The following is a 61065-nucleotide window of genomic DNA, read 5'->3' on the forward strand; positions in this document are numbered from 1 at the left end:
TCCGCCGCCCCCTCCTCCATCACCAGAAGCTCCTCCACCAGAACCACCACAAGCGCCACCGCCGCGATCAGTACTGTCCAAAATCGTGGCCACAGCAGCGGTGGCAACTACGGCAGCACCTGCACCAGCAAGAATAGCCGTGCCGCCGTCCCTGCCGATGCCGCTCTTTTTGGCAGATCCGCCCTGATAAATGGGCGGTTGGGCGGGGATCCAAGTGGGTGGCTGGCTTTTCGTCTTCTCGCGACCTCTGCTGAAAAAACAGCCCATGGCTTCACTTGAGTTTCGCGTGGTTCCAATCGCCAACAAAAAGAATACGACGGAGGCGCGAGTATCTCCATGGCTCTCTCTCGATGTCGCTCTTGCTTTGTAGTCGTCGAGTCGCTGAGAGGTGACGAAGCAACGGCTTTGTCGCAGCAATTTGGATTAAAGAATGTTTGGGTTATTTTCACAGAAGTTCCATCGGCATATTTATTCAATTTTGCCCTCCGTGATGACTTCTGAAGGTGGGCTTTTTCGGCCATTTCTTGCGTCTGTGGACAAAAAGCTCGTGGGGATTACGTATGTACTTTAGTTCTCATTGTTTGGCTTGGTCAACAGATCGGTGAGGATGCTTCGCGTCCTGTTCTCGAAGCATTCTACCATACATAAATTAAGATAACATACAGGTTCGTTGTCCAAGCTATCATCAAGAACACTAAAATTCATTTTCGCGGACCCGTCAGTTTAGATTATTCTAACATTGCTTTGATCATTCCCCGCAAAAAACGTTGAATCTCCAACTTAGATGAAGGTGTCTCGTTGTCAGATACTTGCTCCATCCCATGACCTGTCATTAGAGGTGACAAAATGGATCATGGACCTATATTATAACTCAGGTTTAACGGGTTGAATGATATATGGGTTACCTAAGATTTATATAATTTAGATTTTACTGAATCTAATAGAGCAAATCCCATCTAATGATGAGTTTTAGTGGGTCTGAAAAGAAACCCACTTTCATCCCAAGCCCGATGAGAAATTACATGGTGGTGTTCTTGTCCGGAGAGAACTCTTTTGTACTCGACAAAACAAGTCTCTAATGTAAAGACAATGAACTTCGAAGTTAGTTCCCGAGCTTGATGAAAAGAAATATGGTGGTGTTCTTGTCCGGAGTGAACATTATTGTACTCGACAATACGAGTCTCGAATATAAAGACAATGAAATTCGAAGTCAGTGGTGACGATTACAGACAATTGATCGAGTCTTCGCAAGCCTTGATGATCATGGTTTAAGGAGAAATTCTACGCGTGCTTGCACGTCAAGACGCCTTTGCCGGGCAGGAGTTGAACAAATTAATAAGTTGTATAAACCCATTCAAATCCGTTGAATGGGATGAATCATATAACATACAAACTATAAATATAAAAAAAAAAATACGTAGTTTTGCCGACATCTGCAAGTCATGTCCATCCTTCTCGTCTTTCCCCTCTTGTTTCCAACCTAATTCCCTTTTCCTTATCTTTTCCAATATGGCCTTCCTATAGTATCTTGGACTAGCTGAAAATTCTTGCCCAGTTTTATGTACTTTTCTAACTTAGAACACCACATGCCATGCGCGTGTTCGCGTGGTCAAGCAGGGGAATCGCAAGTCGGGCTAATTTGGACGAAATTGATGACCGGGGCCTATGTTTTATTCGGTGCGAGTGTGTTATTCCTAAACATGAATGCCTCTAGGGTCTAAATGCGATAAAGAATACGAATTCACGGTTATACGATATCGATATATTTATTTAGAGGTCAAAAATTGTTGTTAGTGACGGATTCAATCTCTAATTTAGTTTTTTTTGCTTTTCTAAAATGCATGAGTGATCTTTAGGCGAAAGTTTAGGCGTCTACACCACCGGCATTGAAAAGATGAATCCACTCATATTATTATACTTGCTCGACATTATTTCTTCTGTCCAATCATCGAAATTATTTACATACTCACCCTGCATGAAAGTATAAAAATCACAAGTCACAATGACCAATATTCATCACGAATGTGAACTTCTCAAGAAGGGTAAAAAAATCACAAGCTATGAACGGTCAACCGCCACCAGCACCGCCACCACCACAGCCTCCGTCACCGCTGCCGCCACCGCCACATGCCCCTCCACCTCCACCAAAAACTCCTCCACCACCACAAGCGCCACCGCTGCTGCCGCCGCCGCCGCCACCAGTACTAACAGTTATCCTATTATTCCTGCCACCCCTCTTTTTGGTAGTTCCGCCTTGATAAGTGGGTGGCCGGATGGCGGTCGTGGAGGGTTGATTGGCTTTCTTCTTCTTACGACCTCCACAGCAAAAGCAGCCCATGACTTGAACTTCAAGTCGTTTGTTGCAGTTATGATGAAAATGAAACGATAGCGCGAGTTTGTTCGTGGCTCTCTCAATTCTATATATGGACGCCCAATGAATATGACTTTTAAGTAGGACCTGTTCAATTCTATATAAAATTCATGCTCATTTGATGATCTTGTTGAAGTACGACCTGCTAATTCGAATAAACTTTCATCGAACAACAACTAGGTAAATTCTAAATAAAGCAGAGGAGAAAGTTCAACATTGCAGAACAAAATCAAGGAAGCATCGCTAAACAGAAGTCATCAAAATTTTAAAATTGGTTTATAATAGTCAAAGATAATGCAAAACAATAAAAAAGATCAGAACAAAATTTAAAACCAATGATGCACAATTCAAACAATGAACTCAACGATAATGTTTCCACGTTAAACATACACTTTCAAGGGATCATCCATCAACAAACGATTATTACGCGTGATGATTGGCACCAGAAGAAGTCATCGATACTAGTGAACGATCATCGACCGCAGCTACCCTAAGAACCATATGACAACTGAAACCAAAACCTAAAATATTCAGTGAATTCATATCGACCTACCAGTTTTACTGATCCAAATAGTACACGCAGCCATCTGCTAGACCCCCAATTTTAAAAAAAAATTGAACAGTTCGTTTGTATACATTATCGACTTCAATTGCATCAAATTTGGTGAACCCGTAAGTTTAGAACAATATTCTAACTTTATTTCGATCTAATCATGGCTTGCAGTCCTGCTAGACCCCCATATTATATATACAAATCTAAGATACTAAGGGCGCGTTTGTTTCACGAAAAAAAAAATCAAAAAATAATCGCTTATATTTTTTATAAAAATAAATGAATGAAAAACATTTTCATCACCTACAAAAATAATTAGGTATCTAACTTCTTTCATTCTCTTTGTACTTTTGTCATTGGATATCATGTAAGTTCAACCCATTGAGTATGATTGTCTAGTATTGTTCTGTGTTACTTCATCGTTGAGCGTATTACGAGCAATCCAAGTATGCGATCCAATCATAGAATTTTGCAATTTCTTGTCTTTTTCAAGTGGATATCCAGTATCTTTATAATCTCTTTCATTGATTTTGATGGACCAACGAAATTACATAAATTATCCATGTTTTCACATATCACAAGGCAGTAAAAACATCCAAAAATAACTTTTCGTTTGTGGGAAGGTCGTGACAACCAGGAATTTGAAAGATTGATACGTGAATGCCATTGCATATACTACGAAACATGGTACAATGACACGATGATCACTTACACGAAGCTGATGTGAATGACACGGATATAATAATGACTTAGCATATGCATAAATGACATTGCTAGCTTGACATGATAATATGGCCCATGATGAAGTAAGTATGACATGGTATATGATGTGATGACGTGGAAGACGTGATCATGCTCAATACGGAAGTGTCGAGGAAACCGAAGGCAAAAAAATTGAATCGAAATCGGAGCAGAATAGAGCGAAATTTGCAGTTTCGAGTGCGGTTCGGTTTTTTGGTTCGGATAATGAAAAAAATATCCTTCTTTGTTAGAATTATTTCAGTTCGGTTTCAGTTTGTAAACCGAACCGAACCAAAAGAGTTAAAATCACAGTCATTCTTGTTTTTTTTCGGTTCGGATTATTTAAGTTCGTCCTCACCGTCCAAATCCCAGCTCAACCCGGAGAAAATATTAGGTGAGTTGAATATACCACGTGGGATGGTCTAACACTCTATCCAATAAATGCCACGTGGCAAGATGGGTCCCGCTATAAACCTTTACTCTCTCCCATATGTCTCTCTCTTCTCCGTTACTTCTCTCCCTGCACATTATCTCCCCGCCGTTAACCTCTCCATCTCACCCACTTTTCACCATCTTCTTCTTCTTCTGGTACACATACCAGAAGCACACCACCGCCATTATGGACCCACAATGCAGAAGCAGAGCTTCATTTTTGTTTCTTCTTTTATTTTTGGGGCCATAATCTCTGCATTGTGGCCGCGAGCGACGAGCGGCCATGGCTCCAGATCTGGCCAAACTTCCAGATCGAGCCGTCCCGTCCGGCGTTGCTCGATGCCAACGACGACCATGGACATGGATGAGAGTCGTCCATGGCTGGCCGCGAGCGTCGTCCATGGTGGATGGGAAAGATGGATAACCAAGGGGGTCAATAGCATGCCCGAACGACGCCGACAACGGCTGAGCGTCGGCGTGCTCGTGAGTGGTCGTCAATGGTTGGCTCGTGACACTGCAATTCAAGTGCGAGCGTCGTCCATGGTCTCGAAACGCAAAAAGAAACGGAAGAAAACAGTGAAAGAAGAAAGAGAGTAACAAAGGAGAGAGAAGATCTGAAAGTGGGGTAACGAGGGACTGCAAAATCTGACCGGTGGGACCTGTCCGCCACGTGTCATCAGCCGAATGGTGTGTTGTATAACCTACGTGGAGTGTTCAACTCACCTAATATTTTCTCATCCCGATCCACCTTGCCGCAGAATAGCTTCGACCAAACCCATCCTCCCCGCATCGATCAACTGTTTCTTTGGTGGGAAACAAGTCGGGGTTCGCAGAATCCCCTCATGAACTCTAAAATCTCAGCCTCCAAAATCCCAACCCCCCTTCCCTTTCCCCGTTCCTCTTCACCTCCTCACAAATCCAGAAACCCACAAACAGTGTTTTTTCCTTCCTACCGATATCAGTTATACTAGCAACGAACCGGCGAGATGAGATGCAACGTGAAGACCTCTGCCCGAGCTCTCCTTCTGCTTCTTGGGTCAAAGACGAAGAGGAGAGGAGGCTTTAGCGTCCGCTCGTGATCTCAGTGGACCGAACAGGTGAGGATCTTGCCTCCGGTGGAGCTCGACCGAGCCCTCGATCTGAGAATCTAGTGCTCGAATCTGGGTCGATCCGTTGATGGCGGGTGGATCGTATCGACCCCGATCTGAGGTCGAAAGGGGAAGAGGAAAGAGAGAGGTACGACCGGGGTCTCCGGGGGACTCAATTCTTACTGTCGAGCTCAGAGGTGGGCGGCGTGGGGTCGCCGGCGACATTTGGTGCGAGGGACAACGGCCGGAGCATGGCAGATGATTGAGAGAGTAAAAGAGGAGAGACAAAGGGGATGGTTTTCTAGGTTAAGAAAGGGAGGAGAGAGAAAAGGAAATGTCAGAGAGGGGGGGGGTTCGTGAGAACTGGGAAAGAAAACAGCAATAAAAAGACAAATCGAAGAAAATCGAAAATCGAACCGAACCGAATGGCTTTTTTTAGGTTTGGATATTTTCGGATAGTGTCTCGATTTGGTTCATAACAAACATATGTCCTTAATGGTTCGGTTCAGTTCGGTTCGAATATTACGGAAAATTGAACCGAGTCAAACCGTTGACACCCGCTCGTGTGGTATAAAGATGTATGACGCAGCATATGATGTGTTAAGCGATCACTTGGCATGGGGGAGCAAGTTCTCCTCTTTTTGGTTTTTTCTTTGCCTTTTTTCCCTTTTTTCCCTTTTCTTATCTATTTCCTTTTTACTTTTTACTTCTTCTGTCTTCCCTTGGTGCCTCCTCTTCCCCAATGTGCATCGTCGTCACTGTTGCTCGTCAATGTTGGCCGCGTGCAACCACTGTGGTGCTCGCTGTCCACGGTGCTCGCCGTCCCTCCCTTTCGACTTCTATGTGTGCTGCTTTGCCTATTCTCTATTTGCTTGCCCTCGCGACTGAGTTTGCAACCTCAGATCGGAAGGTGGCCAAAGATCGGTATGGTGGCCACAAAGCAAATTAAGTTTCCAGTGCTATTCACAAATCTTCACACACACACACACAATCTGTGTGTTGTTTGGTGGTTCTGTGCATGATATTTGCAATAGCGTTGAAGGCATTTTCTTGGTAAAGTGAGATTACTTGAGGCGATGTGGTTGAGTTTGGACTCTTGAGTTGATGATAGTCGAAACATCAACAATTTCACTGGAAGAGATTAATTTAAATTTCAAGTTCACCTCCTTGAGTTTAGAGATACATCTTTGTCATGTGAGACTAAAACTGAAGGATTCTAATCATGCATAGAAGAACAAAATTCAAGCACAATTAGAATCAAATGCGGAAAACAGGATCGAAAATAAACTGACCTCCAGCCATTGTTCAACTTTACGTTCGTCGGAAATCCACGGTAGTTCGACGTTAATTTGACAGCGATTACGGGCGCACTTTACTAACCCAATCCCCTCGCGTACTGATGGTGTATTACCGAATGAGAGGGTTTGCGTTAGACCTTGTGTCTGCCCTTATAGAATGAACGTTCATCTTTATAAACCGCTTCCCATCAAGGCGGTTACCGAAGAGGGCGGTTGTCACCGAAGGGGCACGAACAGTGGAAAAACCGTATGTGGATAACCGTCACTTAAAAGAGAAAACGTGGGTCAAACCCAATGGATAAGTTTTAATTTCAAAAACTATATCCCTAAATGTGGGATCACATTATAAATATAACATTCTCCCACTTGATCCCAACATTTTCATCATACGGATTACCCAACCAAATCCACGAAAACCATATGCTTAAGAAAAGAAACAAGACACATGAATCATGGCGACACGTCCTCTAAGAGCGAGTAATATCTTCCATGTATCACAATGCATCTTATTCTTTTAATGTTAACCCATACGTGACAACACATCTTAATGAATAAACCCTATGTTTATTCCAAAACCAAGGATAATTGTTATTCTCATAAACAACTGAATGTGTACACCAGAAATTGAGAATAACATTATAATTAAATAAGAGTTTCAAACAACAAAAGTCGTCCGTACGATGATAAATCACATCATGGGAACTATTCCCATACTGGCCACATGATCCTTATACTTCATTGGTGGCATGCCTTTAGTTAAAGGATCAGCTATCATCAATTCAGTGCGAACGTGTTCAATGACCACTTTATTCTCCTTAACACGTTCCTTTATGGCTAAATACTTAATGTCGATGTGCTTACTTCGACTGCCACTTCTAGCATTTTTAACCGTAAAAATCGCAGCTGAATTGTCACAATATATTCTTAATGGCCTAGAAATAGAATCAACAATTCTAAGCCCTGAAATGAAACTCTTCAACCATACACCATGCGAGATAGCCTCAAAACAAGAAACGAACTCAGCCTCCATAGTGGAAGTAACAGTCAAAGTCTGCTTCGCACTCTTCCATGACACGGCTCCGCCAGCTAACATAAAAATGTATCCTGATGTTGATTTTAGAGAATCAACGCAACCAGCGTAATCCGCATCCGAATAACCAACTACTTCCAAGTTGTCAGTCCGTCTATACATAAGCATGTAGCCTTTAGTACCTTAAAGGTATCTCATCACTTTCTTTGCAGCTTTCCAGTGGTCTATCCCTGGATTACTCTGATATCTTCCCAACATTCCCACAAGCAAAGCGATGTCAGGTCGAGTGCAAACCTGAGCATACATCAAGCTTCCGACAGCAGAAGCATATGAGATGTTCTTCATTTGTTCCCTTTCTAGATCGTTCTTCAGGCACTGGTTCAAATTGAACCTATCACCCTTCACAATGGGTGCTACACTTGGTGAACAATCTTTCATCCGAAATCTCTCCAAGACCTTATTGATATAGGTTTCTTGAGATAGTCATAAAACTCCTCGAGTTCTATCTCTATGGATCTTAATGCCAATGACATAAGATGCATCACCCATATCCTTCATGTCAAAACTCTTAGAGAGGAATTGTTTCACCTCATGCAACAACCCCTTATCATTGGTTGCAAGTAAAATATCATCCACATATAGCACAAGAAAACAAATTTTGCTCCCACTGACTTTCTGGTATATGCATTGATCCATGATATTCTCTACAAAACCGAATGAAGAGATGACATCATGGAACCTTAAGTACCATTGACGGGATGCTTGTTTCAAGCCATATATAGATTTCTTAAGCTTGCACACCAATTGCTCACCTTTACTAGAGGAGAATCCTTCAGGTTGTTTCATGTATACCTCCTCCTCTAGTTCCCCATTGAGGAACGCCGTTTTCACATCCATTTGATGTAATTCCATATCAAAATGGGCAACCAACGCCAAAACAATACGAAGAGAATCTTTCTTAGATATAGGAGAAAATGGCTCCGTGTAATCGATTCCTTCCTTTTGAGTGAATCCTTTGGTAACGAGTCTAGCTTTATATCTCTCAATGTTGCCCAACGAGTCCTTCTTAGTTTTGAAGACCCATTTACAACCAATGGCTTTTGCACCATTAGGCAACTCAACCAAATCCCAGACTTTATTTGATGCCATAGAACTCATCTCATCCTTCATGGCATTGTACCACAAATTGGATTCATCACTGCTCATGGCTTGTGAAAACGTTTCAGGATCATTCTCAGCTCCAATATTATAGTCAAACTCTTGTAGATACACAATATAATCACTAGGAATTGCTGATTTCCTCATTCTAGTAGATCTTCTTAATGTTGTATCAACATTCTCTGGAGGAGCGTGTTGTTCAACTGGTTGTTCAACAGCTTCTGGTAATTGTTGAACAACTGGATCTACCGGATCATTATCAGCAAGTTGTGAAACTTCAATAGTTGGTTGTTCAATAGCCGGCTGAACTGAAGGGGCGTTATGAACAACAACCAACCTAATACTTGAAGTGGAAGGTTGAGTATCTGAATGATCTTTCTCAGGAACAATGTCCTTCAATCGATCACTCCCACTAATCAAGTCACTTTCAAGAAACTTAGCATTTCTTGATTCCACAATCCTAGTAGTGTGAGATGGACAATAAAACCTGTATCCCTTGGACTTTTCGGCATATCCAATAAAATATCCACTTACAGTCCTTGGGTCCAACTTCCTTTCCTGTGGATTATAGACTCTTACTTCAGACGGGCATCCCCAAACGCGTACATGTCGCAAACTTGGCTTCCAACCTTTGAATAACTCAAAAGGCGTCTTTGGGACAGCCTTGGTTGGAACTCGATTTAATATGTACACTGCCGTCTTAAGAGCTTCAGTCCACAAGGACTTAGGAAGTTTGGAGCTACTAAGCATACTCCGCACCATGTCCAATAAAGTTCGGTTTCTTCTTTTTGCTACGTCATTTTGGTCCGGAGAACCTGGCATAGTGTATTGGGCAACTATCCCATTCTCTTGAAGAAACTTTACAAACGGACCAGGTGCTTGTCCATCTTCAGTATATCTACCATAAAATTCTCCGCCTCTATCTGATCTCACGATCTTAATTTGCTTGCCGCATTGTTTCTCTACTTCCGCCTTAAAAACCTTAAAGGCATCCAACGCTTCATGCTTATTATGAAGCAAGTAGAGATACATGTAACGTGAGTAATCATCAATGAAGGAGATGAAGTACTTCTGACCATACGAGTCCATATCAGGACTACAAATGTCAGTATGTATGATTTCTAATATGTCTGTACTCCTCTTGGCACCTTTCTTTGTCTTGTTGGTCTGCTTTCCCTTTATGCAATCCACGCAAATATCATAATCAGTAAAATCCAAAGTACCGAGTACTCCATCATTTACTAATCGCTTAATTCTATCTATGGAGATATGTCCCAATCTCCGGTGCCACAACATAGAGGAATCTTCATTCACAACACATCGTTTCATACCAGAATTATCATGAACATGCATCGCATTATAATAGGCATTGTCTTGTAAATTAATTCGAAAAAGACCATCAGACAAAATACCACTTCCAACAATTTCAGATTTAAACAATAAACTGAAGTTTGAATCTGAAAAGTTAAAAGAGTAACCCAAAGGTACAAGTCTTGAAACTGAAATTAAGTTTCTAGAGAAACTTGGAACATAAAAGGTCCTTTCCAAATCCAAAACAAAGCCACTATTGAGAACTAATCCATATGTCTCAATAGCTTCTACATGCGAACGCATCTTATTTCCCGAATAGATGCTTTGTTCACTTCCCACTGGCTTCCTGTGGTTTTGAAAACCCTGTAAGGAATTTGAAATATGGATTGTAGAACCAGAATCAATCCACCAAGTGTTGTGACTCACATAAGTCATATTAGATTCATAACAAACATAAGAGGTTGGATTACCTTTCTTCTCGAGCCAGGCCTTAAATCTGACGCAATCCTTCTTCATATGCCCCTTCTTTCAACAGAAGAAACATTTGGATTCCTTCTTAATGTCAGCTTGGGGAGGTATTTTACCTTTCCCCTTCTGCTTGCCATGACCCTTATTCCTTTCTTGTGTTGCCAAATGAGCACTTTCTCCCAATTCCATAATCAGCCTCTCTTCCTCTTGAACACACATGGTCATGAGTTCATTAATTGACCATTTATTTTTATGTGTGTTGTAGAAGATCTTGAAAGGTGCATACTGTTGTGGGAGAGTGTTCAGAATGTAGTACACAAGAAATGATTCAGATATCTCAACCTCAAGATTTTTCAGCTGAGCTGCAATGTCCCTCATCTTCATGATGTGCTCACACACACCTCTAACACTTGTGAGCTTTAGAGATGAAAACTTCATTATCAGGGTCATGGCATGCGCCTTTTCTGAAGTCTCAAACTGCGCATCAATGGCCTCCAATAAAGCCTTAGCATTGCTATCTTGAGCGACCGAACCACGGATACTAGGAGATACTTTAGTCCTTATGAACATCACACTAAGGCGGTTGGACCGCTCCCACTTTGTTCATAAAGGGCTATCTCATTGCAGTGCTCGTGTCGGTGGGAAGCGAGTGGTTCGTCTTTCCTTATAGCATAGTCAATGTCCATGCACCCCAATTGAAGAAGAATTGACTCCTTCCAAACTTTATAGTTTTCACCATTCAGTATGGGAACATCACTCTTAAATTCAGAGAAATTCACAGGTTGCAAAACTACATATCAAATAATCATACTTATGTCACAAAATTTGAGGCAAAATCAACATATATCATGTTCTACCAATGTAAGACATGTCACAAAATATGAATCACATAACATAAAAACTGCATGTGGGCTAAGTTTTTAATTTAAATAGATTCATAAATTTTTCTTGAAGAAACTATCATATTATATTCCTTTCCTTAATCCCTGTGGGTAAATTAAGAAAATAATATGATATTTCAACCTAATTAATCAAATTAATATAATGAAAATTCCTGTGGAATTAAATTCATCATATTAATAAGATTAATTACAATCAATGTCCATTTTCAAATGTGATCCGAATGCTCTTAATATATAATTTAATTAATTAAAGATGTTGTGGCTACTTCCCAATTAATTAAAATATATGGATCACTGGACATTTAATTTCATGCATAAAAAATACTCATAAAATGCATGAGGGACAAAACAATAAACTTAATTCGGCAAGGGGCATAATCGTAATAACGGGTAAAAAGCGGGGGCAGAAGAGTAAAAATAAAGGGTGGTGCGGTTCCCGGGCGCGTGCGCGGCACGCGCGCCGCCCTATGCGCGGGCGCGTGGCGCGCACGCGCCTTCTTTACCGCGCGGGCGCGTGCGGCGCACCCGCACCGCTGCCCAGCGGCGCCATGGGCCGCACGCGCTGCGGTTGCGCGCGTGGAGACCACGCGCCAGCGGTTGCGCGCGCGTGGGGCCACGCGCCTTCTTCCTCCGCGCGAACAGAAGCCATTTTTCGACGTTCTTCGCCGTTCCGCCGCACCTTCGACCGAATGGGTCTCCTCCGGTAACCCATATTACACCAAAAATAATTCATGGGTTTCGGAGACCACGTCGGCACGACCACATGGACCCAAAATTCGGCGAAAACAACCAAGAAATTGGCTCGAATCAAGCAAAATTCCGTCAAAACGCACAAACCCTAACCCGCAACTTCCGCCGCTCAAACAGCCTCCGGCGATTACCGATATGCCAGATTAACTTAGGGCTATTCTTCTCCATGGCGGTGCGACCGTGCCGGTCCGAAGTCGAGCGGTGGGTCGCCGGAATTTGGCCGGAATCGGCGATTTCCCTCTTAGCCCCAAAATGCCGAATTACTATTCATCTCAAAAAGCCCCGAAAAATACACCAAAAATTCAACAAGAACAAGGCAGAGGCACTAATCATGCTCTGATACCAAATGTGAGACTAAAACTGAAGGATTCTAATCATGCATAGAAGAACAAAATTCAAGCACAATTAGAATCAAATGCGGAAAACAGGATCAAAAATAAACTGACCTCCAGCCATTGTTCAACTTTACGTTCCTTGGAAATCCACGGTAGTTCGACGTTAATTTGACAGCGATTACGGGCGCACTTTACTAACCCAATCCCCTCGCATACTGATGGTGTATTACCGAATGAGAGGGTTTGCGTTAGACCTTGTGTCTACCCTTATAGAATGAACGTTCATCTTTATAAACCGCTTCCCATCAAGGCGGTTACCGAAGAGGGCGGTTGTCACCGAAGGGGTACGAACAGTGGAAAAACCGCATGTGGATAACCGTCACTTAAAAGAGAAAACGTGGGTCAAACCCAATGGATAAGTTTTAATTTCAAAAACTATATCCCTAAATGTGGGATCACATTATAAATATAACATGTCAGACCTGGGCATACCGAACTTTTTCAACATAACTTACCCGAGTGTTCCACCAGGATGTTCGTCAGACTAGCTAGTAAAAACATCATTCTGGAATTTGAAGCTTACCGGCGCAACTAAATAATGATAACGATATTAAAATTTGAGATAAAGGCACTACTAATCCCTAAAGTCTTGTAAAATGTTCTAGCATGTCTCTGATTCTCTTTATCGTGCAATTAGATCCTTTCCCTCCCATCTTTGTGTGATTAAATGAGCAAAATAAGCATTACTATAATGTAATGGAAGATGGGACAATATAGAATGGGACGCCCAAGATTTTAACGGGCAAACCACAACAGGGAAAAACCACCACGGACCAGACTCAGTCAAAAACTTCCACTATGCAGAGCAGGATTACAACAAGCCTTGTATGGTCCCATTAGAGGTTACACAAGGTTATCATCAAAGATAGCTATCTTGAATCGCAGCGACAATAAGCTCATCACGACTAGGCTGATTACAATAATACAGAGAAAAGTACGGCCGGATCTCAACGAGCGAGAATGTCACGAATGGGCCAATGGAAGAGGCTTTCCAACAATTGGTGCCAGTCATCGCCACGAGCAGCATACTATTTTGTGTGTTATAATATTTTGTAGATGAATAGAAAAAGGAGAAATTACGGCCCATACGATTCAAGAATCCGTTTCTCGACGAATCATAAAACTGCCCCAAGTTAAAAATTGAAAGAGATTTTGTTTTATTAAAGTTTAGCTCTCTATAACATTAGGCCCGAATGACAGACTATAGAACCTCAAAAGAAGAAGGTATCAGAGGCCAAAAAGTCAAAGCTCATCCCTAATCCATTGCATGAACATGAACAAATTTTTTTTTTTCCAGGTATATTTGATACAGCATAAAACTTCAAGATAACCGGATAAGTTATTGCATATTCTACAAATAATATAGACCACTCGTTGCATGCTTATCTGTCCAGCATGAAAGCATAAAATACATGTATCGTTTACGGCAACAAACAGAGACGTTCAACCCCCGCAACCGCCGCCGCATCCTCCTCCCCCGCACCCTCCCCCCGTGCCCCCTACCCCACACCCTCCGCCGCCGCACCATCGACAGCAACCTCCTCCATTACGAGAAGCTCCTTCATCTGTACCGCCGCCTCCGCCACCATCAGTACTGTCCAAAACCGTGGCCACTGCAGCGGTGGCCACTACGGCAGCGCCTGCACCAGCAAGAATAGCCATGCCGCCGTCTCTGCCGATGCCACTCTTCTTGGCAGATCCGGCCTCATAAATGGGTGGTTGAGCGGGGATCGCAGTGGGCAGCTCGGCTTTCGCCTTCTCGCGACCTCTACTGCAAAAACAGCCCATGACTCTACTTGAGTTTCACGTGGTTCCAATTTTCAACAAGAAGAAAACGGTGGCGCGAGTATCTCCACGGCTCCCTCTCGATGCTTTTCTTGCTTATAGTCGTCGAGTCGCTGAAAGATGACGAACCACTGGCTTTGAGGAAGCTATTTGGATTAAGGAATGTTTGGGCTATTTCCACAGAATTTCCATCGGAATATCCATTCCATTGTTTGGCTTGGTCAACAGATCGGTGAGGATGCTTCGCGTCCATTTATGCTCGACTAGAAGGAAAAAGACATACAGGTTCGTTGTCCAACCCATCACCAATTACACTAAAATTAATTTTTGTGGACTCGTTAGTTTAGGTTATTTAAACATTGCCTCGATCATTCCCCGCAGAATAGCCGTTAGATCTCCAACTTGGATGAAGGTGTCTTCTTGTCATGTTCTTGCGCCATCCCATGACTTATCATTAGAGGTGACAAAATGGATCATGAACAATGCTTACTTAATCACATGAGTAGTTTGATCCGTCAAATTTTTGTAATTTCAAATTTGTTAATTAGCACAAAATGTTAAAGTTTCGTTAAAAACTGTTAACACCTAAATTTTGGCGATCCAGTTAGTCGTTCGTTCATAAAAAATTAGGGATCGATCCCGGTCCCTAGATAAAAAAATTAGTTAAATTGCATATAGATTAGGAGCATTTGAATTAGTATTTAGGCTCATATAGTCGCATTTGCATTGAACCGTGGCGAGATGAACTCGAGTGAATGGTTTGAGCTTCAAGGGACTAAGCCCGCGGTGGCTAAAATCACGTGCGTCAAGTCAGGAAAATCTGATAAAAATTCGAGACAATAAAGATATTAAATTATCAAGATTTAGATATCGCATGGCCGATAAAAAATCAGAGATAATCTTTCGAGTATATGTGCGTACATGGTTAAATCAATTCTGTGGATTTTGGGAAAATTCGGTCAACATTGAAGGAAAGGAAGAAAGAGATTCGGCCAAGAGGGGAGTATTTGGGCGTGTATATATGCACGGTCCAATAGGGAAATAAGCAAAAGGAAAGAAGGAAACTGTGATATTCTTGAAGGTGGCCCCACGATATCTAGAATATTGGCGGATACTAGAAAAGAGAATACAAGTAGAGGGGCTCTTTCACAAGACAAGGGGGGAAGGCCACAAAATTGAAATCCACGGCCACAATCGAGAGACACGTTCAGAGAGAACGTGAAGAAGAGAAAAAAGCCAGAGAAAAGACAAAAGGGAGAGGGAGGAGAAAGTCTCTTCTCAAGTGACACTTCACTGGCTCAACGCATGTTCTCCACATCACGCAAAACGCCAATGTGAGACCCCCCACACTTCGAACGTAGCAATATCGAGAGACAATCCTTGGAGTTCTCTCTCGTCGACTCCTGGTTTCCTCGGACAGCGTCGCCTTGTGCCTTTCGCGGACAGCATCACCACCGTGCTTGATTTCTCTTCTTTGTTCTTTCACGACACCGTCGTAGCTGCTGTGCTGTTGCCGTGCCGTTGTCCCACCAGCCCTGTCAACGCCGATCTGTGCCGTCCCTGCTGTCCCGAGCCACCTGCACCAATCCGAGCTAGTTCCTGGTCGAAGTGAGCCCTGCACCGATCGACCCCGTTGCTGTTTTCTCTGACCTAATGGTGGTGTTCCCCTCTGGCTGCGACCCAAGACCCCACCGGTGATCTGCTCTCAACCCAAGCCATACCAGCAGTAGGGGCAGAGCCTTGGTCTTCTATCTTTGCAGGATTTGTGAAGCTGGTCAGTGATCATCGAGCACCACCGCGAACACCACTGTCGGCTACAGCAATCCGGGCCATCCCATCAAGTTGGAATTTGGAAACGCTATCCAAGTGATATTGCGAATTATGAAAGAATCTTCATTAATTCGATTTTCGTATATTTTGTTGCCTAATTTGTGAAATTGCAGTATTGTTTGAATTTTCGAATATTATTCATATCCATGAAATCCTCAGGTAGATTTAAATTAGGAATTATTTCCTAATTTCATAATGTGCTATGGTCGTCAATCCGATCTCCCGCCCGAGATATGATTCGCGATTGCACGGAAAATCGTCAATCCGATTTTCCGCCCGAGATATGATTCGCGATTCTACAAAAATTGGTCAATCCAATCCTCGTGCCCAGGATACGATTCGTCAATCTATTTCCAAAACTATATGGATATTGATAATATATTGTGTGATTTGATGCCATGTTTGATGTGGATATGATTTCTTTCTATCTTTGTTTGATTTGAATTGATTGTCTTTCCATATAAAAAAATCCAAACAGATTAGATATTATTGAAGTAGATGATTTTAAAGGTAGATTGCATGTTGGAGAATTTAATTAATTTCGAATTTCATAGAAAATTACAAAAAATATCATCTGCGTGTCATATAGTTTAGATTGCATCATGCTTGCATGTCATCTTGTCATGTCATTCATAACTTGCCATGTGTCATTGTTTGCATGTCATTATTGCATGTTTGGTTCATGAAATTGTGCGTCATGCTAGAATAGTTACATATTAATTTTGCTCGTCATTAGAAATTCATGTCTAGGTTCATTGCGTGCCATATTAGAGATAGTCCTTTTAATCATCATTAGAGTTAGGACATTTACGTAAATCGTATGTCGCGTGTCATGTTAGATTAGTAGTATGCATTGCATATAGTTTAATTTCCACTAAATAAGAGAAAATTCCAAAAAATGCATTGAGTGGAATTACGTGTTAATTAGAAATCATATTAAGGTTGTTGATGTGATTTTCTAACTAGCATTGCAGATGCTTTCGTTGCTCCAAGGTGAGTATGTTCTTCCCGTCCTTGCGATTTATTTATTGCTTTGCTTTATTGGGTGTTTCATTAATAAGTGCGCACCTGCATGATCACCTCGCATGTTAGTAGATAGATTTAAAATCAATCCAAGTTGCCTGCAAATATTTTTTTTGAAATAAAATAGAAAAGATACCGAAATGGCATTAGAGTAATCTAGTGTAACCAAGTCCTCGAATCCATAATCTCGGTTCGTAGGAGTAAAGTAATTCTCCCGATACTTTACTTGGGTTTCTAATCGACCCACCAAAAAATAGATTAGTGGCGACTCCTAATTGAAATGATTTGCATGTTAAGAACTTAAACCTTAAGTCGCGAATTGGTAAGGGCTTGGGAGGCCCGAGTTAGGCCTAGACTTAATAATCCATTAGCCGAACCCCTTGGTGATGCACCGCGGGAGGTGACGTCGCGACAAAAACAATGTATACTTAATCACGTGAGTAGTTTGATCCGTCAAAGTTTTGTAATTTCAAATTTGTTAATTATTTTAATTTGGTTAAACAAATTTCAATAAGCTACTTTTCATATTTAAGACGAAAAATTACTAAAATTGGAGCCTGGGTTCTATTGGGTGTAAATTGGGTCTGGGTCTGGCTAGGTATGATTCGTTAAATTTGTATTTCGTTAAATATATGAGTTTAAATAAGTCAATTTTGATCGGATCATTTTTGACCCACCCAAACTCGATCCGACTCGACCCGACTCGACCCACTCATATGACATGTCTATTGGTCAAACTTGCCACTAGATTTGCCTAAGGGGGTGACCCAATACTAAGAAAAAGGAAATCCTTCCCTCCTCCCCTCTCTTTATATATAGTACATGTAATGTGGAATTGCTTGAAGGAGAAGTTCGAAATAGCAGCAGACTCTAAGATTTATTTGTCCTCGAATCCGTCTGCAACAACGGGGGCTTTTGCTTCCGAGAGAGGTAACACATAATGTATTTATAGATGTGTAAAGAGGATAGACTTTTTCTTGTTTGACTTCGCAAAAAAATGGCTGCCACTATTCTTCGTTTAAATTAAGAAATAGAGTAAGTGGAATTTGAATATATCCCAGGGACATGAATATGTACCGTAAGATGATAGCATGTTAGATATAGAATCTTCCCCAAACTCTAAAGGAGCCAAAATGTCTCCCCTGAAATCACAAATTCAAGTCATGTCGTAAAAAAAGCTCTGACCAGCTTATGTCTTTGGCATTTACTACCTCATGTGGAGAAGCCTCCTAACTTATGGCACGCCAATGGAATTACGGCGATAGGCTCATATATCTACAAGTGATTGAGTAGTTATGATTCAAATTGAACATTCTGAAATTGTGACGACCCAATCCGACGAGGGCGGAGGATGATCCCTGGGCAAGAGGGGAAAGACCTTCTAGTAACTGCGTCACACCATGCACAACGGAAATTATTTAACACCAGCAAATTTCTTCGCTCCTCCTTGTGTGATTAAATGAGCACAACAAGCATTACTATAATGCAACAGACAACCAGACAATGCAAAATGGGCAAACGAAACTTTAACGTGCATACCGCAACTAGAGGAAAACCACAAAGCTCGCGAAAAACTTTTCCTCGATGCAGAGCAAGATTACAGCAGTCCTTCTCCAGTCCCACTGGTGGTTACACAACACAGCATATCATCAAGATAACTGTCGTAGAACACAGCAACAATAAGTTCATCATGTCTAGGTGGATTGCAATAATATAGAGAAAAGCGTGATGAGATCTCACCGAGCGAGAATGTCGAAAATGCATGGATGAAGAGGTTTCCTAATGATAGGCGCCGGTCAACATGTAGCACACATCGCCATGGACAACATACTAGAATTTCGTCATTGAAATCGCAAGCCGATTCTTGATGGACAGGGCCACACATTCGCGGTTCTTCCGTTTTCCTTCTCTTCCTCTCGCTTTTTTTTCCTTCGCACGAGCTCACTTTTCTCTCAAAATGGCTTCTGTCCGTCCAGTTTTGCTCTGCTGTCTCTCAACTCTTGCCTTTTCTCTTGCGCGGGCCGCATGAGTGTGCCATACTTTGACCAACTTGGTGAGCAACGTGGCTTTCGCCACTTCAAGAGCATCAGCTACCAATCTTTTACCTTCTTTTCTTTCCTTTCCTGTTTAAGATATGTGGGTCGCACTCCAAGCGAGGAGCGACCAACACAAACAATCTCCTCACTTCATGAACCTTCATCGAATGTCCGATAAAAGTTTCATGCTAAATGGTAATTTTAAGTATTCTTGGGGAGCGGATCTTTTGTATGTGAATGCGAAAAGAGGAATTGCGATCCATTACAATCCAAGAATTCATTCCTAAATAGACCATAAAACCATACCAAGTTGAAAGTTTTGAGAGATTTTGTTTTATTAAAGACCAGCTCTGGGTATCATCAGGCCCGAATGACGGATTATAAAACCTAGAAAGAAGGTATTAAGTGATGACAAAGCCAAATTCCATGCCCAATTTGTTGGATGAACATATTTAGTTTTTCTTTTTTAGATTCACTTCAAGTGACATAAAACGTGGAAGCAATCAATGAAGTTTCAATAAGTTTTTGCATAATCCATAAATCATACGGGCCAGAAACATATGAATTATTATTCATGTGGATCAGATGAGTTTGATCTATGTGGTCTAAAGTTATATAATAGTTTTCTCACTTCCGAGTACAAAAGTAGGGAAATAATTGAGGCGGTCAAATGTGATGCAAATAGAATTATACTTCCTCTTGTCGGTTACGGCGACAAACGGAAAGATTCAGCCACCACATCCGCCGCACCCTCCGCAACCACCAGTTCCTCTGCCGCAACCGCCGCTAGCACCGCCACCGCCACGGCCAGTGCCGTGAACAATCGTGGCCATGCCGCCGTCTCTATTGACTCCTCTCTCTTTGGCAGATCTGGAATGATGAATGGGCCACCGAGCGGGGGGCAGCAGCGGGTGGCTTGGTTTTCGTCTTCTCACGACCTCTGCTGCAAACGCAGCCCCTGACTTCAATTAGATTTCACGTCGTTCCAATCGCCCAATTAGAAGAATACGGCGGCACGACTTTCTTCATGGCTCTCTCTCAATTCTGTTCATGTTTTATAACCATAGCGTTGCTGAAAGGTGAAGAACAAACGGCTTCGTCGAAGCAATTTGAATCAAGGAAAGTCAGAGGGAGAATGGGTTATTTTTAGAGAATACTTATTCCAACTTGACCAATCCAAAGCTCAAAAAATATCCTCCTTGACGAATTCTTCGGACCGGCGTTTTCAGCCTTTTCTTGCTTCTGTAGACAAAACTCCATGGGAATTTCCTGTCTGCTTTCTACCATATAATAGATGCGCAGGACTCTGGGACTAGCCGAAACTTGTGGGTCGTGGGTTGACTCTTAGAAAAATGGACTGGTCGGTTGTCTAAGCTATCATCAATGACACTAAAAATTAAGTTTTTGTGGACCCGTTTGTTTAGAACATTATCTTAACATTGCTTTGATCTTATCATACCAGGCAGTACACCGTTTGATTCTCGAACTCGGATGAAGGTGTCATGTTGTCATGTACTTTCTCCATCCCATCACCTGGTCACCACTAAATTTTAGACCGATTATTACGATGAATTATTGCATTGTACGTTTTGTGACACTACCGTGTGCAAGTTTCAAAGCCATACATTTGGAACCCATTTTAAATCTTTCAAAACTCCTTTTTTTAACCTCTATGAACCAATTTATAGAAACCTTATAAACTTTCCCTTATGTTGTTTTTCTTTCGAATCTTTCTATATAAAGTTTCATGAACCATGGGTACCAATGACTTTAAAATAAAAATAAAAACTAATCATATGTTAAAGCACCTGTAATTTGTATTTGATAACGTGATGTATTAACCATTCAAAAGAAAACATAAAAAAGGAGAATATTATGGTAGAATCACAAAAACATATTTCACTTTTCATCTCATGTCCGCTTTCATACCTCTAGTTTTTTAAAGGCCTGTTTGGTAAAGTGCCAAACAGTGAAAATTTATGTTCTTTTGTTCCCAGAAATAGTTTGGGAACAGAAATGCGTTTGGTAAACTTTTTGTTCCCGGGCACATTTTTTCAAATATTTGTGCCGAGAAACAGTTTTGGAAGAGAAACAAGAAGTAAAAAAAAGTTGCTTCTTGTTTCTCGGCACAATTTTGAGAATCAGTTTTTTTTCTTCTTTTTCTTTTTTTTCTTTTCTTCTTTTTGTGTTGCTCTTCTTGGGTTGTGGCCGGGCCCGACCGGCGACCGGCCACAGCCCAGGGCCGGCGAGGGCGTCACGGCCCTCGCCGGCCGCCGGCGGAGGCGAGGGTCCCCTGCCGGCGAGGGCGAGGGCCGGACCCTCGCCGCCGGGCGAGGCGGCTCGCCGTCGGTCATGGCGAGGTCGGCCTCGCCCGGATCGGCGAGGCCGAGCCTCGCCGTCTCGACCCACGGCGAAGCCAACCTCGCCAGGTGGGTTGCGACGGCGAGGCTCGGCCTCGCCGAGATCTAGGCGAGGCCGACCTTGCCGTGGGTCGCGACGGCCTCGCCCGGATCGGCGAGGCCGAGCCTCGCCGTCATGACCCACGGCGGCCGGCCTCGCCGTGGTCGCGACGGCGAGGCTCGGCCTCGCCAGATCTGAGCGAGGCCGACCTCGCCGTGGGTCGCGACGGCCTCGCCCGATCTGGGCGAGGCCGACCTCGTCATGACCGACGGCGAGCCGCCTCGCCCTCGCCGGCCCTGGGCTGTGGCCGGCCGCCGGTGGCCGGGCCTAGGTAGAAAGAAAAAAAAATTAAACAATTCAAAATATTATTGGTCTCTGGTGGATTGGCTGTGGCCGGCCGGGGTGGATTGGTGCAGTTCCCGGGCGCGTGCGCGGCACGCGCGCGCTATCTATGCGGGCGCGTGGCGCGCACGCGCCTTCTTTACCCAGCGGGCGCGTGCGGCGCACCCGCTTTGCAAGCTGCGCGCGGCCCGGGCCGCACAGCGCTGCGGTTGCTTGCGCGTGGAGACCACGCGCCGGCGGTTGCGCGCGTGGGGCCACGCGCCTTCTTCCTCCGCGCGAACAGAAGCCATTTTTCGACGTTCTTCGCCGTTCCGCCGCACCTTCGACCGAATGGGTCTCCTCCGGTAACCCATATTACACCAAAAATAATTCATGGGTTTCGGAGACCACGTCGGCACGACCACATGGACCCAAAATTCGGCGAAAACAACCAAGAAATTGGCTCGAATCAAGCAAAATTCCGTCAAAACGCACAAACCCTAACCCGCAACTTCCGCCGCTCAAACAGCCTCCGGCGATTACCGATATGCCAGATTAACTTAGGGCTATTCTTCTCCGTGGCGGTGCGACCGTGCCGGTCCGAAGTCGAGCGGTGGGTCGCCGGAATTTGGCCGGAATCGGCGATTTCCCTCTTAGCCCCAAAATGCCGAATTACTATTCATCTCAAAAAGCCCCGAAAAATACACCAAAAATTCAACAAGAACAAGGCAGAGGCACTAATCATGCTCTGATACCAAATGTGAGACTAAAACTGAAGGATTCTAATCATGCATAGAAGAACAAAATTCAAGCACAATTAGAATCAAATGCGGAAAAAGGATCAAAAATAAACCGACCTCCAGCCATTGTTCAACTTTACGTTCCTTGGAAATCCACGGTAGTTCGACGTTAATTTGACAGCGATTACGGGCGCACTTTACTAACCCAATCCCCTCGCATACTGATGGTGTATTACCGAATGAGAGGGTTTGCGTTAGACCTTGTGTCTACCCTTATAGAATGAACGTTCATCTTTATAAACCGCTTCCCATCAAGGCGGTTACCGAAGAGGGCGGTTGTCACCGAAGGGGTACGAACAGTGGAAAAACCGCATGTGGATAACCGTCACTTAAAAGAGAAAACGTGGGTCAAACCCAATGGATAAGTTTTAATTTCAAAAACTATATCCCTAAATGTGGGATCACATTATAAATATAACATGTCAGACCTGGGCATACCGAACTTTTTCAACATAACTTACCCGAGTGTTCCACCAGGATGTTCGTCAGACTAGCTAGTAAAAGCATCATTCTGGAATTTGAAGCTTACCGGCGCAACTAAATAATGATAACGATATTAAAATTTGAGATAAAGGCACTACTAATCCCTAAAGTCTTGTAAAATGTTCTAGCATGTCTCTGATTCTCTTTATCGTGCAATTAGATCCTTTCCCTCCCATCTTTGTGTGATTAAATGAGCAAAATAAGCATTACTATAATGTAATGGAAGATGGGACAATATAGAATGGGACGCCCAAGATTTTAACGGGCAAACCACAACAGGGAAAAACCACCACGGACCAGACTCAGTCAAAAACTTCCACTATGCAGAGCAGGATTACAACAAGCCTTGTATGGTCCCATTAGAGGTTACACAAGGTTATCATCAAAGATAGCCATCTTGAATCGCAGCGACAATAAGCTCATCACGACTAGGCGGATTACAATAATACAGAGAAAAGTACGGCCGGATCTCAACGAGCGAGAATGTCACGAATGGGCCAATGGAAGAGGCTTTCCAACAATTGGTGCCAGTCATCGCCACGAGCAGCATACTATTTTGTGTGTTATAATATTTTGTAGATGAATAGAAAAAGGAGAAATTACGGCCCATACGATTCAAGAATCCGTTTCTCGACGAATCATAAAACTGCCCCAAGTTAAAAATTGAAAGAGATTTTGTTTTATTAAAGTTTAGCTCTCTATAACATTAGGCCCGAATGACAGACTATAGAACCTCAAAAGAAGAAGGTATCAGAGGCCAAAAAGTCAAAGCTCATCCCTAATCCATTGCATGAACATGAACAAATTTTTTTTTTTCCAGGTATATTTGATACAGCATAAAACTTCAAGATAACCGGATAAGTTATTGCATATTCTACAAATAATATAGACCACTCGTTGCATGCTTATCTGTCCAGCATGAAAGCATAAAATACATGTATCGTTTACGGCAACAAACAGAGACGTTCAACCCCCGCAACCGCCGCCGCATCCCTCCTCCCCCGCACCCTCCCCCCGTGCCCCCTACCCCACACCCTCCGCCGCCGCACCATCGACAGCAACCTCCTCCATTACGAGAAGCTCCTTCATCTGTACCGCCGCCTCCGCCACCATCAGTACTGTCCAAAACCGTGGCCACTGCAGCGGTGGCCACTACGGCAGCGCCTGCACCAGCAAGAATAGCCATGCCGCCGTCTCTGCCGATGCCACTCTTCTTGGCAGATCCGGCCTCATAAATGGGTGGTTGAGGGGGGATCGCAGTGGGCAGCTCGGCTTTCGCCTTCTCGCGACCTCTACTGCAAAAACAGCCCATGACTCTACTTGAGTTTCACGTGGTTCCAATTTTCAACAAGAAGAAAACGGTGGCGCGAGTATCTCCACGGCTCCCTCTCGATGCTTTTCTTGCTTATAGTCGTCGAGTCGCTGAAAGATGACGAACCACTGGCTTTGAGGAAGCTATTTGGATTAAGGAATGTTTGGGCTATTTCCACAGAATTTCCATCGGAATATCCATTCCATTGTTTGGCTTGGTCAACAGATCGGTGAGGATGCTTCGCGTCCATTTATGCTCGACTAGAAGGAAAAAGACATACAGGTTCGTTGTCCAACCCATCACCAATTACACTAAAATTAATTTTTGTGGACTCGTTAGTTTAGGTTATTTAAACATTGCCTCGATCATTCCCCGCAGAATAGCCGTTAGATCTCCAACTTGGATGAAGGTGTCTTCTTGTCATGTTCTTGCGCCATCCCATGACTTATCATTAGAGGTGACAAAATGGATCATGAACAATGCTTACTTAATCACATGAGTAGTTTGATCCGTCAAATTTTTGTAATTTCAAATTTGTTAATTAGCACAAAATGTTAAAGTTTCGTTAAAAACTGTTAACACCTAAATTTTGGCGATCCAGTTAGTCGTTCGTTCATAAAAAGTTAGGGATCGATCCCGGTCCCTAGATAAAAAAATTAGTTAAATTGCATATAGATTAGGAGCATTTGAATTAGTATTTAGGCTCATATAGTCGCATTTGCATTGAACCGGCGGCAGATGAACTCGAGTGAATGGTTTGAGCTTCAAGGGACTAAGCCCGCGGTGGCTAAAATCACGTGCGTCAAGTCAGGAAAATCTGATAAAAATTCGAGACAATAAAGATATTAAATTATCAAGATTTAGATATCGCATGGCCGATAAAAAATCAGAGATAATCTTTCGAGTATATGTGCGTACATGGTTAAATCAATTCTGTGGATTTTGGGAAAATTCGGTCAACATTGAAGGAAAGGAAGAAAGAGATTCGGCCAAGAGGGGAGTATTTGGGCGTGTATATATGCACGGTCCAATAGGGAAATAAGCAAAAGGAAAGAAGGAAACTGTGATATTCTTGAAGGTGGCCCCACGATATCTAGAATATTGGCGGATACTAGAAAAGAGAATACAAGTAGAGGGGCTCTTTCACAAGACAAGGGGGGAAGGCCACAAAATTGAAATCCACGGCCACAATCGAGAGACACGTTCAGAGAGAACGTGAAGAAGAGAAAAAAGCCAGAGAAAAGACAAAAGGGAGAGGGAGGAGAAAGTCTCTTCTCAAGTGACACTTCACTGGCTCAACGCATGTTCTCCACATCACGCAAAACGCCAATGTGAGACCCCCACACTTCGAACGTAGCAATATCGAGAGACAATCCTTGGAGTTCTCTCTCGTCGACTCCTGGTTTCCTCGGACAGCGTCGCCTTGTGCCTTTCGCGGACAGCATCACCACCGTGCTTGATTTCTCTTCTTTGTTCTTTCACGACACCGTCGTAGCTGCTGTGCTGTTGCCGTGCCGTTGTCCCACCAGCCCTGTCAACGCCGATCTGTGCCGTCCCTGCTGTCCCGAGCCACCTGCACCAATCCGAGCTAGTTCCTGGTCGAAGTGAGCCCTGCACCGATCGACCCCGTTGCTGTTTTCTCTGACCTAATGGTGGTGTTCCCCTCTGGCTGCGACCCAAGACCCCACCGGTGATCTGCTCTCAACCCAAGCCATACCAGCAGTAGGGGCAGAGCCTTGGTCTTCTATCTTTGCAGGATTTGTGAAGCTGGTCAGTGATCATCGAGCACCACCGCGAACACCACTGTCGGCTACAGCAATCCGGGCCATCCCATCAAGTTGGAATTTGGAAACGCTATCCAAGTGATATTGCGAATTATGAAAGAATCTTCATTAATTCGATTTTCGTATATTTTGTTGCCTAATTTGTGAAATTGCAGTATTGTTTGAATTTTCGAATATTATTCATATCCATGAAATCCTCAGGTAGATTTAAATTAGGAATTATTTCCTAATTTCATAATGTGCTATGGTCGTCAATCCGATCTCCCGCCCGAGATATGATTCGCGATTGCACGGAAAATCGTCAATCCGATTTTCCGCCCGAGATATGATTCGCGATTCTACAAAAATTGGTCAATCCAATCCTCGTGCCCAGGATACGATTCGTCAATCTATTTCCAAAACTATATGGATATTGATAATATATTGTGTGATTTGATGCCATGTTTGATGTGGATATGATTTCTTTCTATCTTTGTTTGATTTGAATTGATTGTCTTTCCATATAAAAAAATCCAAACAGATTAGATATTATTGAAGTAGATGATTTTAAAGGTAGATTGCATGTTGGAGAATTTAATTAATTTCGAATTTCATAGAAAATTACAAAAAATATCATCTGCGTGTCATATAGTTTAGATTGCATCATGCTTGCATGTCATCTTGTCATGTCATTCATAACTTGCCATGTGTCATTGTTTGCATGTCATTATTGCATGTTTGGTTCATGAAATTGTGCGTCATGCTAGAATAGTTACATATTAATTTTGCTCGTCATTAGAAATTCATGTCTAGGTTCATTGCGTGCCATATTAGAGATAGTCCTTTTAATCATCATTAGAGTTAGGACATTTACGTAAATCGTATGTCGCGTGTCATGTTAGATTAGTAGTATGCATTGCATATAGTTTAATTTCCACTAAATAAGAGAAAATTCCAAAAAATGCATTGAGTGGAATTACGTGTTAATTAGAAATCATATTAAGGTTGTTGATGTGATTTTCTAACTAGCATTGCAGATGCTTTCGTTGCTCCAAGGTGAGTATGTTCTTCCCGTCCTTGCGATTTATTTATTGCTTTGCTTTATTGGGTGTTTCATTAATAAGTGCGCACCTGCATGATCACCTCGCATGTTAGTAGATAGATTTAAAATCAATCCAAGTTGCCTGCAAATATTTTTTTTGAAATAAAATAGAAAAGATACCGAAATGGCATTAGAGTAATCTAGTGTAACCAAGTCCTCGAATCCATAATCTCTGGTTCGTAGGAGTAAAGTAATTCTCCCGATACTTTACTTGGGTTTCTAATCGACCCACCAAAAAATAGATTAGTGGCGACTCCTAATTGAAATGATTTGCATGTTAAGAACTTAAACCTTAAGTCGCGAATTGGTAAGGGCTTGGGAGAGCCCGAGTTAGGCCTAGACTTAATAATCCATTAGCCGAACCCCTTGGTGATGCACCGCGGGAGGTGACGTCGCGACAAAAACAATGTATACTTAATCACGTGAGTAGTTTGATCCGTCAAAGTTTTGTAATTTCAAATTTGTTAATTATTTTAATTTGGTTAAACAAATTTCAATAAGCTACTTTTCATATTTAAGACGAAAAATTACTAAAATTGGAGCCTGGGTTCTATTGGGTGTAAATTGGGTCTGGGTCTGGCTAGGTATGATTCGTTAAATTTGTATTTCGTTAAATATATGAGTTTAAATAAGTCAATTTTGATCGGATCATTTTTGACCCACCCAAACTCGACCCGACTCGACCCGACTCGACCCACTCATATGACATGTCTATTGGTCAAACTTGCCATTAGATTTGCCTTAGGGGGTGACCCAATACTAAGAAAAAGGAAATCCTTCCCTCCTCCCCTCTCTTTATATATAGTACATGTAATGTGGAATTGCTTGAAGGAGAAGTTCGAAATAGCAGCAGACTCTAAGATTTATTTGTCCTCGAATCCGTCTGCAACAACGGGGGCTTTTGCTTCCGAGAGAGGTAACACATAATGTATTTATAGATGTGTAAAGAGGATAGACTTTTTCTTGTTTGACTTCGCAAAAAAATGGCTGCCACTATTCTTCGTTTAAATTAAGAAATAGAGTAAGTGGAATTTGAATATATCCCAGGGACATGAATATGTACCGTAAGATGATAGCATGTTAGATATAGAATCTTCCCCAAACTCTAAAGGAGCCAAAATGTCTCCCCTGAAATCACAAATTCAAGTCATGTCGTAAAAAAAGCTCTGACCAGCTTATGTCTTTGGCATTTACTACCTCATGTGGAGAAGCCTCCTAACTTATGGCACGCCAATGGAATTACGGCGATAGGCTCATATATCTACAAGTGATTGAGTAGTTATGATTCAAATTGAACATTCTGAAATTGTGTGACGACCCAATCCGACGAGGGCGGAGGATGATCCCTGGGCAAGAGGGGAAAGACCTTCTAGTAACTGCGTCACACCATGCACAACGGAAATTATTTAACACCAGCAAATTTCTTCGCTCCTCCTTGTGTGATTAAATGAGCACAACAAGCATTACTATAATGCAACAGACAACCAGACAATGCAAAATGGGCAAACGAAACTTTAACGTGCATACCGCAACTAGAGGAAAACCACAAAGCTCGCGAAAAACTTTTCCTCGATGCAGAGCAAGATTACAGCAGTCCTTCTCCAGTCCCACTGGTGGTTACACAACACAGCATATCATCAAGATAACTGTCGTAGAACACAGCAACAATAAGTTCATCATGTCTAGGTGGATTGCAATAATATAGAGAAAAGCGTGATGAGATCTCACCGAGCGAGAATGTCGAAAATGCATGGATGAAGAGGTTTCCTAATGATAGGCGCCGGTCAACATGTAGCACACATCGCCATGGACAACATACTAGAATTTCGTCATTGAAATCGCAAGCCGATTCTTGATGGACAGGGCCACACATTCGCGGTTCTTCCGTTTTCCTTCTCTTCCTCTCGCTTTTTTTCCTTCGCACGAGCTCACTTTTCTCTCAAAATGGCTTCTGTCCGTCCAGTTTTGCTCTGCTGTCTCTCAACTCTTGCCTTTTCTCTTGCGCGGGCCGCATGAGTGTGCCGCACTTTGACCAACTTGGTGAGCAACGTGGCTTTCGCCACTTCAAGAGCATCAGCTACCAATCTTTTACCTTCTTTTCTTTGCTTTCCTGTTTAAGACATGTGGGTCGCACTCCAAGCGAGGAGCGACCAACACAAACAATCTCCTCACTTCATGAACCTTCATCGAATGTCCGATAAAAGTTTCATGCTAAATGGTAATTTTAAGTATTCTTGGGGAGCGGATCTTTTGTATGTGAATGCGAAAAGAGGAATTGCGATCCATTACAATCCAAGAATTCATTCCTAAATAGACCATAAAACCATACCAAGTTGAAAGTTTTGAGAGATTTTGTTTTATTAAAGACCAGCTCTGGGTATCATCAGGCCCGAATGACGGATTATAAAACCTAGAAAGAAGGTATTAAGTTATGACAAAGCCAAATTCCATGCCCAATTTGTTGGATGAACATATTTAGTTTTTCTTTTTTAGATTCACTTCAAGTGACATAAAACGTGGAAGCAATCAATGAAGTTTCAATAAGTTTTTGCATAATCCATAAATCATACGGGCCAGAAACATATGAATTATTATTCATGTGGATCAGATGAGTTTGATCTATGTGGTCTAAAGTTATATAATAGTTTTCTCACTTCCGAGTACAAAAGTAGGGAAATAATTGAGGCGGTCAAATGTGATGCAAATAGAATTATACTTCCTCTTGTCGGTTACGGCGACAAACGGAAAGATTCAGCCACCACATCCGCCGCACCCTCCGCAACCACCAGTTCCTCTGCCGCAACCGCCGCTAGCACCGCCACCGCCACGGCCAGTGCCGTGAACAATCGTGGCCATGCCGCCGTCTCTATTGACTCCTCTCTCTTTGGCAGATCTGGAATGATGAATGGGCCACCGAGCGGGGGCAGCAGCGGGTGGCTTGGTTTTCGTCTTCTCACGACCTCTGCTGCAAACGCAGCCCCTGACTTCAATTAGATTTCACGTCGTTCCAATCGCCCAATTAGAAGAATACGGCGGCACGACTTTCTTCATGGCTCTCTCTCAATTCTGTTCATGTTTTATAACCATAGCGTTGCTGAAAGGTGAAGAACAAACGGCTTCGTCGAAGCAATTTGAATCAAGGAAAGTCAGAGGGAGAATGGGTTATTTTTAGAGAATACTTATTCCAACTTGACCAATCCAAAGCTCAAAAAATATCCTCCTTGACGAATTCTTCGGACCGGCGTTTTCAGCCTTTTCTTGCTTCTGTAGACAAAACTCCATGGGAATTTCCTGTCTGCTTTCTACCATATAATAGATGCGCAGGACTCTGGGACTAGCCGAAACTTGTGGGTCGTGGGTTGACTCTTAGAAAAATGGACTGGTCGGTTGTCTAAGCTATCATCAATGACACTAAAAATTAAGTTTTTGTGGACCCGTTTGTTTAGAACATTATCTTAACATTGCTTTGATCTTATCATACCAGGCAGTACACCGTTTGATTCTCGAACTCGGATGAAGGTGTCATGTTGTCATGTACTTTCTCCATCCCATCACCTGGTCACCACTAAATTTTAGACCGATTATTACGATGAATTATTGCATTGTACGTTTTGTGACACTACCGTGTGCAAGTTTCAAAGCCATACATTTGGAACCCATTTTAAATCTTTCAAAACTCCTTTTTTTAACCTCTATGAACCAATTTATAGAAACCTTATAAACTTTCCCTTATGTTGTTTTTCTTTCGAATCTTTCTATATAAAGTTTCATGAACCATGGGTACCAATGACTTTAAAATAAAAATAAAAACTAATCATATGTTAAAGCACCTGTAATTTGTATTTGATAACGTGATGTATTAACCATTCAAAAGAAAACATAAAAAAGGAGAATATTATGGTAGAATCACAAAAACATATTTCACTTTTCATCTCATGTCCGCTTTCATACCTCTAGTTTTTTAAAGGCCTGTTTGGTAAAGTGCCAAACAGTGAAAATTTATGTTCTTTTGTTCCCAGAAATAGTTTGGGAACAGAAATGCGTTTGGTAAACTTTTTGTTCCGGGCACATTTTTTCAAATATTTGTGCCGAGAAACAGTTTTGGAAGAGAAACAAGAAGTAAAAAAAGTTGCTTCTTGTTTCTGGCACAATTTTGAGAATCAGTTTTTTTTCTTCTTTTTCTTTTTTTTCTTTTCTTCTTTTGTGTTGCTCTTCTTGGGTTGTGGCAACGACGGCGACCGGCCACAGCCTAGGGCCGGCGAGGGCGTCACGGCCCTCGCCGGCCGGCGGAGGCGAGGGTCCCCCTTGCCAGCGAGGGCGACGGTTGGACCCTCGCCGCCTGGGCGAGGCGGCTCGCCGTCGGTCATGGCGAGGTCGGCCTCGCCCAGATCTGGCGAGGCCCGAGCCTCGCCGTCTCGACCCACGGCGAAGCCAACCTCGCCGTGGGTTGCGACGGCGAGGCTCGGCCTCGCCAGATCTAGGCGAGGCCGACCTTGCCGTGGGTCGCGACGGCCTCGCCCAGATCCGGCGAGGCCGAGCCTCGCCGTCATGACCCACGGCGAAGCCGGCCTCGCCGTGGGTCGCGACGGCGAGGCTCGGCCTCGCCCGGATCGAGCGAGGCCGACCTCGCCGTGGGTCGCGACGGCCTCGCCCGATCTGGGCGAGGCCGACCTCGTCATGACCGACGGCGAGCCGCCTCGCCCTCGCCGGCCCTGGGCTGTGGCCGGGCCTAGGTAGAAAGAAAAAAAAATTAAACAATTCAAAATATTATTAAAATATTATTAATAAAAAGAAATTTATGTGTAGTTACCAAACGCATTTCCGTTCTTTTCTATTCCAAGAATAGAAATTTTGGACAGTTTACCAAACGCCTTCAAATGCACAGAAATTGTTTCCGGGCACAGAATAAAAAAAAAATCATTTCTGTTCAGAAATAGTTCCCGGGCACAGAATGGTTGTCATGCACACCCTAAGTACATATTTTCATACCCCTGGACAGCAGCCCATCATAGAAACACTAATTACCCCTCTCTGAAAAATCATCAGTCTCAAATCTTTCACAGTCCCTAATCTTTCCGGTTTCCACCACCCGCCAACATTAACGGTCGCTCAAGCGCACGATTGTGAGATCATCGCTCGACCTTGACCTCAAACTGAGGTCGAGCAACCATGGATGATCTCGGTTGCAAAGTCATCCATGACTTCTACGATCTTGATGATACACCTTAGCCTAGGTCAAGTGGTCCAATACTTGGTTTGTAGGTCAATGGTCATAGGCTCGATTCCCCACTGTATCCTTGATCTCGAGGAAACTTAGGCAGTATGCAAAATGGGCATGGCCGGTCTTGGACTTTCCACTAGCATTGGGGTGAGAAAAGCATAAAGGGCTTGCCGATGGTCAGTGTTGTGTGGGTAAAATATGCGGCATTATAGAACTCTTCTTTTTTAATAACCCCGGAGCATGATCATAATTAGTCAGCTACCTGGAGGAAACTAGTACAGCAGCCCACCACCGTGGCTCCCACTTAAATTTGAATTCTCCAACGTAGGAATCAAACCTACAACCACCAATTCTTTGAGTCAAAAGCATTGGATGCCCTCCCTTGCATCTAGGCTAATCCAAAAGTGGGAGTAATCTTTAGTTTTCCAGCACTTGACAAGGGTCTTGACCAGCAAAAGAACAGACAACCTGTTCAGTCCTTCTTAAGGAATGGTCAGATTTCACGCCTGCTGTGTTTGGAAAGTCGGGAAACGTGACCGTCATTCAAGCTTTCTTTCCATGCGTGTGATATTTGCTGGCTGCCAAATTTATTGCCGTTGGGAGCTTGCTGCCACTTTATGTTATAATTGCAGCAATCTCTTCACCGAATCAATCTCAGGCCAGACACAAGTTTGCATGATCTTTCACTCATCTGTAATTTTAGTAAGCTGGTTTCTTTTTCTTTGTTACCCAGATCGTGGAATCATGTACTATATTAATCTGTACTAGGAAACGACTAAGTATTATGCATCAGGAATCATTTTAATTATCATTTCAATGTTTGCCATCCAATCATCAAGAGCCATTTCTCATCAAGAGCAGAAAGAAACTAACAAGGGCCAAGATAAAATTAAATTAATAAAGAGTTATAATATCCATTATTCAACGCAAGTTATTTTCTATGTGGATAAAATATGCATTCAAAGCGAAGAAAGCAATTTCATGTCAGTCGATAAAAACTCGAAAGTATATTTCTTAAGAACATAATAACGAATAGAGAACGAAGTCAATTCATGACATCAACAATAAAAATAGAAAAAGTTAATTTCAAGTTAACAAAATAAAAATAAAAACAATATCATAAATTTTAGAGTCTCCAACCGAATAGTGAAAGCAGGAGTTCCTAATACTCCATGCTTACTATTAACATAATAAAAAATTTAAAAATTTACAATGAAAGTTTTAGCTCATTTATGAAAGTATAGAAAACTAACTCATAATCTATGATTTGTTGTACATAATCTATTCGGAAAAATTCAATTGATGTTACACAAATAATTTCATCGATGGTGAACAAATCCTTATAATATATTGCAGCTTCCGCTGCCCTTTGTGCAGAAAACTTCAATCTGGAAAGTGTCGAGCATGTCGATTTTCCGTCCCTCGTTAAAAGCCGCAGCCACCGCCTCCACTGCCGCTATCACATGGCGTAGAACCACCGCCTCCACCACTGCCGCCACCAGTGTCACTGCTGCCCATGACTCCTCCGTCAGCCCCACTGATTGAACTGCCGCCCCCGAAATCGCCAACACCGACCATATCTCCTCCAGACTCTAGAGAAGCGCCACCATCGAATACTCCTCCAAAATGACTGTTTAGCGCGTCGTGCTCCGCTGTTCCTCCGTGTCCTCCGCCAGAACCCCCGTCCCCTAAAATTCTTCCCCTCCTACGGATCGCAAAGACGGCATTCAAGGCAACGACAATCATAATCAGAACCGAAATCGTAGAACACACTGCAATCCAAACTATGGCAAAGGTCTTCATATTCTCTTTCCTTCGTCTAATTTATCCGCCTGTAAAAGTACGTGACTTGAAGGCTTTCTCCGTTGCACCTATCCATCTCTATATAGTACATGTAAGGTGGTATTGCTCGAGGAGCAATTCAAAATAGCACGATACTGCAAGAATACTATGTTCTTGAATCGGTCCCCAACGACGGGGTCTTTTGCTTCTGAGAGTTGTAACTAAGACCTATATATATATTTTTTGAAGAGGATAGACTTTTTCTTGTTTGACCGCATATAAAATGGCTGCCATTATTTCCCTGTTTAAATAGAGAAATAGGCTATGTGAAATTTGAACCGAGTGGTCAACGTTGTCAGGGTCGACTGCTTCTGCATGGATGATTTTGGGAAAATGTCTTAAATCTGTTGCGCTTTTTCCAATTGAATCCTAAACTTTTTAATTGTACCAATTGAGTCATAAATATTTTTCATATTTTGCTAATTAAGTCGTTCCGGCCAATGTTGACCGGAAATTACTAACGAGAACGTCGGCCGTCCTACATGGAACGACTAGCGTTAACGTAGATAATTTTTAATAATAATTTCGTATTTTTTTATTTTTAAAATTTTTTTACTTTTGTCTTTTTATCTCTTTTCTTTCTTTACTTTTTCGTTTTTTTTTCCTTTTCTCTTCTTTTCTTTTTTTATTTTTTTCTTTTTTCTTTTTTCCCTCACCCTCACTGGCCAATGGTGAAGAAAAAGAAAAAAAAAGGAAAAAGTAAGGAAGGAAAAGAGAAGAAAAAAAAAGAAAGAATAAATAAATCAACAAAGAATTCGAAAATAATATTAAAATATTATTACAAATTGTTTACGTCAGAGCCAGTCATGCCACGTAGGACGGCCAACGTCCACGATAGCAATTTCCAACCAAAATTGATCGAATGGACTAAATTGGCAAAAGTGAAAAGGTTTAAGGCTCAATTGGCACAATAAAAAAGTTTATGACTAAATTGAAAAAAGTGTAATATCTTTAAGACCTTTTGGATAATTTTCCTGATGATTTTTGGAATCATCGGTATAAAAAATGAAAAAGCAGCCGATCAAAAACATGAATATGTATCAAAAATCAATAGCATATTTGATATAGAATCTTTCACAAATTATAAAGGGGTCACAAAGTCTTTAGCAAGATATCGAATTCAAGTTATGTCGTGAGCGAATCTTTAACCAATTCGTGCATTGGGCATTTACTACTGCATGTGGAGGAACTTGTAACAGGCTCGTACATCTATGAGTGGATCGAGTAGTCATAACTCAAATTGAACAGTCTGTAACTATAATGACCCAATCCGGCAAGGGCAAGATGTGATCGATGAGGACAGGTAAGGATCGACAGGGCGAGAGGGCCCCAATAAGGATTGACTCCATGCAAGTTTCTAGAATGGTGAAGGGATCATGGGGAAATGTTCCTGGATTATATGTACATACTTGGAATTACTTTACAAAATGCATCTTTTGACTTAACGACAATGTTGAGCATTGGAAATTCAATGTTAACATGCTCGGGTGAAAACACTATCGAAATATTGACCTTTTGGGAAAGTCTTCACCTAAACGCCAAACGACAAAACTGTGAGGCTATCCCGGACCAAAGTGAACAATATCTCGATTAACTTAACTCACAAGAGATATCTTCTAACGTAACAACAACATTAAGAATTAGAACTACAATGTTAAGCATTCTTAGGGAAGAACACTACCAAGATGCGTAGTCTCTTAAAAAGTGTCTATCTATAAGCCAAAGGACAAAACCGTGAGGCTCGGTAACTAAAGTAGACCATAACTCGAGTGAGTTACTCCAAAAGTGTTACGATGACGGGTGTGTGAGACCTTCGTGGTAACACCTAGAAGAGGTCGCTACATGGGTTGCTCCTCTCCATTGTAATGACCCTCTCGAAGTGAACTCTGAGGGAGCTAACGAATTGGTAGCGGGATCAAACAATCCTCTTGCAAGGTGGTGCTTACGCTTTGCATGGACTCTTCCAAACCCAAATGATCGCAAATTGGTTTATCTCTTTCATTCATGATTATCTTAGAGTGGCCACTATCCTATTTGCAAAAATAAGAAATTGATCCTAGATTGGGTTAGTTCTTAGTGAATTGTTGCCCGATTCTCCTCAACAAAATGGACAGTATGCACCAAAGTTAATATGTATATAGTTTTAGCGTGACCTGAGCATATCAAGACTCATCTACAAGATCCATATACACAAATAAGATTGAGGATCAAACGGAAACGATGAAGATTACCAATTATGTACAACTTTCGTTTGTTGACGCGGTCAAAAAGGAGTGTTTACATGGCCTTTAGTCAACGGATGTCTGCACGGTCTCGGTATGTTCACAATTCAAAAGAGGAAACAGAAGAAGAAGAAGAAGAAGAAGAAGCATGAGCACACATCATACACCAATCGCCAGTGCAACCTGCACAACCGCCGGTTTTGTCACCGTGGTGATAAGGGATGGTGCTGAGGCAACACCCGATGAGACCCAAGTATCAGAATGACTCCCCATGCTGATGCAAGAGCCTGCATCCACTTCAAAAAGCCATCCATGTTCGACCTTCTTATGACCTTCCTCTCTTCATCGATCTCAAAATACTTACAGCGGAGAGATGATCGAGCCAGTGATTTTTGCCAACCAACATTTTCTGATGACCCTTGTTATAGGCAAGATGAGAGACAGACAGACAGCGAGAGAGAGAGAGAGATCTCAGACAGATCATAGACAGAGGGAAGGAGTCAAAGAGACGCACATGGTGCGAGCCATAAAGAGGCCGACGTAACATGGGGCCAGTCCGTGCCCCTGCGTGACAATATACTTCCTAAGATGGCATATACTTTCATTAATTGGCAAGGAAATGGTTTTAAATGTTGGTCTTCTGGTCCTCAAATGATCGTAATACTCTTACAATCAAGCTGGAGTAGCTTCCATTCTTGCGTGCGAGCTTTTCAGCATACTGTCTGACCACTTGGATGTGTTTTGGGAATTGTTTGTATCAAAACTTAACCAACAAAAAAAGGGATTGATCACAGTTTTAGTCCCTTGAAACTCATTCTTTGTACATCCGATTCGATCCTTCCAACTTTTTATAGCAATTAAGTTCTCCAAATTTCTCGATTTGCACGATCAGATTCTTTCGTCGATCCTCATTAGTACCATCATCATATCGCCGACATGGCACAAAATAGACATACGGCCAATTCAGTCCTCCCTCCCAAAATGAAAAAAATTTGCTTCCTATCTTCTTGCATAAATATTTGAGTCAGCTTGACAGTCTTTCTATATGTGGAGAGGGGTATTATTAGCTAGACATACTTCTTTTCCTTAAGCTATAAACCCGATCTGCATAATGATCAATTGCACGCAATTGTTGCACGGGGAACGTTATGATTCCAATGCAATATAAAAGGGCTCTGGGCATAAGATTCATGGAGTAGCGTGAAATGGTGAATTGCTTTGTGAAGTGAAATTCTGGCACGACCTTCAACAAGCAAATGTCCACGCAATCAAATACTAACCAAGCCGACATCTTTGTTCGTTTTTCGTTTTCCATTAGTGCAGTTGCGAAGTATTTGGCGACCAACATGAATGGAGAACGAATATCGCTCAAGCTACTCAGCTTTTACACGGACATACGCGCTGCCCATTCATGAAGCCTAATGTGTTTACTTTTATAGCACAAGAACCATTTGGGCAGGCCATCGTTGTTACAGGTCGAAGGTTCGACAAGTGAATCGCTCCATCAATCTCTGTCCAGGTTTTCAATTTCATTTCCCGCTACTATCTATCAAAAGCCACTTCAGTACCTTCCTCGAGCTATTTGAGCTGACATTCAATTGACCTAGATGGTAAGTCTTTTAACAACTCGTGGAAAGCACATTGCTTAACACCCCGTCTAATGCAAAGCTCGAGGGGGCTTATTGCACGGATTCCACTACTTGTGCTCGCAACCTTACTGGATTTTGGTCTAGCAGATTTCTTTTTCTTCCTTCATTTTTTGGGTTCTTTTCATGACCGTGAATGTCGGGACACCGTCTTGTTCCACAATACAAGGCACAACCATGTGAAAAATCAAGGAAATCTCCTCCACTAAACTTCCCAGAGCTAGAGACAGCTTGTGCTATCAAAGTTGTAAATAATTGTAACATATTTCGCTCTTTTTTTTTTTACCTAAGTATGCAGACAAGGTTACATGTCACACAAAAGGGAAAACATATTTCAGAAGCTAAATGAGCCATCAGGTCACACAGAGTTCTTCATGCTGACCCGTTTCTCCTCTTCTACCTTTGCTTACCAGGAAATGAAACGCGGAACACTTTGCTTTCAACACTTTACAAACTTCGGAGAATCAGCAGAGATTTGCGGCCTTCTCCCAGTGATCCCAATCCGAGAAAAATAACTTATTTCGCTATGCATGTCTCGGCTGCAGTCATCCAAACTTGCAACTATAGCGACAATAAGCTTCAAGCCTTGGGGGAAAACACCTGAATAAGAAAAAATTGGAGTCGAGTAGTCAGCTTACTTTGAATAAGCTGAAATAGGTAAGAAGCATTGTCATTTTAACATTCGCTTCTGAACATTGTGAATCAATTTGAAACAAGTCAACAATCCACTAATGACTTTTCCAAATCTCAGCTTCTCGGCATCGCTAATCAATGATCAGGTCAGAAAAGGCAAAAAAGGGCCCTCAGGTTTATTTGCTATGTTTGGCATCTGGGGAAAAAAAAAAACAGATCCGACGCTTACCTTACCAAACACCGACTTAGCACATTGGAAAACAACTTATCAATTTATCCTGCTTATAACCCTAACGGGGAAGTCCTATCAGTCCATTATTTGCAAGTTGCAAGACAGGTCAACCCACGACTGATGATCACCTAGTAACATATCAGCTCCTATGTTTATTGGCATGAAGACCAGAATCACAGATTTTTATGCATCTATTAGGACGCAAAGAATATAAGGGCCCTTTTGTTTCACAAAATATAAGGGCCCGTTTGTTTCACAAAAAACTACATGATAAAGGAAAATGTTTTCTTCGAAAATCATTTTCAAGAAAAACAATTGCTTTTCCCTTGTTGGATAACATATCTCAATATGAAAAGGATATAATTTTCAAGATTTTTTGTCATAACTTATAGAGAAAGAATTTCCATGGGTAAGTCATAGTGATTGTTTATTAAAAACTTTACAAGTTTTTTGTGGAGGCAAATAGCAAATTTGAAAACAGTACGTGAGAGAGAAGGGGGTAGAGAGAGAGAGAGAGCGCTTGCTTTAGAAGAGGTGCACTAGTCCTCAGCCTTACCAGATTAACACCAGACTTAGCTCTTTTTACTTGGAAAACACTTTCCTCTTGTTTAGTAGGGGACTTCATTTTCTGCCTTTTATGCCACCGAGGTTTCATTGACAAATGTTTTCAGGTTGACCAACATGTGCCAAACACCAAAAATCAATGAAAACAGTTTCCAAAAAAATACTTTCAACAAACAAACACACCCTAACCAAATTATAACTTCTCTACCATTTAGAATATATCTAATGGTTGCATAGATAAGTGTAGCACATGACATATTTTCCTCATAGAAAAATAAAAATTGTTTTTTGAAATATAGCCATCTCCTTCATACCTAATCTCATATATGACTGTGGTCACCCTCATTTCCCCAAATAAAAGGTGGTTTAGTTAAGCACTCAAATCAGGTCAAATTTTGCTCAATCTGCATCCAAACCATAAAAATCAAAATTTGGCAATAACTCTTTGCAATTAGAGCAGCTTAATTTTTCTGATCCACCAAAAACCGAGGCTGCTTAAATTGTAGTCAACAATCCCTATATCTGGTAAAATTACACAGATGCTCCCTACGTTCAATAAGACTTTGCTTGTCCAATTTCCAAAAAGCCATGCCCTGAATTCATGATGTGTGTTGAAATGTTATTCTTGCAGACGTTAAGCAATGCTACAGGTAGACACATGTCAACCTCTAAAAGAACTTTTGATTACAGCTTTTACTGAGCCTTAAGTAAAGGTCTCATTCTGCTCTTCTTTCTTCTGCAATATTTCATAGCATCCTTATAAGTGAACCTTCTTTTACTTAAGCCATCCCTTCTTCCTTAATTGTTTGCTAAAAAAATCACAATTTTCTTTTCATTCAAATTTTTGGTATTTTATATGATGACCTTGCATCTATGATGCTACCACAAGATAAGAATTTCAGTGTTTTCACCATTCAGTGGTGTGAACTTTATGTCATTCACATAGATTGATGAAAACATAATCTTTTGGAAACAAGCGTTCCCATAATGGGAGTGCCTAGCTAGTTAAACCAGAATCCACCTCCAAAAATCCGGTCCAGAAATTGACATTTTTATAAATTTAGCCATCTTTGTACGGGACCAAAGAAATTATCATGCCGACCACACAAAAGTAACAGCATTTTCTCATTACAACAGTCAAAATCTCAGAGTATACTCTCCAAAGATTGACAATGTTCAATCTCTTCAAAGACATATTTTTCTCATTTATGACCAGAAAAAAATCTATGAGCACATCAAGACCAAAAGCTTCACATGCATTACAAGGAATTGACAGGAAATGTACACCAGAAGTCTAAAATTTTTGCACAAAATGGAATCAAGTCCTAAACCTATCAATTCATTCAATTGAGTCCTAAACCTTTTCCAAAAGTGCAATTGAGTTCTTTCAATGAACAGTACCCGTAATTGTTCCTCATGTCACTTAATAATTTGCCAACATAGCTTCCTTAAATTGCACTTTTCAACATAATTTTTTCGATTTTTTTTGTCAGAAAAATTTTGAAAAAGGTTTTAAAATTTAACTCAACAAATCAAAAAGTTTATAACTTGATTGCACTTTTTTATAAAGGTTTAGACTAGATCGTACCAACTGAACAGTTTAGGACTTTATTGCATTTTGTACAATAAGTTTGAGTTATGTGGGGCAATTTTCCCAGAAGTTGACAGTGCTGATTCTATGGGTGAAAGGATGATTAAGAATTCAATTTCCCCCAAAGACAGAAAGATAATTTATCTAAACAAGGCAGATAATATAAAACAGGCATAAGAAACTTACCAAGAAAATGTACTCATTTCTACGCTGGAGATACACTACAGCTCACTGTAATTACGCCAAACAGCACGAAATTCCTCACGGAATGTATTTAGGCGAGCTTTCAAGTTTGGTGTTCTAAAACTTGCATGGAGGAGAGTGGCTGAGAGGGCAAGCAGACATAGAGAGGCATATTAGATAAATTGCAAAGTATAAGAACAACTAAATTAAACTAAGCAAGATTTGTACCAGAAAGTCCAATGACAAGCGCCCAAAGGACAGTCAAAAGACCACAGGAGACGAACCACAGGACAAGCGATGCTGCGCAAGAATAGAGAAGGAAAAGACCCATTCGTGAATGACTTGCATGATGTGGACATAAGAAAAAAGTCAAAAAAGTTATGCAACAGCAATGGCAAGTTCAGGATTACCAGCGGAGAATATCAAGACAAACACCCAACGTGGCCGACCACATATGTGGACTGCCCTTTTAGTTGATGGACGCCCACGGATTACCGGTCTGTTGGGGAGCAGATTGTTAAAGATGCTATCATCGAAAAAACGGAATTTTGAGAAACGTAAGAGACCCCAAACTTACGTGAGAGATGGCCTCATCTTGGCAGCTAAATGTGGAGAAAACTGCCTAACAGTCCTTGTCACCTTCTCACTAAAAGTGCCTGCAAAGCTGCAGTAACAACCATTGGTGACATCAACAGGCAATGCTAGAGATAAAATTGGCACGCTGAACACAGAGTATGGCAACAACGAAGAAATTCATGGCTTACATTCACCATCGAGCATGGACAAGGAAATATAAAATACTAACCGCTAAACTCTCTAATATTTCAAAAGCATATGTGATTATATGTTATATAGATGAAACATCACATGAAAGATGCTTTTCACTAAGATGACTATTTTCCAACAGGTGCGTGCGTGCGTGCGTGCGTGCATGCAAGCGAGAGAGAGAGAGAGAGAGAGAGAGAGAGAGCCGTTACCTGTCATTGAGAAATGCAATGCTAAGGTTTGTCAAAAGAGCCGCAACAATAGCAAGTGGCCTAGTGAGAAAACCAAGTGCTGCATTCGATACATTAATAGGCGAAAGTTAGGAAAAATGCAACAGTTCTACATTCTTCATTGTCAAAACAAGATAGAAAACTTCCTTCTTAAAGTTACTTACCAAGAATGACAACAATCATGATGAAGTAGTTTGTCCTATAGCTGCAAGTAGAAAATATTTTACCAGTAATTAGATAGGAAAACGCCAATTCCATAGAAAAAACTATTAAAAGGAAAATGGAGGTTTTCATTTCACTATCACTCAAATATCACAATCCATAACTTGCCAACATTATATAAAGTAGTACATGTTGCCAACAGTTAGCAGATTACAGGAGCTCCACCTCCTTCATCTATAAATAGACATCTCTCTACAATACATAGGCGACAACTAGTAGCTGAACTTCACCCAGCTTCCATTTTTCTCTTGTCACTATCAGCTACTTCACCATCAATGAATAGTGGCATCAAACAATCTTATGCTCAACATGCTAACCGTCTACAAAGCTTGTAATCACAAGTAGTGGTCAGGGGGAACAGAGTGGGAGCTTCCCAATCATTTCATTAGCCAGTTTTAGCTAATCTACAACTAGTGAGATTTTGCAATTAACCATGCAAATAAGAGGTGATCTGAATCAGAAACCAAACCAATAGTGCTCAAAATCGCATTTTCAGCCAGCACAAAACCGGAAAAAGAAAAAAGCTAGCTATTCAAAACTAAGCAAAACTGAAATTCTCTGAACTTCCCCACTCAATCTCTTCAAATTTCGCAAAATTCAACCGAATCAGTTCATTTCGCAATCAACACAGACTCTATCGAAGAGCACTTCAGTTCCGTCGCCCGAACACAACAATAACCTCAGATCCGCCCCTCCGTCTCACGACGAAGAGACTCACGACACGAGCGACAAACGATTCGCATAATTCATCGAAGACGAGAGAAGAGGAGAAGCGAGGGAAATCGTACTAGTAGAGGTTGCATTTGAGCCGGCTGCTCCACTTGGCGTAGGATCTCGGGACGGTGAACCTGGAGAAGAACTCCGGCAAGGGGCGAGGCGGCAACGACCAGTCCACCTCGCGGAGGGCGTCCAGCAGATCCTCCGCCGTCACGCTCCCCCAATCCATGATCCGTCGCCCCCCCTCCTCTTCTTCTTCTTCTTCTTCCTGTTCCCGCTTCTTCCCGCAAGTCGGGAAACCCTAGGAACGAATCGACGCGCGATCGAGGAACTGGGTCGGACGGAGGTAGGAGACGACGCAGAATCGGAGGGAAGGAATCTTCTAGAAACGAGACGTAACGTAACGAAACGAAACGAGCTTTTGCTTCGGCGTGTCGATGGATATATTTGCGTGCGATGGTTTGGTGATCTGGGAGGAGACGCGGATGCGTTGTAAAACTCGTCTATAATGTCTCTGCCTTCCGAAAAAAATCGCTGTTCCTGCAGAACAAAATCGTTATAAATATCCTCCTCCTCTTTTTGTATCTCTATATATATTTTATTATTAAAATATTATTTAAAAATATCTACGTCAGTACCGGCCATTTCACCACATAAGACGGCCAACGTCCATGTCAGCAATATCCGTCCAAAATTGATCGGATGAATTGAGTTAAAATGTTCGGGACTAAATTAATATAAATACAATAAATTTACTACTTTTTTTGTATTTTTTCTTAAGATTAAAATGAAAGATTCTCTAAGGCAACAACCCAGACACGAATGCCTTATAGTTTGGAGTGTTGGCAATTAAACATCAATTCGTGGACAAAATGAATGTTGATAGGTCGATAACGTCCACATCAACAACACATGGATCTTATCGCTAAGATGGATTTGCATGTTCCACGCCAATAAGATCAAATTGACTAGAGCTGGACCCTCTGATCAGGTCTCACTTGTTGACTAGGCCAAGCCTATGGCAAAATCTAATTCACACAAACTTGTCGGGCCCAACCAAACCTAACCAAGCCGAGCTTGATAATAATTAAATATTATTGTCCAGATTCACCTAGCCGAGCTTGTTAATTAGATGCCATTGCTCAAATTCACCCAACATACTGTTGGAGCCAATTTGAATTGTCGGGTCCTCTAGAAGCACGTTGTTATTTTTATTTTTTTTACATTACCCCGTAACCATTTTCGATTTCACCGTCCCATGGTAAAAATAAATTTTTTTACAATTCACCGGCCACTGCATAAGCATACTCTTAAAATCTTCGTAAATACACGTACCAACCTCGAGTTTGCAGATAATTTTTTTAGTGCTGTGGGACCATTTAACCGCTCTTTGTGCGTATCGTATCGTCGTATCTTTATAACCCAGTCCCATCAATTACATGTTGACATGTAATGCTCTAATTATTATCGGATTAGACCCGCCCGTCCTTGTCCATCCAAATCAGTAAAATAATAAAAAAAAAGATCTATCGATGAGATCGCGACCCATCTCGGTCCCACCGTACACACCATGGAACTGGCCACACCCTAAAGCTGCAGTAGATTATAAAAAATAAAAACACGTTTTCCATCACCTGGTTAGCCAACAGACAAAGAGCCCTTTCCCTTTCCCTTTCCCTTTCAACCTCCCTGTCCATCTCTAATTAAGCGCAAAAATCCAATCTAAAATCTAATCAAAATCCAATCACTCCAATCCTAATCCAAACCCCCCGCTCGATTACCTCCCCTAATCACGACCGCCACGCCAAAAAAACAAGGAAAAAAATTTATTATCTTCACATTAAAAGGAAAATTTACGGATCGTGATTTCTCACCTAGTTAAATTAAATCAAGAAAATCCAAATAATTATCGCGAAAATTAAATCGCTAATTTAATTGATTAATTAGAGCTCGAACTATATCTTCCCCACACGCCCATAATGAAAATGTATCTCCATTGATTTCATTCTCTCTCTCTCTCTCTCTCTCTCTGGCTTCGTCGATTCTCGCTCAATCCTCTTCACCGCCTCGCCGCCGTCCTTGGAAGTTCCGGCGTAAGGTCCGAACCCCACGCCCCGCGGCGCCCGGTAACCTCATCGCCGTGCTCCGATTCGCCGGCCACGGCCGAGTTCCGGCGTCCGATCGATTCTAGGGTTTTCTGTTATTTGGGTCGCGGTGGTGGTTGGGGACGATGGCGCAATCGGCGGCGAGGGGGAGGGTGATCGGGGATTACCTGGTGGGGCGGCAGATCGGGTCGGGGTCGTTCTCCCTGGTGTGGCACGCGCGGCACCGGGTCCACGGGACGGAGGTCGCGATCAAGGAGATCGCCACGGGCAAGCTCAACAAGAAGTTGCAGGAGAGCCTGATGTCCGAGATTCATATACTGGGGAGGATCAACCATCCGAACATCATTCGCTTGCACGATATCATCGAGGTGAGTCGTCTTGGGGGCGTTTTTTTTTAGGCATTTTCGAAATGCGCAAGCTGCTTGCTTTTCAGGGTTGAAAGCTCGTTCAGTTGAGCGAGGGAATTGTAGGCCGTGACGCGAAGGAGTTTCCAGACCTTTTGGGAGTTCTAGGATGTTCTTTTCCTGTTTTTTCTTGGACTGGCATGATATAGAATCTAAGTACTAAGGTCATTGCTGGTTTGGTGGGTGTGATAAGGTTTTGAGCTAATTGTTATGGAACCTATCAGGGATGTTGGTGTTCCTAGTGCGTAATTAGATAACTTCTTTTTTTGTTTCAGAAAACGAACTTTTTTTACTGAAGAAAAAGCATTCGATGCCTCGGAGTTAATCATGGATTTGCTTAAGTACGGTACATATGTTATTATGTGAAAATACCTTCTGGATGATAGAGGATAGAGGATAGATGTAGACACATTATAAATTATGGCACAAAGTCTTTTTTTTTTTTTTTTTTTTTGGGCGCAAGAAAGTCTGGGATATCAAGTTTGCCTTCTAAAAGCATTTATCAGGATGGAGTTGATAAAATGCGTAGCTACCGATCAGTAACTATGTTGATATGTTAGACTTGAGTTCATGATATGTTGTTGAGTTGTTATAATATATGTATATATGTATACATGCTCTTTGGAGATGCTATTAGTAGCTTAAGATTGGAAACCGTGTTGCATGAGTCAGGCCCCTGGGAAAATACATCTTGTACTGGAATACTGCAGAGGTGGTGATCTTTTTATGTATATTAATCGCTGCGGAAGAGTTCCGGAAGATGTTGCTAAACACTTCATGCAACAGCTAGGTGTGTTAGAATTCAATTTATCTGCATTGTGTCTGTGAGATCTTTTGTTTCCAACTGTGTGATTTGACTTTTGGTGACTGTGTCCCTTTGCAGCAACCGGTCTTCAAGTTCTTCGTGCCAATAATCTTATACACCGGGATCTGAAACCACAGGTTCAGTAATTGCACGTTCATTAATTCCAAGAATTTTAGGTTTCTTCCATTTTCTTCTGAATAATCCATACATTTGTAAAAATTGATACCATGCCAACACCCAACATGTCCTTAAGTGCTCAATATCCAAAAGGACGAAGTAGATATCTTGAGAAAATTAAATTCTATGCGAATTTTTTATACTTAACATTTATCATAGCATATTGCTTTCTACTCTTCTTTTTCATCCAGTCTGATACTTATAAGATCTTGTACGTATTATAACATCTTCTATCCATCAATGATGAACGTTCTGCCTTATAGGTTACAGATAAAATAATCATAGCATATTGCCCAATACTCTTCCGTCTCATCCATTCTGATACTTTTCAGACGATGAACAAACTGTAACATGGATTACCCTTTGAACAGAATCTCCTTCTATCTACCAATGATGAACGTTCTGTATTAAAGATTGCAGATTTTGGATTTGCAAGGTGACTGGACTCCTCTCTCTCTCTCTCTCTCTCTCTCTCTCTCTCTCTCTCTCTCTCTCTCTCTCTCTCTCTCGTACATTGATAGACGGCAAAGAAAATACGTCTGCCACTGAATGTGATTTTCATTCTCTATATGTTTAATGTTTAATTAATTAATTTTCTAATTATAGGACGGGATAGTTTAATACATGGGGTTATTTAAGTGACTCTATGCGTGGACTATTTTTAGTCATTTAGAGAGACTTGATTTCATGTAAGCATCTTAGACCTGGATGGGTGCAGCCCGTGTTCTCAACAATCCTCAGGAATAGCTCCTACAGAATACTAGAGCTGAACCTTGTGTTTGCACCTGCCGATCTAGGCCTACGCCATGTTACCAAATGCTATTTTGCGAGATTACAATTTTTCCTGTAAAGTGCATCTTGATGGTGTTGACTTCTAAGGTGAATGTCGATATTAAAATTCTAATTTGATGATGTGTTTTTTTGCAGCTTGTATTTTCTATTCTTTATCTTCTTCTTAATTTGGACCTGTACTGAGTTAATTTTTCCGAGGGCTTTGGTACTTCAGGCTTAACACGATTGATTTTTGACAACATCAAAAAACCTTTTTAGACTAGTTGGGCATGTGAGTTGATCTGTTTTAATTCAACAAATTTTGTTTGGGATTGTAGGTCTAGTAGTGTTTTTTAACACATCTGATTGTGCTGAGGTTGTGGAATTTCATTTTACTGGCTGGTTGTGTAAGTTTTGTTTTCCCTCAAAATGTGACGATTCTCTATCGGCAGATCATTGCAACCAAGGGGCCTTGCAGAAACTTTGTGTGGTTCACCTCTTTACATGGCACCGGAGATCATGCAACTTCAGAAGTATGATGCTAAGGTAACATCTTCTCCTCTCAGTTTAAGTGCAGACATTGCTTCAAGAAACTTATACTTGTTGAATGAAATATGCAGGCAGATCTCTGGAGTGTTGGTGCAATACTGTTTCAGCTTGTTACTGGAAAAACCCCATTCACTGGGAGCAACCAAATACAGGTATAACTGATACTGCCTAATGCCAGAGTGCTTTTGAATGCTTGCTAGCACCAGTAGCATAGCGATTGCCCCTTACTTGCAGCTTCTGTCTAAAACCTTTCTCCCTACATGCTTTGTACAGTTGCTTCAGAACATTATAAAATCGACAGAGTTGCATTTTCCTCCTGAAAGTAAGGATCTAAGCTCTGACTGCAAAGATTTGTGCCAGAAGTTGCTTCGCCGTAATCCAGGTACTTGGGAGCATGTAGCTAACTTATATGGTTGAGGAACACATATTTGTAGGTTAAATTTGTCCAATTTTTTTTTCTATACTGTAAGTATAGATGTGGAGAAGAGTGTTTGTTTGTACCATTGCCTTTTGAATCACAAATGGAAGCAGATGCCCAGCAACGACAGTTTCACGGATCCACACTAGTTCCACCATTCAGTGAATTGTGATAAGTCTGTTGTAGGTGAGACTATCACGTTTTAAACTGCTTGAATAAAATATCTTGAACGAAAGATGCTACTATTTAGCACCATGATTAAATGGTCAAATAAGAAAAGAATAACGAACCCACCAAAATTTTTTTAACCCCTTGTCCTCATTGTTTTAAGGACTTTGTGAGGCGTGGATTACTGTTGAAAAGTTGTGATGTGACTCATGAAATATGAAAAAGGATGCAACTAACTGTTCTAATTCTTATGAGGACATTCCTCATTTTAGAAGTCATCATTGGCGTTGTGTGCATTCTGGTTCCTTTTGTGACTTTTTGCTTAGTTGAGAATGAGATAATCTGGTAATATCTGGATGTTTTGATTAGATAATTTTTTACTTAAAAGCTCGTGAAAATTAGAGGGCTTACACTTCTAATTAGATGTTGGAACTCCAGTTCCAGGAAAAAAAAAAGAAGTCTAGAAGTAGCATTCAGCTTGGCGTGAAACAAGTGTGGAGCTTTAGGGTTTTCTTTCTTCTTTGTTTTTGTTAAATGAGTGACAAGTGGAGAGCAAAATTGGGAGTTATCTATCTTAGATAGGGTCGATTTTCTTGATGACTTAGCAGATGCTGATATGATATTTTACCTGGTCCTCATGGCAAACCGCAATGTCATGCGGCATTTGTTTTTGCATTAATATGTGACCGAAGTTTCTAGACATGGTGTTGTGTGTACAAAGAAATACCTTTGCCAAAACCATTTATTCTGTAATTTCATTACATTGTTTAACTTCAGATACCCGGAGACCTTGGACCTCAGTTATCTGTAACAAAACCTGTTTATTCCGTAACTCTATGTAGTTGAAAACCTGGTGGAGGCCATTTGCGTGTTGAAACTACCAACTGGCTCTCTATCTCTCTCATATACCTGTGGACTTTTGTAAACTAGATTTTATGTTTTGCTAATTGCGAAAATTCATTGCTCTTGATACTTAATTGAACTAATAAGGGAAACCAGGAAGACCTTTTTATATTTAGTTATTTTCCGATGGACTCTGATTTAGTTTTTAGCCGGTTATTTGATGCTAGAGTTCAAGTGAAAAAACCTCGATATTAATTTTTGTTTGAATCTACAGTTGAACGGTTGACTTTTGAAGAGTTCTTCAACCACTCATTTCTGTTCCAGAAGCAACCAGATGGTTCTTTGAGGTAATTTTGAGGGACAAACTTTTGTCATCAGACCTTATGCATTAGAACCTTCTATTCATGACTACAAAATTCTTTCAATGTGCAGAAGTAGGAAGTTTTCAGGAACCATGGATAGTTTTCCTTCATCAGAGTCTGATCCCATGAAGAACATAGAGGAATTGGTTAATGATGATTGTCTTCCCTTTTTTCTCGATGATGATTGTTCAGTTAGGAGTCCATCCGTTTCAAATAGGAGGACCTCGACACAGTCGAGTAAGGGATTAACTGATCCAAAGATCGATAAGAGAGAATCGCCATCCTCTGCTTTTAGTTACACAGATCGAAATTCAAGGGACAGTAGTAGCAGCAACATGAAGATGCAGAATGATAGCTTTAGGCCTGACACTTACAGTAATTCTGATGCAAAACCAAATGATTCTTTGTTGGACCAAAGACCAATGAACACTCGTTCGAGAGGTATGTTCCTTTTCTCTCTTTATTTTCAGTTATGAAAGCTAAAGATTGTCTTTGAAGTATATCTTCTAATTCACAGTTGCGGACTCAATGGAGTTGATTGATGACTATGTTCTAGTTCCTGGACCTCCTTTGGATGTCTCATCTTCCTCTCTTAATATTTCTAAGACGAGCCAGTTTCCATTCAAATCAGATAGTCCACCTCAGGCATCTCATGAAGTGGCTCTCCCATCAAGTGCCCCAGTGCCAATTGGTCTTTTAAGTAGGGGTAACATTTACCGAACTGGAAGCATTGGAAATCCTACTATTGCTCGAGGGACTTCATTTGAATCCATGGATAATGTAGATGCCTTAGAAAAGCCATCGTCTCACTGTATGACGAGAATTACGTCATTGCAACAGTTTGCGTGTATCATCAAGCAATTAGTGAACGAAAAGGCAAGTTACAACTCGATCCCTGGATTCTGACTTTTATAGTAGATGAGTACTTGATTGACCCTATCGACATGATCAGTTTGCATCTATTAAGTAGTAGAATGGTGGAGATTGTGGAGTGAAATTTTGATTTTGTCCAACTTCGTGGTGAAATGTACAATGTCTCCTTCTGGTTTAGTTTTAAACATGGTAACTTTTTGGATTATGGTTCTTGTGCTGATCGCCCATAAAAACTTTCTGGAAAGATGTCAGTTCTTGCAAATTACAGGAAAGTCTATACTGTTGTCTTTTTATTTTTTCAAAATTTCTATTAAATTTAAGCAAATTTTCACACAAATTCAGGATACCCTATATTCTTTTTTTTTGTTCTCTTTTCAATCTTTGGGGCAGACAAACTAGATCTTTGCTCATCTACTTTTTTTTTTTTATATATATGATGATATAATTTAATTCTTGCTAGAAATAGGGTCACAGGATGTCAACAAGCTCCATAACTTAAATTGAGAAGTAATAAAATACAAGGATTCTAACTACACAAAAAGGGGAAAACAGATAATAAGCCCTTTGGATTGGTTTAGTTGTGTGGCTTAGGATTGTGGTACTTGATTTCTCACATCATCAAAGCCAAAGGATCTTATATTTGATTCATCTAGATATTGGATCAGGTCTCCCCCTTGTCTATGAGATTAGTGAGGTATTTCATGAACCATAGTCTAGCCCTAAGGTGCTGCTCTTTGCTGAAAAAATAGTTTGAAACCTAGAGTGATCTTGCTTGTCATTATAGGAAGTAATAGAATGATAAAATATGATGCTAACACCTCCAATTTTGTTTCAGATGAACAAACAATTACTTAAAATAATAGGGGACTGAGGTAATGGCCAGGCTTTAGGATAGAAGAACGCAACTCTAAATTTAAAAAATAAATAACAACAGAGTTGGATAAAAGTTTGTAGTATTTATCAGTTTCCAATGGTTAGGGAATGAAGGGGTCTTCTCCTTTTCAGCGTTTTGTGCACATGTGCGGGGACTTGGGCCCAATTATCAATTAAAGTAATGGAACTGGATTCTTAGATTTCGACTTCATAAGAGGGTTTGTGAAATATGGGGGTTTGGCACCTTTTAATTCAGGGTTTGAGATTGAGACCGAAACCTACCCTATTTTGGTACCCAACTGGGAACTAAAACTCAGCCACACTTGACCTCATAAGTTATTAGTTCTTTGAGTTATCTGATGCACTGTTGTCAGGATTGCGTTTAACAATCTGCTACCTGTTGATTTAGTATTACTCTCATACTGATTACACCCACAAGAGAAATATTGCCTTAAGCATTTATTAAACTGCATTCGTGAAACTTTAGGCTTCAACATCTTTGTGTTAGTAAGTATGTCTTGAATCTACAAACAGATGGAGACTGGAAAGCATTTGGAAGCATTTTCAATCCAGCTTGTGATTCTTGCTATATGGAAACAAGCATTGCACATATGCCATGCAGAGGCTGCATCTGCTATGGAAGGAAGTCCCAGCCCAGTGACTACGAGATTTAGAAGGAGCTGCGACAAAAAGCATTGTACTCCCAGTTTCGAAGTATGTACTGAAGCTTATAATACTTTAGGGCCAGAAGAGGTTTCCGCCCATATTGAGGGTGAATTTCTTCGGGAAGTGGAGCATGCTGAGGAACTTGCGAAGGTTATTGAACCAGGTCTGTCTTCTCTATATTTTCTTCTGATTTGGATCATTTCTTTGTTTTACTGTTGCTTTACTGCATCATTTCTCCTTTATGGCACAGTCAAATTCTATTCTGATTATTCAATCTGTGTATTGATTATCAAACAAAATAAAAAGACTTAAAAGATCTTGTCATAGAATTCTACTTCTGAAAACGGTCTTTAACTCTAAACATTTGGTATTCTCGTTAATTCCCAATAGTGTCCCAAGGACCTAACTGAAGGGAAGACACAGGACGACAAATTATGCCAATGCACGTTCTTTGCTTTGTCAGTCACTAATGTACTTCAACATAACAGGACTCATTGTAATTTAGTATGCCCGGACATAATTAGGTTTGCTTATCTGCTAAATAGCGACTACTCAACCTCATTTTTATCTTGCTATGAATTGAATGTGACAAAAAAAGTGAGGTACATCTTTCTGGTTTTTTTAGTGTTTAACATAAGTAAGATGATTGCAGGAAGTACAGAAATGCCGGATGCGATGGAGGCAATATTTCAATTTGCTCTTGCTCTTGGCAGACATGGGGGTGTGAGTGTTCTTTCTTATTTTTTGTCCTGCCTGCTAATATCATGTGGTTGAACTAATGTCCTTTTTTAGGCCATCGATGCAGATCTACTAGTCGTGTTAACACTGTGTAATGCCGGTTATGAAATGTTTTCAAAGGTTGATTTACAAAATCGTAGGTGGCCATACATCATTGGTTTGTCTCTGCATCATGAAAACTGCATCAAATGATGTATGGCCGGTTAATTTTTATGTGCTAGTCTTTTCAAATTTCTGGTACCCCTAGCATTATCCTTATGTTCCATCTAAAAGATGCTGTATGGCATTGTTGAGTGTCCAGAACAGAATGATACAATTGCCATGCCTTTGGATGACTGATTGCTCTTTTTCTTTCATAATGACTTGGTTAGAGCCCTTAACCTTATTGATTGGTCAATGCTCTGCCTTGATTAAGCTGATGATTCATTACATTGAACTAAGTCTCTGCAGAGCAGGGGATGTATGTGATGTGATTCAACTGCAAGGCAGCCTAAGTTGCATGGCATAGTCAACAATTTGCTTCCAACGCATGAATCATCAAACATACTGTTATATTGCAGTTGCACTATGTAAAAGTTGTAAATTGAAATGTTAGCTCTAGCTGAGATATATAGTATTTTTCGGAAACTCATCAAATTGCCTTGAAATTTTCAATAAAGTCTGACACCAGTTCAAAGAGTACGTGTGGACTGATGTACGTGAATGTTGCTGTTTCAAATTGCAGGTCGATGAACTTATGGGTGATACAGAAACTGCAGAATCATTGTATTCAAAGGCAGTGCAGTTGTTTCTCTTTCTTCTAGTGGAGGCGCCATCGCTTATCCTCAATCCACGTTTCTCCCTCACTAACTCAGACCAATGTAGGCTTCGTAATTACATTGATATGCTTAGGAACAGGCAAATTCATTTAAGGTCGGGCATGGCTCTTCACAAAAGCGAAGACCAGTAATGCCCCACGTAGACAATGAAGAAGTTACTTTACTTACTCTCCCTAATAGCTTTGCTCCTGTTACGACAGTGTAAAATAATTTCTGTACAGTTATTCTTCGTGTGACTGGGGGAAGTTGGCAGGAGAGGATTTGTAAATAGGGTGGAGGATGAAAAATTCTCAAAAGTTCTGTGCAGAAACGATCAAAATGCCTTCACTTGTTTTCTTCGGAGGTGTTTCAGCCGGTCATCATATTCCTTGAAGATTCAGACAGTTTTGTCATGGCACGTATTGCAATTCGACTTGTACCCGCTAAATTTCCACTAGACAATGATGTAAAGGTACTGTTCTGTGCTCAATCTTTGGAATGTTGGACCCGATAAAAAGAGAGATTCACTCGTTATCCTTTAGTTAACGAGGACTGAGCTTGGCTTACTTTTATGTCTTAGTCGTAAAAGATTAAAAATACTTCCATGCATTTTCTTTGTCGTTAGGCGAGATGGTGGTCGAGGGCCATTTCCCAGAGGCAAGAACTGACAAATTCATAATCACTTGCACCATACTCAATTATGTCGATATATTTTGATGGGAAGCCATTTGATTTCTTCTTGTACGAGTCAGTGTTCTGCATACGATAAATGCATGCATAGTTTGTTACCTTGCAGTTTATATCAACCAGGAATTGCCTGCCAGTCCTATGCTGCTGCGACCGTTTCATTTGAACTTCCAAGCGTTTTTGCATCAGCTCCAGTTTATTTTTAACAGCGGTGATCGTGATCAAGGTGAATGGTTATGGGGTGTGGCGGTCATGGATTACATACTCCATCCTTGTCTTCATGCCCGAATCATGGCCTCAGTGGAGCTAGGACCGAGCCCCATTTCTAGCCTCGAAATGGGTCTTGCGTCCCGGCATTTGTGCCTCACCTTCCTCTTAACCTTTAGCCGAAACAAATACTCAAGTTACCAATGATGCAAAAGGTCTTCATGTCACGACGTACGTAAAACCAAATGGGTTATGGCCCATTTAGGAATATCTCAAGAAGTGTTTCAATGAGATGAGCGAGATGCAAGATTGCGAGGTGTCTAATTATATTTTAGGATATCTACTTTCCTCTCCTGACATTCGTTAAAATTTTCCTTTGGTTTTCTTTCTTACACTTAGCATGAAGAGAGAAATTTATTTATTCCTCTGAAAGGACAAAAACAACACCCATCGAATGTGTGTACTTAGCTAGAGACCCACTTCATGGTTTAATTGGTTTGTTCCTTCCAAAGTTAAGACCATGAAGACTTGACAATGCTAAAAAGAAAATGAAAGGGAAGTAAAGAGAAAGATCAAAACGAAACTTTTCTTTTTTCTTGTTCTACCATGCAGAAAGTCATATGTACTCGTAATCCTATGTTTCCAGATGATTATGTATATGTAGACTAAGTGAACCATACCTTGAAAAAAAAATTATGATGAAACATGAGATTTTCTATGATGATATAAGAGTTCGAATGCAAAGGAGCTATAACTAGGTTCAAACCTCCATCACAATCATGTAAATCTTAGATAAAATCACAATGAACGATTTTTTGATAACTCAAACCTACAACATTATACCGTCGACAAATCAATGAGTTCATGATTGAATAGAGGAAAATTACTGACGTTTAAACATGGTTTTGCTCAAAAAGATATCTTTTATTAATACTAGTTCACATGACGTTGTGATTCAAAAGGATGCCATAGACAAGCTAATTAATTCTTTTGGAAACTTCGCAAAAATATGGTATGTAAAGGAGAGAGAGAGAGAGAGAGAGAGAGAGAGAGAGAGAGAGTTAACAAATGTTAACTTATAAAGGGTGTGATTTAGGCAAAAGGGTATGGAAATAGTTCCACCCAGGTAACTATTTAATTTTCTAAGTTTGTAGTTTGGAGCATATGGGGAAACTGCTTAACCGATACTGCTTATTAATATTATTAGTGTTATTATATTGGAACCCAAGGTGATAATAAAGCAATTGAAGCAAACCCTAAACATGCAAGTTAGAGGAAAGTGTAAGCTTGCATAAGATTTATAATAAAGTGGACCAAGACGACTCTCTAGATGTTGAGTTTCAACTATGTCAATGATTCGACATGGCATCGACATCGGATGGATTTGGGCTGTTGCGGTGATAGATAAATTTCACATAATCATAAACTAGCACGAGTTCTAAAGCCATTTGGGCCTGAGTGAGCCATGGCTAGAGCGGACAATATTATGCTGGCAGTAGGCAGAATAGTCCTTACCTACCTTAAGTAGTATCGGATTCAGGATATAGAATGTTCGATTTTAAAATGGTCTCTGAAGCTACAACGATCATGTCTGCGTTGTTATAGTGGTAAATAAATTTTGCGCAATCTTAACATAGCATGACTTGTTTCAAAGCCGTGCGAGTGCAATTGAGCTCATAATCAAAGTGGACAATATCATGTTGGCAGCGGGCCTAAGTAGAAATGAGGCACATAATTAATGACTCCTAGACAAGAAATGTGGCATACAACTTTCAGCTACATGCGCCATTTCGAGTTACAATTACAACCGGGGAAAAGCTCTATCTGAACCAAAGCATACTTTTTCTAGGGCAGCTATTCGTATGGTCATATTGATAAGAAATGTAGACCATTGAAAAGTAATGTTGAGTATTGACGCTACGTTGGTCAAAAAAACAACCAAACTACACCTGTTCTAGGGCAACCTTTCCTATTTTATAATTGATAAAATACAGACCATTTGAAACGTAATGTTGATTACTGATTTTTTTTTTTATCTGTTATACTCTAACTCTCAACTCACTCTCAGACTTTTGCCCTAGCTCTTATAGAGCGTGGGAGTTGAAACTCACATCTGAAACTACACGTCCCCATCCCCAGCCTCTCCTGAGAAAGTGGGGAATCGAACTTCCCACCTCTCCTTTATCAAGTAGGAAGGGTGGCCATTGGGGCAAACCCCAGTAGCTGATTACTGATCTTGCATTGGTCAAAAAAAAAAAAAACCCATACGAAATATTTAAGTACAAATTGAACAGAGCCTGTTTGTTAAGGTGGTTTATTTACTTCATCATTAAATGATTAAAATAGTTGATGGCATTGTATTAATCAATTTAATAGTAACTTTCAATTTATTACACTATCAAGTACACTAGGCTACGATTTTAAGGCAAATCCGGATTTTCATTTTTCGATTAGTTGGCGTAGAATATGCTAACATGTCCAGATAAAATACTAATTGTGAAAATAATAGGAAAAAGTACCAAGAAAATCCTAAACATATTGCATTTGTGTCAATTCAGTCCTAAAACCTTTTTAGGATTTGCCAATATAGTCCATCCAACCAATTTTGACCGGAAATCGTTAACATGGACGACGGACATCCTATGTGATATGATTGATGCTGATGTTGACAATTTTTTTTTATTTTTTAAAAAAAAATTCTGAAATTTTTATTACTTTTTTTGTTCTTTTCTTTGCTTTCCTTCCTTTTTTTTTTCCGACCATGGACCGGTGTCCGGCGAGGTTTGGGCGAGGGCCTCCGCGCCCTCTATAGGCTACAATTTCACCTACTCTCACAAGGTTACTCTCTGTATCTTGAGATCAAGAGACTTGGTCAACCAATCGAGTTTCGTGTATTAAGATGTCGTCTCGTTCATGGGATGGATGTCGGAGGGTTGGGAAACTTACAGACAAGGGGAATTTCGAGAGAAAAGTGACGATTTGTTAAATAAGTCTAAGACGTTGACTGATGCGGGATGCAATTTGGGTTTTAACGTGAAAATACAGCATTCAAGCTTTGCATAGTCAAATATAGAAAAGGCAAAGCGGCATAATATAATGGTATTGAAATGATGACAAGGGTTTTTATGGTAACTTTGACAAAGAAAAATTTTTGCGATTTCTCGACGTGTTTTGAAAAGTGCAAGAATAAAATATGACCATACACTTTTTGAGGTGCAACCTGTGAATCACCTTATCAATTCAATTGAGATTACTTCGGGTGTTAATTAACTCCCAAGGGATGCAAAAGTGACTATTGAAGAGTTTAAGATATTGAACATAATGATAGAAAGAGAATTGTGGAAGCAATTCGAGTTTGAGGTAATGTTTTGAAAACCGTACCAGTGGCTATATCGGACAAGCCAACCGTACGCAGTTCGACCGGCTCAGAAGGTTGAACCGGACGATTCATGTGTAAAGTATTGTATATAAATAAAACACATAATTTGCAAAAGTTGTGCCTGTTGAAGATCGTAGAGGTTCGCTTCAAATGCCCTTTTGGCGAGATGAAAGTAGACACTCTTTTATTTTGGAGAAAAGCAACTATGCGACAAAAAGTATATTGTTTTGCCATTATATCGACAAAAAGAGTCCTAACTTAATTGGTCGAGTGCATGGAGATTTTTAATTTGTTGATCCGGTTTAATCAGGTGCCTACTTGACAGATGAACCTGGTCAAAAGTAGTTTTTAATGAGTTTGATATTCCAGCGGTAGCAGCAGGATAATATGAGCCGGATGACTAGCTAATTCGACCCGTTCGATTGGAAATCGAGTGGTCCGGTTTTCAAAACACTGGTACAAGGGGCATTTTTTACCTAAAAAATCACAATTTTCCTATTTTAGCATATTTCGAGCTAATAGACTCACTAGAGAAAATATTTTGTAGTTTTACAAAATTCATCTTAGGTATGTAACCTCTATACCTACATATTAGGGAAAATTGCATCAATAATCATATACATTTCGCTTAATGTGTAATCAAGTCCTAAAAATTTGAAAAAGTGCAATTACGTCCTTCTGAATAAACGCACACCCAATTTTACTAACGTGCCACAACAAAATCCACCATTGCTTTTTTTTTTTAATATTTTTTTCAAATTCTTCTTGATAGGGAATATGAAGCAATGGGAACTGACTTAATGGTCTTTTAAGGCGCAAAATAAACCTGTACTAACTTAGACTAATTTTGCTTCTCACCTGTGCAGATGAACAGAGGTGTTATCTTTTTTGTCCTCCAAAAAACTTTCTCATCTAAGCTGAGTTTTTCGTAAGACCCAAAAAAAAAATATCTATATATATAGATACGCGTGAATTTGCCTCCCCTGAAATAATTATTTAACATGAACGATTGATTCAAGCTAAGTCATGGTTTAAGTCTACCATACTTGCTCTTTGGTTATTATATGCTAGCTAGTGTCAATGACTCCAACATCAATCGGCACGTTTGGACAAGATCATTCGACAAATCTATAAAAGACACGAAATAACACGAATTTCTAACATACAAAAAACATAGTGCTTTAGCCACAATTATAAAACTCAATTACGACACGTGAACATGAATTGTCGGTCCATCACAGTCGATTGCGGCTGCGATGATACTTAACCCCGATTATACTCCAAGATTGATCTTTTCCACGCGCGGCCGTCTTGACAACTTGCGATTGCGACTTGGCTTTGGTTATTACGGATTTCTCAGCCAGTCGGGCGCAATTCGGCCCCGCTACGGTTGCAATAATTGACTGACCGAAAGAAGATTATTTTACATTGACTTTCATAATTGTTTTAATTTAATTTCTAATCCTCGACGTGGTCCGTGGAGAGTTGGTGAGCTGAATATTTTCACCGTCTCTTTGATTTTAGGTTCTACCCCATATAGTTGAGACTAACGCAATACGTACTTTTAAGGAAATTTGCTATTTCTCAAGTTTGTCGCGTGGAAAACACGTAATCGACGCATTGGTTAAGAACCCTTTTAAAGAAAGTGTGCAATTTTCTAATAAACCATACATCTTATGTTGTGTAATCGATGCATTCAAAATTAAAACAGTACCTATTAGGTATACTTAATAAACATCCCGAGGCTCGTTAACGACCCTTTTAAAAATAGATTCGAGTACTTGATTTCTAACTGTTTAAGAAATTGGTGAATGTATAAAGATATAAAGATATAACTGCCCAACCCTACAACTTTGTAGGTACTTGATCCAGGTTTTAGGGTGGATAAGCTCTTGAAACCACCCTGAAGTATGTGTTCCAAGTTCCCCTCAACTGCTATTTTTCCAAAATAAAAAATTTATTAGAAAAAAATTGTCGCAATGGCCATCATCACATTGTACATTCAATACAAAACTTATGGATTACATGACAAAATACGTATTCGTGTTTAGTAGTAATATGATTTAAAGGGATAATAACATCGATAGCAAAAGCAAAAGATAAAGAAATAGATCAATTTCCACCCCATTGTTTAAATCTACGAGTTTACATGAATGCCTATACAACTGTACCAAGAGGATGAATTAAATTGTTAATTTTTCTAAGTCGATTAAAGATTGTCGACAACTCAAGTTTCCACACTTTGAAGTGTGAAAGTTTTGTAAAGAAAAAGAGAAAGTCATGAATAATTAAGTACGCGTATATTTCATTAAAAATATTATATAAGTTAAACTTGTACCTTTCTATAGTATATGTGGCGCAGGGCGCAAGGCGGGTACAGAGCGATATGACCCCGATCCTAAGCTCCCCAGCTGCGAAATTTTAGAACTTGTAACATATCCCGCGAGCTCCATATCCACCGTGAAACCTACCTGTCCAATGTGTCCATGCCGATTCTACATGGTCTATAAGTTCCACAAATTCTCGTGCACACCCCTAGATATATGTAGGGATGAAAATAAACTGGGCTTTTGTGATTTTTTTTAAGCAACCTGTAGGAGATAATCCCAACGGTTAAGTGTAATTGTTTCAATAGCCTGCTTCTTTTCCCTTGCTAATAATCCCATTGCGCCTCTGCAGCCACGTCATGATGATGATGGGTTCTTCAATCGTAGATGTTGGCCCAAGGTCAATCAAAGTTAATCGTGTAAACCAAAATTTTATCCTATGCCTCCTCTTATTCGGCGTTTTAACGGTTTATACTTGACTATGCAATGCCATTCA

At 40.9% G+C, this 61065-nt stretch overlaps 6 protein-coding genes across 6 annotated transcripts in view; 1 reads left to right on the forward strand and 5 right to left on the reverse strand.

Annotated features, from left to right (window-relative positions):
* Positions 1 to 267, reverse strand: part of LOC130138954 (uncharacterized) — a 3946-nt gene extending 3679 nt beyond the window's left edge. Inside the window, exon 1 of the mRNA XM_056314732.1 lies at positions 1 to 267. This exon is cut by the window's left edge and continues 32 nt beyond it. Coding sequence (XP_056170707.1) covers positions 1 to 267 — 267 coding nt within the window.
* A 13673-nt stretch (positions 268 to 13940) lies between these two features.
* On the reverse strand, positions 13941 to 14285 carry LOC115692456 (glycine-rich cell wall structural protein 1-like). Its single transcript, XM_030619296.2, has one exon. It carries the CDS (start codon positions 14283 to 14285, stop codon positions 13941 to 13943), a length of 345 nt encoding a protein of 114 aa, XP_030475156.2.
* Positions 14286 to 24049: 9764 nt separating this feature from the next.
* On the reverse strand, positions 24050 to 24487 carry LOC130138955 (uncharacterized). Its single transcript, XM_056314733.1, has one exon. The coding sequence runs from the start codon at positions 24485 to 24487 to the stop codon at positions 24050 to 24052; it is 438 nt and encodes a 145-aa protein (XP_056170708.1).
* Positions 24488 to 33998: 9511 nt separating this feature from the next.
* Positions 33999 to 34319, reverse strand: LOC115692446 (uncharacterized). Its single transcript, XM_030619287.2, has one exon. It carries the CDS (start codon positions 34317 to 34319, stop codon positions 33999 to 34001), a length of 321 nt encoding a protein of 106 aa, XP_030475147.2.
* A 4144-nt stretch (positions 34320 to 38463) lies between these two features.
* On the reverse strand, positions 38464 to 43884 carry LOC115691519 (PRA1 family protein A1-like). Its single transcript, XM_030618166.2, has 8 exons — positions 43492 to 43884; positions 42646 to 42686; positions 42464 to 42542; positions 42064 to 42150; positions 41897 to 41985; positions 41715 to 41786; positions 41490 to 41628; positions 38464 to 38883 (listed from the first exon to the last, which is right to left on the reverse strand). The coding sequence occupies exons 1-7, from the start codon at positions 43647 to 43649 to the stop codon at positions 41525 to 41527; spliced, it is 630 nt and encodes a 209-aa protein (XP_030474026.1). The 5' UTR covers positions 43650 to 43884; the 3' UTR covers positions 38464 to 38883; positions 41490 to 41524.
* Positions 43885 to 45398: 1514 nt separating this feature from the next.
* On the forward strand, positions 45399 to 54535 carry LOC115691496 (serine/threonine-protein kinase ATG1c). The gene is made up of 13 exons (XM_030618133.2): positions 45399 to 45893; positions 46602 to 46719; positions 46813 to 46871; positions 47283 to 47347; positions 48135 to 48228; positions 48303 to 48383; positions 48505 to 48613; positions 49935 to 50007; positions 50093 to 50463; positions 50540 to 50898; positions 52303 to 52597; positions 53087 to 53157; positions 53897 to 54535. Exons 1-13 carry the CDS (start codon positions 45651 to 45653, stop codon positions 54119 to 54121), a joined length of 2163 nt encoding a protein of 720 aa, XP_030473993.1. The 5' UTR covers positions 45399 to 45650; the 3' UTR covers positions 54122 to 54535.
* The last annotated feature ends 6530 nt before the right edge of the window (positions 54536 to 61065 follow it).

Source organism: Syzygium oleosum, unplaced genomic scaffold (genome assembly GCF_021117445.2).
Source record: "Syzygium oleosum isolate NSW1041296 unplaced genomic scaffold, Sole_v2.1 Sole_v2.09, whole genome shotgun sequence".
NCBI classification, from domain to species: Eukaryota; Viridiplantae; Streptophyta; class Magnoliopsida; order Myrtales; family Myrtaceae; genus Syzygium; species Syzygium oleosum.

What these genes read in the sequence shown, in the direction of transcription:
- LOC115692456 (XM_030619296.2), bottom strand. Translation starts at nt 14,285, where the DNA reads ATGGGCTGTTTTTGCAGTAGAGGTCGCGAGAAGGCGAAAGCCGAGCTG.
- LOC130138955 (XM_056314733.1), bottom strand. Translation starts at nt 24,487, where the DNA reads ATGGGCTGTTTTTGCAGTAGAGGTCGCGAGAAGGCGAAAGCCGAGCTG.
- LOC115692446 (XM_030619287.2), bottom strand. Translation starts at nt 34,319, where the DNA reads ATGATTGTCGTTGCCTTGAATGCCGTCTTTGCGATCCGTAGGAGGGGA.
- LOC115691519 (XM_030618166.2), bottom strand. Translation starts at nt 43,649, where the DNA reads ATGGATTGGGGGAGCGTGACGGCGGAGGATCTGCTGGACGCCCTCCGC. An exon ending in AAGATGAGGCCATCTCTCAC is followed by an intron (nt 41,986 to 42,063) that starts GTAAGTTTGGGG and finishes GCTCCCCAACAG; the next exon opens with ACCGGTAATCCGTGGGCGTC. An exon ending in TGTCTTGATATTCTCCGCTG is followed by an intron (nt 41,787 to 41,896) that starts GTAATCCTGAAC and finishes ATTCTTGCGCAG; the next exon opens with CATCGCTTGTCCTGTGGTTC.
- LOC115691496 (XM_030618133.2), top strand. Translation starts at nt 45,651, where the DNA reads ATGGCGCAATCGGCGGCGAGGGGGAGGGTGATCGGGGATTACCTGGTG. An exon ending in GTTGCTTCGCCGTAATCCAG is followed by an intron (nt 48,614 to 49,934) that starts GTACTTGGGAGC and finishes TTGAATCTACAG; the next exon opens with TTGAACGGTTGACTTTTGAA. An exon ending in TGCGAAGGTTATTGAACCAG is followed by an intron (nt 52,598 to 53,086) that starts GTCTGTCTTCTC and finishes AGATGATTGCAG; the next exon opens with GAAGTACAGAAATGCCGGAT.